This window comes from Neophocaena asiaeorientalis, unplaced genomic scaffold (assembly GCF_003031525.2).
Source record: "Neophocaena asiaeorientalis asiaeorientalis breed wild unplaced genomic scaffold, Neophocaena_asiaeorientalis_V1.1 scaffold226, whole genome shotgun sequence".
Classification (NCBI taxonomy): domain Eukaryota; kingdom Metazoa; phylum Chordata; class Mammalia; order Artiodactyla; family Phocoenidae; genus Neophocaena; species Neophocaena asiaeorientalis.
The window spans coordinates 9,567,428-9,639,516 of NW_020173037.1; the positions used below are offsets into that span (position 1 = coordinate 9,567,428).

At 38.7% G+C, this 72,089-nt stretch overlaps 1 non-coding gene and 1 pseudogene across 1 annotated transcript; one reads left to right on the forward strand and one right to left on the reverse strand.

Annotated features, from left to right (window-relative positions):
* Positions 1 to 18,724: 18,724 nt before the first annotated feature.
* On the forward strand, positions 18,725 to 48,168 carry LOC112398159 (UDP-GalNAc:beta-1,3-N-acetylgalactosaminyltransferase 1-like; annotated as a pseudogene).
* On the reverse strand, positions 32,709 to 32,811 carry LOC112398246 (U6 spliceosomal RNA). The gene has a single exon (XR_003002964.1). It is a non-coding gene; the product is annotated as a U6 spliceosomal RNA (small nuclear RNA).
* Positions 48,169 to 72,089: the final 23,921 nt, after the last annotated feature.

The window sequence follows — 72,089 nt, forward strand, 5'->3', positions numbered from 1 at the left end:
CTTGAGGATTAGCTTCATGGGCTCTGGATTTATGGACACCCAGTTCTAATCTTGGCCTGAGCACTTATGACCTCTGTACTCTTGGATATTACCTTAACCTCCTTATATGCTCCAGGCCTTTTGTCTGTGACATGGTAATAATAAAAGCACTCTTTATAAGGGTTATTGTGTGGATTTAATGAGATAATCCAAATGAAGTTTAGCCCTGTATATGACACAGAGCATTGTTCAATAAATATTATTGTTACACAAAGAGTATTCAATAGACTCTAGTTAATTGAAGGGGTTCATGGTTGAACCATTTCAAGGACATTTGGAGGAAACAGGGCTTAAATACACAGGGTTGGATTACATGCATTTCTGAAGTCTTTTTCATTGTTATCATTCTTTCATTCTTTCAAAAATACCTTGTATCTGATTTGAAAACAAATAGATTGGATTTTGAATGATCTTTACTCTAGAGCAATCTGTATTTAATTAAAAAAAAATAAGCTGACCCTAAGGTCCAACTGAAGATTCTAACTTTTGAAAGAGCTTTCAAATGAAACAGAATTGAACATCATATACTCCTTCCCACCAAAGCAGACCTGGTCTATTCCTTTTCAATTACAGCCAGTAGTTCCTATAAAAGAATTAAGACATACTGTCACTCTCTAACATGGCATTTTCTTTTCTTTTCTTTTCTTTTTTTTGCGGTACGCGGGCCTCTCACCATTGTGGCCTCTCCCGTTGCGGAGCACAGGCTCCAGACGCTCAGGCTCCGGACGCGCAGGCTCAGTGGCCATGGCTCACGGGCCCAGCCCCTCCGCGGCACGTGGGATCCTCCTGGACCGGGGCACGAACCCGTGTCCCCTGCATCAGCAGGCGGACTCCCAACCACTGCGCCACCAGGGAAGCCCTAACATGGCATTTTCTAACTTCATAGTCCCGCTTACTTTGGTATAAAACCCAAGTTGCATAGCATTTGCTTCACTCTTTTACTTGAGTCTCTCATTTAAGGAATTGAGTCTTAGATCAGTTGCATTAAAGCGTTCAGTGTCATCCACTCATTAGTGATGGAATTCAGACTCTCTCCTGGATCTGGTCAGCTTCCCTCACTCACATCAATGCATCAATGCTGTCTTCCTCTTTGTCTCCTTAGCAAAACTGACCCCAAAACAGGGCTTATCAACTTCAGTTTTTCCTACCAAGACTCCGAATCCTCCAACTCTTTTTGACTCCAATCTTCTATTTTGTCAACTTTTGAAATACTCTCCAGGAGGTGGAATGCAAAGAGATCATGCTTTGGAATCAAGCAGAGTCAGATACAGAATCTTGTCTGTACCGCCTCCTTGCTGTGTGCCCTCAGCAGGGAAGGCAGAATAATATTCACCCTGGGAGTGAGGTCTTGGGGGTCAGACTGCCTGGATTAGAATCCTGCTTGGTGGGCCTCATTTGTTAGGCAAGTAATTTTACTTTTTTCTATGTCAATTTTCTTACTTTTAAATGGGGATAATAGCGCTCACCCCATAGAGCTGTAGGAAACGTTAAATGATATAATTATGTGAAATACTTAGGAAGAGTAAGCATATAGCAAATACCTTTCCGATTTTTAGTTTTTTTATAAACAATGAAGGACCAAACCTATTTCATATGTTTAACGTAAAGACAAATAAACAATGGCAAGTTAAAAAACCCCCACAAAACCCCAGCCCTGTACCTGTTCATTAGTGAACATTCATTCATTCATTGAATGTGTTTACAGACCTTCTTGCATAGACCTCCTACGTTTTAAGGGCTGGGTGTTCAGAGAAGACTCAGACGAGTCTGTGCTCCTCTGATCTGTGAAAAAAAAAAGTGCGTTGCTGTTGTTATGAAAGATAAGGACTGAATCTAGGCCTCGTCTATCAATCTTAGTAAAAGAATGTTTTGTTTTTTCTTATCTTCCATCCTTACTTTTAAGGCTATCTAATTTCCCTTTGATCCTGAGTTTAGAATCTCATTTTCTTTTCCACAAACAGTATTTCAATGTATCTAAGTTAGCATTTAGCTAATAAGGGAAATGAATATTTGGGGGCATTTTGAAGTCTAAAAAGGGCTTTCATGTAAGGCTGTGTCTCTGGTCATCCTCTGATGCTGTGAGGGACAGATGCAGGCCTATTATATTCCTGAAATCTCCCACAGAAACATGGCTGCCACAGATTCTTATTGATTAGCAAAATAAAAGATTTAAAAGTAAAAATATTCCTGTCTCTTTTCTTCAGAAAGCCAACAGATTCTAGAATAGGCAAGGACAAGAGCTGGAGGAGGAAAATTGGCAATTTTTTCCTTTGCATAATTTTTCTGACAAAACAAAAAGATTTCAACATCATTTTTGTGACAAACTGTACCCATATCTTTGGAATTTTTTGCAAATTTAGCATCAACCGTGTACATTTTCCAGTCACTTTCTTTGAAATTTCATTCTATTTAGCTTGTTGGCAAAGTGAAGAGCAATTTCTGTTTGCTGGTGCTGCCTTTTCCTTTGCTACAGAAAAAAATGATAATATTAGAAAGAGGCGGACTCTTCCATTCTCCTGCAGGGAAGCCCCCGTGTGCTGTATGTACAGTCTATCATTCCTATGTTAGCATATTTTCATTTTATTTATACATTTGAATCACTTATTATTTGCTTTCAAGCATTTTGCCAAGGACTCTTAATTGGTGCAGATAGCAATTAAAACTTTATTACTTAAATAGTTTGGAGAACAGGAAAGAAAATATGCCAAAATCAGCATAGTCAATTAAGCTCTAAAACACTACGTGTGACTTTTTATTTTATTTATGATCAGGATTTTGTTCTAATGCTTTGCAAGTAGCAGAGCTGCTCTTTCAGAGCTGCTCTTTCTAGTTCTACATAAATGAGACTCATGCCTAATGTATCTCCAATTTTCAAAAACAATCCCTCAAATACAGTGTTCACTTGCCATCAAGGCTGTGTCTACCCATCATGGAATGAAAGTTTGGAAAGGAATTACTGGTGCAGGCAGGGTGTTAGGTTTTTTTTTTTTTTTGGCTGCATTGGGTCTTTGTTGCTGTGTGTGGGCTTTCTCTAGTTGGGGAGAGCGGGGGCTTCTCTTGTTGCGGAGCATGGGGTCCAGGCGTGCGGGCTCAGTAGTTGTGGCACGTGGACTCCATAGTTGTGGCTTGTGAGCTCTAGAGCACAGGCTCAGTAGTTGTGGCGCATGGGCTTAGTTGCTCTGAGGCATGTGGGATCTTCCCGGACCAGGGCTTGAACCCATGTCCCCTGCATTGGCAGGCAGATTCTTAACCACGGTGCCACCCGGAAAGTCCCAGGGTGTTAGTTTTCTAGTATGAGAATCAGTTCTGCCCTGCAGGTCTCTTCATCAAAACTTCCCTTTAGAGAGTGGCTTTTGCTGTTTTTAGGGATGATTTCTAGACAAGAGTCACATTAAGTCTGTTCCTTACGGACAGTCTGTGCTGTAAATGAAATTTTGCAGATAGATGAAAAAAGATTTTTAATATAAATGTAATGGTTTGGAAATGTTTATTCAGTGTAAGCAGAGCATCAGTTAGTATGTTATATCCCTTGGGAAGACTTCCAAAAGACTATAATGAATAAAATGAAGAAAGTTGGAAATTTATTAAAAGACCCAAACTATTCAAAGAATGATGAAAATTACTTTGGAAAGTTCTGATGAGTAACTAGTCAGAAAACACACACTCGCATGCTTAATGCGTATATTTGAAGGACCAAACCTGAGTCAAGCATTGTGCTAGGCACTTTCACCTACATTAGCTCATTTAATCCCCATGTAATTCCACGGAAAAAGATATTATTATTCTCCTATTTCTACACTTGAGAAAGCAGATAACATTGACTACATAATCATAAAACTGATGTTAGCTTGGATATAAAATAAACTCAGAAAAAAAACGCAGTTAGAGGAGAGATCAGCTACTTTAATGAGGGCTGAAGGTCGCAGGGAAGGAAGCCTTGACTACAGCTTCAGAACCTCTTCACCTTCTTCTGTGCGGTCACTCTGTTCCCCTCCCTCATCCCCAGCGACCCGGATCTCTGTTTTCAGAAGCCTCCAGACCCCAACTTCCAAGAATTGTCGAGTCGGGTTTCTGTTTTCTAGGACTGCAGATTTAAACTTGGAAGGATTTGAATCCATTTTTTTTATCTCAGCAAAATAAAAGACCTTTTGTAGCCTGGGAAATGAAAGTTTTTTCTCTGCAGACTTAAGGGCGAGATTTAAAACCAATCCTGAAATTCTCAGCGGGCAGTGGTTCCTCTCTGCTGGCTCCCAGGAGAGGTGACACTTTTGAGGGGGAGAGGTTGAGGCACAGCATGGTGGGTCCTGAACGTTGGTCTACGTGACCCCTTCCATCCTCGTGGCTGCTCATGAGTTGGAGATGGTTACATTCGTGTCCAGATGAGAAAAATGAAGTAGAAAGTAACTTACCAAAGATTAGGCAACAAGTAAGAGAAGAAAGTTGGGGGCAAGCTCTGGTCTGTCTTTTACCAGCATCTGTGAACTTTCCGTTAAGCTCTGTTGACTCGCTTAAAGACCTTGAGGATGATCTGGGCATCTTACAACAAACCAAGCAACCTGTTCCTTATTGCCTTGGAGAGCAAATGTAGAGAAGACGGAGTGTGAAGACACGCATTGGCCTATATGAAGCACTTTTCAAACAACAGTAGGAAAAGAAAGATATTTTATTTGAACTTTGGTTAAGTTCTGCTGTCATATAACATGAGTTCTGATGATAGATATTAAGGACCCTGTGGAAATTAGTAGGAAGTATGCTTCTTTCCATACCGAGATGACGTGCTTGACTGTTGTCAGCTGGACAAACACTTTGAGTTTGAAGACTGAAGCTTGCCTATTTTGGCAAATAAGCAAGAGAACTATTGATTTCTGTTTATGGATGTAGGATAGTGTTATTGCCTACTTAACATCCATTCTCCTTTTTCCTTTCTAACAGAAGCCCACATTTATTCAGAATGGCAATGTACTTTGCCATCCTGGATCTGATATAGATTGTAATTAGCCAAAGCCAATCATGACAATCATTTTCCTTGCTCTCCTGGTCTCCAGGGCATAAGGGGTGGTCGTGAGACTCAGTTCTGCCAATGGAATCTAAGAAGAAGTCTGTTAAAATTGTTTCTGCAAAGGATTTTCCCTTTTTTGTATAGAAGAATAGACATGGTTCACAACACTTTTCACCTCGTTTTCTGCTTTGAATGCAGATGTGATGCCTGGAGCTGTACAGCCATCTTGTGACTATAAGAGAGAAAACATGTCTGGCTTGACATCCTAGAGCTGTCCAACTCACATTAGAAACAGCTTGTCGTAATACCTTATGCTAACACATATATATGGAATTTAAGAAAAAAAAATGTCACAAAGAACCTAGGGGTAAGACAGGAATAAAGACACAGACCTACTAGAGAATGGACTTGAGGATATGGGGAGGGGGAAGGGTAAGCTGGGACGCAGTGAGAGAGTGGCATGGACATATATACACTACCATATGTAGAATAGATAGCTAGTGGGAAGCAACAGCATAGCACAGGGAGATCAGCTCGGTGGTTTGTGACCACCTAGAGGGGTGGGATAGGGAAGGTGGGAGGGAGAAGCAAGAGGGAGGAGATATGGGAACATATGTATATGTATAACTAATTCACTTTGTTATAAAGCAGAAACTAACACACCATTGTAAAGCAATTATACTCCAATAAAGATGTTAAAAAAAAAAAAAAAGAAACAGCTCGTCTTGCTTTTTTGTGGGAAAAAAACCAATACCTATTTTGTTAAGATAGTATAGTTTAGTACTTCATTACCTGCAGCTAAATACATTCCTAACAGGTAAAGATTATAACTACAATCTTAATTGTTACCATTTAAATTAGCTAGTGATTAAAAATATCACATTAAGGATATTTGTGGTAATCTAAATTATCTGCTCAACGTTCCCCAACCATAATCTAAATTGGTTTAATATGGGTCACATAGTAATACAAATGTGGTACATAAATGCAAGTAAACAGATGCCAAATTAGGTGAGTGAAAGTTACTTACAAGCCTTGGGGAATTTATTTCAAATTTATTCTATTTTTGAAATAAAATATGCTCTGAGTTGACACTGTTCCTTCTCCCATCCCATATATATGAAAAGTTATTTCACACTCATTATCTGCCTATAGGAAAGGCACATCATCACAGCGAAACCAATCCTTTATCCAGTGTCTCCGTGATCCTAGCCTAAATTTAAATGTAGCCTAAATGACACCTGGCAGAAACATGCAGACGTCATGGAGTCCTTGCTTATGAGAGACATTAATCAAACAAATGTCATTTGTCTAATTCAGTAGTTTTATATCAGAAGATTTACTTTAAACCTTGTGCAAAAGGAAGATTCAGTGAAAATAGATACAATTAGCATAAAAAGGCAAAACTCTAGAGATCGGAGTTCCTAATTATCATTTCAAACATCTTGCTCTAAGCTGGACAGGTCATTTTAAGTCTCCTTCTTTTCTTACACTGACATGTTTAGGAGAACTGTCTCCTCAGTTTTCTCTCCTTCCGTCTTTAAATATCATTACTAATAGGTTAGTAGTTCCAGTTTTTCCTGTGAATTGTTTGATACTTCTGAGAGCACAGAATCACTTTGATAATTCTGAGAATACGAACCATTTTGCAGCTTTCAAGGGAAAATATGTTCAACTTGTGTTTGTGTTTGTTTTTCACTCAGAGAAAAAAAGTTAGTGGATGTGAAAGGCCGCTTTCCACAACTATTACTGCGTAGGGAATGATTTGTTATGTCCCCTCTTCAGTAATTTTTATTTCTGTTTGTTTCTCTTTCCCTTTACACACCTAGATAAAGAAAATAAATGATGTTTTAAGAGTAAAGGAAAATGAATTTTACAGAATCCAAAAGCCCATCCAGGTGGCTAGATCATTTGCACTTAGAGCATCAAGGAAATCATCCACTTCTCTAAAGAAGAGATTTCACCTGGGACGAATTTTGCTACTCAGATTGTGAATAACTTTTCCTAAAGCCACATTTTCATTTTGCTAGTCCCTTGCTCATGCTGTCTTTTGTTGTTCTTTATTCAAAAAGGAGAGAGAAGCAGATATTTCCCCTAATTTTTTTCTTAGAATATTTATTTTTTCAAGAATCAGGCTGGGGTTTGATATATTAAGGAACAGAAAAAAATCTCCCAAGTTACCCGTTTGTCTATACCAGCAGGTGGGTGGGTTCAAGCAAATATCAGTGTGCACGGAAATGGAGTCAAGAGAGCTCCCTTACTTGGCTAAGGAAATTATCCCTAGGTTCAGGTATTAAAACGACACCGAAAAGCACTCTTTTTTTGTTTGATAGCTTCAAAAGAGTAAAACATAGTTTTCCTTATAAAATACATTTGACACTCCCACAAAGTCTTCGAGTCCCCATGGTGAAGTCCTCACAGGTGGTTCACAGAGAACGGGGTTAGGCTTTGGGAAGCAGGGGTCGTTTGAAACCCAGATAGGATGAGCAAATAGAGGCTGGGGTTTGATCAAGGGGGACATTCTGATTCTTCTCATTTAGCTCCTTATTAAACCACAAAGGACTTTCCTTCCTTCCTTCCTCCCTTTTAATTGGAGTATAGTTGCTTTACAATGTTGTGTTAGTTTCTACTGTACAATGAAGTGAATCAGCTCTATGTATACATATAACCCCTCTTTCTTGGGCTTCCTTCCCCCCATCCCACCCATCTAGGTCATCACAGAGCACTGAGCTGAGCTTCCTGTGCTTTATAGCAGCTTCCCACCAGCTATCTATTTTACGCATGGTCGTGTAGATATGTCCGTCCTCATCTCCCAATTCGTCCCCCCTCTCCTTCCCCACCCCCCATGTCCACATGTGTGTTCTCTGCATCTGTGTCTCTGTTCCTGCCCTGCAAATAGATTCATCTGTACTATTTTTCTAGATTCCACATATATGTGTTAATATACGATATTTGTTTTTCTCTTTCTGACTTACTTCACTCTGTATGACAGACTCTATGTCCATCCACATCTCTACAAATGACCCAGTTTCATTCCTTTTTATGGCTGAGTAATATTCCATTGTATATATGTGCCACATCTTCCTTATCCATTCATCTGTCATTGGACATTTAGGTTGTTTCCATGTCCTGGCTATTGTAAATAGTGCTGCAGTGAGCATTGGGGTACACGTGTCCTTTTGAATTACTGCTTTCTCAGGGTATATGCCCAGTAGTGGGATTGCTGGGTCATATGGTAGTTCTATTTTTAGTTTTTTAAGGAAACTCCATACTGTTCTGAAACCACAAAAGACTATAATTCTCACTTGGTTATATCCTGTAGCCCGTGGCATAAAAAATAGAGTTTGTAGCACTCCGCAGAGAGATAACTGTGTGTGTATGCATATATGTGCACATATGTGTGTACATGCATGTATGTTTATGCATTGTAGGGAGGGCTGCTAGCATTATCCACCTGCCCCAGACTGAAATATCCATCTGGAAGTCCTGGAGATTAAATGCATTGTTTAATAACACAGAAGGCATTTCTATATTAGATCTTCCTTGATTTACTCCTGACACTTAAATTTGAAAATTACTAAATAGGTAAATAGATGAAAGGTCTTTTTAATATATTTAAGAATGTCCTAATTACGCAAAGAGCCATTTGAAACAACAACAAAAAAAGAGTCTTGAATATGGTACTAAACCGAAAGTGTTTGACAACTCATTTTAACTATCTTTCAGATAAAGAATAAATCCAGTCACTTGTGCTTACAGAAGAACATATGGCACATTCTGTTGGAGGACAGAGTAACCCTTTGCACACCAGCCACATTTCAGTTAGAGTTCTGACAGCCTCTTTCTCTAAGGCTTCATGTAGTCTTCCCTTCCCAAGTGATGGGGCCGGATGAAGAGATGTTTGTGCATCACGTGGTTTGTGATCTTCCTGAGGGAAAGACTTGATAAAACGTGGGCTCTTGTTAGGATACAGCAGCTGTGCAGGCTCCAGCGAAAGCCCGGCCTGCCTGAGCGCAGACAGCCATGAATCAGGCGTTGTCACACTGCAGCAGGGCAGCTCGGCCAGCAGGGCTGGGCAGTCAGGAGAAAGGCAGTGGCAGGAGGGGCCCACAGTCTCCTGGGCCTTTTATATCAGGCATGGAGGTTGGGGCTGCGAGAAACTTGGAGCTGGAGCTGTAATCATCCAGGTATCTCTACTTTTTAAGACTCACCCAAAATTAAAATAATAGGGTCAAAAGGCAAAAGCTTGACCCTGGTTTTGACTTTGGAAGCAGCATCCCATTCCCTGGTTGGGTTCCAGACATGCAGATGGCTCACCATGGCTGACATTCATCCTTAGGAGCAAAGGAATTCGTCAGGAAAGAAAGACCAGCACAGGGCAGTGTATAACTGGGGGCTGTATTGAGAAACACAGGCTGAGCCCTCCAGGCAGTTCATTAAAACCTTCCTTCCCTTTCAATGAGCTGCTCGCAGGGCTCAGCCTGTGTTTCTCTGTACAGCCCCCAGTTATAGTCTACCCTGTGCTGGTCCAAATGGGTCCTCAGCATCAGGGCTTATTTGGCTTTTCTTCCCCTCCAGGCGGTAGGGGAGTTGGCTCTTCTCAGTTATGTGTCTTCCTTTAGGGACACAGAGCTACCTGCCAGATTCAGGAAGTGATTGGCCTTTAGGAGGCTTCTTCAAGATTATTCATTCCATTTATTCAGCTAGCAAGTAATCACAGAGTTCTTACCATGTTCCGTGCCCTGTGAGAGATGATACCTGAATTATTACACACAGACTTGCCCTCATGGAGCTCGCCGTCCAGGCAGAGTGAGCCCAGAGCCACGGAAAGCAAGACCGTTTCAAGCAACGTGGGGATGCAGGAACAAAAGATGTACTTGAAGAGCGTGCCAAGGAGAGCATCTCATCAACCCCGGCAGCTCTGTGTAAACATTACGCTGCTTCCTTACAGAATCTCAGGCTTGGTGTCAGCAGTTTTGAGAGCCAGCCGGAGCTGGGCAGTAGCCCACGCATCTGCTGCATTGCAGGAATAGCTGGAGATTTTTAAAGCCGTTTCTGTAAGAAGATCACAGTCCTTGACTCCTGATTTCCATGTAGGTTTGCAGTAGTTGGGAGGAAAACCCTCCTCGGGTATCAGTGAGCAGATGGGAAGTGAGACACCCCACTCCTCTCCCAGCATCTGAGGAACAACGCATTGCGAGTTTCCTTTACAAAAAAATAAAAGGAAGAAATCAAGATGACGCTGTAGATAATGCAATGTTCCACCATTTGAATGAGATCTGAAATATTCTCCAGGCCTAACTGCAGAATAACGTGAGTCCCTGGAAGCACGGATTCACGCGACCCACGATAGGAACAAAGAATCATGAAATTCCAATGTTGTCTTTTAAGCTAATGAAATTTTATTAACATTTGTCAGAGTCTTTAGTTTTATTTATGTTTGGAATTGAATTCTGGAGAAAGTTCTCATACTGGAGGTTGCTGTTATGGTTTTTATCAGCTAATTGTGTGTGTGTGTGTGTGTGTGTGTGTGTGTGTGTGTGTGTGTGTGTGTTTTAATATATGTGGTAGCAATAATGAAAAAGAGGAATGGAATGTTAAGACAAACCAGCTCCCAGGAGAGCAAGGAAGCACTGCAAATATACGCAGTGGCATCAAAGCAACATTTCTTTTGAACTAAGTAATGCAAATTAGGTTTACCTCTATCCATCTCCCTTTTCGTTGAAATATATTTTCAAAAGAAGTGAAATATGGGTTGTCCTCATTTCCTTACTAAAAACTAGGCCTCACTAAACAAAACCAAGTTTTTGAGACTGTAAACACTTTGTACAAATGACGATACGTTTTAAGCATATTAAACTAGCATAGAGAAGATGGCTCACCTGAGTAGCTTGAGCTCCTGAATGCTTGCATCGCCCCCTTTCTTTGCCAGGGAAGCAAATTCCTATCGACTCTTACACAGTCAGTTTTTATCGTCACGTCAGCTGTGGGCCTCACACATGCCCTCACTTTCTCTTTGTTGTGTTGTTTTCTGCACGTCTGGCTTATTTTCCTTCCTCTTCTCTTGTCTTCCTGGACGTATTCTCCACGAGTTTATTTTCCATTTGGAATCTATTTTATCCCCTCTACAGGAGTATTGATCTTCTGTCATACAGACCACCTGCTTCCTGATGTCCCCTCTTCACTGTCACACACGCTATTATTGCATATGGGTCACTTTTGATTATTCCAATGTTGGCTGCAGATTTCCCAGCTGATGCCATAGAGCCTTCTCGTATATTATCCAGGGGGCCCCCAGATAATTCACTCGGAGGCTTGGTTCGAAAAACAAAAAGCAGCCACATTTTTTATTAATGGAAACAGAACTTTTTGGGTAAGGGTAAGGGGATGGAGACTAGATTAACGAATAAACATGGCTTTTGCACATGACCGAAGAGGGAGAAAAAGCCTATATATTTTCAGGCTTTGATGTACAGCGATTCTTGCGGACAGGCCCACAGCGAAGACTTTAATGAATGGCTCTCCATTCCCCCACTCCCGTCCAGACTTGCACCACTTCAAGTAACTGGGCTGCTATTACTCTTCTATCAGGTCAAAAGGCCGGGCAACCACAATTGTCGTTAAAAATGTAGGGTTATTTCAGGAAGGTGTAAAGTATGCTGAATCCTATACAATATATTTTTAGGCAGATCTAATCCCGTGGATGTTGCCTTTGATTAAGGGAACTTGGTAAAAATCATCTTGCTCCTCAGAAGAATCATTTTAGGTAAACTAAATCAAGAGCCAAAGAACTTAATGGTTTTAATTAGTCACTTTGAAGTCTCGGAAGCAGCTACACAAATGTACCTTCCCAAGTATAAAGGGGGTGTGACATTTTCTCCTTTGTGTCCACTTTCTTTCTTGCTAGTAGCCATACTTCAATGCCAGGAGGCTCCTGACAAAATAAGGGAGGGTGAGTTAGAGATGTTACCTGGTGATTCCTCCTCGGGCTTCTTGGACCACGTGGCCTCTTTTAATGGCAAAGTGAATGTACCTACGATCACAAAATGCCCCTCCCACTGCCGCTCACGAACTCTTCATACATTACAAGCAGCAGCAAGCCAGTCATTATGGAGGCAGCCTGAGCCTCCTTCCACGCTATAATCCTCCGTCCTCTGTGAGAGGTGTGGAGGACAGAGAATTGTGCATGCTTTCCTTTTATCTGCCTCTTGCACTCTCAACAGAACCCTCAGATGGTGTTGAGCTGCCAAGCCATAAACCCTTGAAGTTTCTCAGGCCAGGGAAGTGCCTCATGTGAGAGATGAAAAGAGCTGGTGGGAGGAAGGGTAGGAAAGCAACAAACATGTTTTCTACAGGTATCCTGGAAGGAGCATCACATGCTGACCTGAAGTTGAACACACCTGTTTCTTAGCTGATGGCCATGTGTTCTGGGGTGAATGAGGCAGCTTAGGTAGCATTACCAGCTTCATTTCAGCCTTTCTGGAAGTGGGAATATGAGAATTATATAATTTGGTCTTTTTTACATCTTTATTGGAGTATAATTGCTTTACAATGGTGTGTTAGTTTCTGCTTTATAACAAAGTGAATCAGTTATACATATACAAGTGAGCTGCTTTAATTTGTTTTTTAATGGGTAGGATATTTGGGGACAATGGAAGTAAAATAAAACCGCCCTGAAAAAAATGAATAGCAACAGAATTTTGGAGGGGGAAGAGATCTGAAACTGTGCCTTTAAGAGTCTCACACATGTCTGCATTTAAAATAAAAGCCTTTAAAACCACAGGTTTTATTCCAGTTTATGGAAAGTGTTGATCCAGACCGGTATCTTCTTGATAATTCTCAGACATGAAAAATCGTTTTAAAGCTCAAGTTAAATGGTTTGTATATAATACACTGTCCCTTGAATAACTCTGCTTGAATTAGTTTCAACCAAGAGCATTGCCTATTATAAACAGAACTGACGTTTTCAATACTAAAATTCTCTGGAAATATAGGTCTTTTGATAAAGCAAGAAATGACATGTCATTTCCCCTTTTAAAGGCTTACATAAATCCCCCTTTGTTATTCTGTGGATTTCCCCTTTGTCTAACATACGTGTGGGAGCTTAGACAATAACTGCAGGCTTGGAGCATAATGATTGCAGTCAAGTGTCTAATAGTTTTCCTTTGTTCTGGTTGCAAAGTAAGTCTTTGCCATGGTCCTTGTCCTTGTATTTAAATCATTGAGTTAGTAGTTATGGGACCAAAATACATGTCATTGCAAAAGGGCAAAAGACAACACCCCGTAAAACTTGAAGCTAAAGAGGTAGCTAAAGTCTTAATGTGGAGTCTTTGAAATGTTTTAACAGAGAAGTAATGTGAACCGATTCGATTTTTAGAAAGATAAGGTTAGTTTCAGGGTGGATATTTCAATGGCAGGGGCAGGGCCAAGTATGGAGTCAGGGGGATGGATGAGAAAGGCCTTTGAAGGAGAGCCTGACTAGTATAGAGGCCGTGGAAATGATGGAGGTGAGGAGATGGCTTGGTTGCAAGAATAAGGGGTAGATTAGGAGGACTTGATAGCTGATTCGGTGTGGAAGGTGAAGGACAGGTCCAGGTTCTTGCATATGAAACTGATGGTCATTTACTGAACTGGAAAACCCAACAGGAGGTAATGCTCTGAGTTTGAGACATAAGGAGTTCAAAATACTGATGGGACAATCAAAATTCTTAAGAGGACCAGGTTGGAGATGAAGATGATAATCAATACTTGGGAGTCAATACATGGAAATTGAAAGTAATTACAGGCATGAAAAAGGATGAGGTTGTACACAGAGGGGCCACATTAAAGTCAGAAGAGAAGGATAAAATGAGAGGACCACCAACACTGAGAAGCAGCAAGATTCCAAGACATGAGAACGCTTGACAAAGGAGGAAGTCTTTGACAGTAAATACTGCGGAGAAGATAAGAGCTGAAAATAATTGATTGGATTTTGTTGTAAGGGAAAATAGGTCAGTGGAATAGAGGGGACGGAAGTCATCTTGCCATGGGTGGGGATGAGGACGTAGAGACAAATTTCTCTATCATTTTGACAGTCGATTTGAAAGCAATGGGTTCTTCATGCAGATTTTTCAACCTTGCCACATATGAAAATTTCATTTAGATATAGAGGTTATAACAAGTTTACTTTTTAACTTTTGCTTGACTTATGACTATGGTAGGTAGACTGGGTTGAAGAAATAGAACCTGTTATAAGGATACTATCAAAAGAGAATGGCCAAGTCAGGTGAAACCACTGCTATCATAGGACTGTGAGTATTTGCCTTTGTCTCTGTATGTGTTTTGGTTTGCAGCCATTTATAGCTTGGATTCTATGAAGAGGTGGCAAAGCAGAGCGTGTCAGAGCAGCAGGCCAAAATTAAATTATAGAAACCTCGCACTTTGCATTAAAACCTTCGCTCAGAGAAGGAGGCTGGTAATCACGTCCAGATTTTCCTTAAAGACAATGGCCCTCCATGCAACTGGCCACACTCAGTTAATTCATGCTGTCAGCTGCCTTTATTGGCTGTGGGGAATGCAGTATTGATTCTTGAACTCAGCATTAGCACAAAGAGCCACCAGTGCATGGTCAAAATGCTGCAATAAAGGGCTGGCAGCTTGAGAAAAGCAGCCGTTCCATTGCACAAACAAGGTCAATTAGAGGACAGTGCAATGCAATATAAATAGCATTAGCATCCCTCTTCAACTCCGACGATATCACGCTGGCAGAATGACAGTAAAGAAAATAAGGTTTAATGCCGAATAAATATAAAGGCATTTAGTGTAATTTAATTTCAAGCTCTCTATCATTCTAAAAGTGTTAAGAGTAGCAAAATATTTAGTTTCATCATGGGTAGGAATTTATGTCTAGAAAAAGGATTTTTTGATAAAACTTTGTGTGAACAAGCCAATTGGTCATGTACAGGAAAGCTAATATTATTAATTTTATTGAGAAGTAAACAAATTCTTCTTCACAGATTCAATGCAGTGTGCATACCTGTCATTTATTATCCTTTTCAGTATTAGAATTTCAAAATCTCTGGAGTGTCTTGAAGAAGGAACAAAATATCTTGGTATTTTTAATTTAAAAGATAGAGAAGATTGAGTTTTTTCCTTTTTTTTAGTTGCTTGAAGTTACTAGGATCTTTTGTTTAAACACTTGCATTCATTACTTTTATTTATGGGAGAATTTTTCCTACCTTCTTTGTCAGTTCAAAATTAATTACAAATGTAAAACTCACCATGCTGTTAACACATACTCTATGCGGGAAACAAATTATACTCTCAAAATAGATAATGGACAGCTTGGAGAGGTAATTGATAAACCTACACTGCCTGCAATAACTGAATAGATTTCAGAAAAATATATAATTGTTAGGAATAGAAAGAATGTGTTTGAATTCTTCTTAGTAATGTGTGTGCCCAAGGTTGACTAGGAGCAACTCATTAAAGTGTATAAAAGAGTTTAAAGAAAGTTTGAATCATGGTGCCTTTGAAATGTCCATTAACCTCTGAAAGTATATATAGTCTCTCAGGCTGATGGTGTCCAATAATTGGTCAAAACCATTTTGTAAAAGAGGAATATTCCGGGTAACCTAATGTTACCGTTAGATAATGAACCACAAACCAGTTATGTTCATTATGAATTGGACATGAGTCCCAAGTTACTTTATGAAGCTCTTTGAGTAAATGAGTTAATATATCCCGTTTTTACCTGCTCCATACCTCTTCCTCCATCAGCTAAAAGATAACTACATTTATTAACTCTTAACAGAGACATCGTAAAACTAAGTAAACCAATTTCTACACATAGAGTGGCAGGATCACCCAACCTTCAAGACAATAAACTAATAGAAGTTTAGGTCTGGGAAGAATATCAAGAGGTGATCAAATCTCACTTCTTCCTGTTATCTGGGGAAAGGTGGGCCCAGGTAAACTAAGCCACGTGCCCGAGATCATATAATGGCAATGCAAAACTGGATATTTCCTAAATTTTCTAATTCTTAATTGTCCACTATATTTTCCATTACAACATTTGAAAAGAAACATGTCAATTGTACTAACTAAATTAATAATGTTCAAGGGGAAAAATTTGAAAAACTGAGTCAAAGTCCTCCACTTTCCTATCTCTCAAAAACGGATTACATGTTTTTTCCAGATTCCTTCTGTGTGTGTGTGTGTGTATTTTTAACTCTAAATATCTATTTCTATCTCTCTATCTGCATCTGTATACAGCAACTTGCTTTTACTTCTTTTAACAATATACCGTAGATAACTTTCTTTCCAGTAGTTTTAAGTCTAGAACACAACCTTTCTAATAGATGTATAACATTCCACTTTATAGTTACAGCTCAATTATTTAATCTTCTTTTCTACATTTCTTTTTCCAGTTACAATTAATGTGTACTGAATATCCTTATATACTTATTTTTTTATGCTGGTTGTAGTATTTTTTTTTCTTAAATGTTCTTCAGGACATTTATGGCAAAGATTTCTTTTTAATAAATTTATTTATTTATTTATGGCTGTGTTGGGTCTTCGTTACTGTGCACGGGCTTCCTCTAGTTGCGGTGAGCAGGGGCTACACTTCGTCGCGGTGCACGGGTTTCTCATTGTGGTGGCTTGTCTTTGTTGTGGAGCATGGGCTCCGGTCGCGTGGGCTTCAGTAGTTGTGTTGTGTGGGCTTAGTAGTTGTGGCTCGTGGGCTCTAGAGCGCAGGCTCAGTAGTTGTGGTGCACGGGCTTAGGCATGTGGGATCTTCCTGGACCAGGGCTCGAACCTGTGTCCCCTGAATTAGCAGGTGGATTCTTTTTTTCTGTGTGTGTGGTATGCGGGCCTCTCACTGTTGTGGCCTCTCCCGTTGTGGAGCGCAGGCTCCGGACGCGCAGGCTCAGTGGCCATGGCTCACGGGCCCAGCCGCTCCGCGGCATGTGGGATCCTCCCGGACCAGGGCACGAACCCGTGTCCCCTGCATCGGCAGGCGGACTCTCAACCACTGCGCCACCAGGGAAGCCCGGCAGGTGGATTCTTAACCACTGAGCCACCAGGGAAGTCCTGCTGCAGTGTTTCTATAGGGTACATTTCTTAGAAATGAAATTGCTGGTTAATCAAAATTTTAAATAAACTTTTAATTTTGGAGTTATTTTAGATTTACAGAAAAGTTGCAAGATAATATATACCCCTCACTCAGTTTACTCTAAAATTAACATCTTATATTAGCATGGTAATACAATAAACCATATTAGTTGTCAAAAGTAAGAAACCAATATTTGTACATTGCTATTCACTAAATTCCAGATTTCAGTGGGATGTTTCCCATTGAATTTTGTTGTCCCAGAATTTAATTTAGGATACCAATTGCATTTAGTCATTGTGTTTCTTCTTTCTTCTGGTCTGTGACTATTTCTCACTTGTTTCCCATCACCTTGATAGTTCTAAAGAGTACTGGCCAGGTCTTTTGTAGGGTGGATGGATTGATGTTTGCACTTAAAATTTAATAGTTATTGCTAAATGATGCCCAAGATGTTTTAATAATCTATACTCCAAATACTAGTAAAATTAGTGACTATTTTTTCTAACAGCATCGACATTAGAAGATATTTATCTTATCAACCTTTGCCTACATGGATGGTGATAAATAGAATTACTTTATAGATTTAATTCACATTTACATTGAGAATATTTTCAATGATTTATTATTCATTTGTTTTCCATTTCTTGTGAGTTACACATGTTCTTTGCCAGTTTTTCTCCTGGGTCTTTTCTCCTGTGGTCTTTTCTTATAAATTTGTTCCATTTTTGACATATTTTTTCAAATATTAGAGTCTTGGCCATATTATTGCTCAAATAAGTCAACAAATATTCGTATCATCGTGTTTTTAAATTTTTTCTTTATGGTATTTTTTTCTATAGAAAAGTTGTAAATCATTTCTTTATAGCGTCTAAACATTTCATCATGTTTAAAGGTAACACTTTTTCACCCCTAGATTACAAAATGTTTATGAATTTATTTTTATATTTTTTGATTTCGTATTTTACATATCAATCTCTGATGCACCTGAGATTTATTTTAATATGAGGGGTGGTATAGGGATCCAGTTTAGTTGTCTTCTATTTTTCCTAAATAGTTAGCCAGTTGTCCCAAATCACATTTGCTCTTATGCCTTGTATTGGTTTGGTGAAATGGAACTGACAACATCTAAGAGAGAAGTAGTCATTGTTTTTGCTTTCAAAACACAGTAGAGCGTCATCTGAAGAAGAGGATGAGAAGTTATATTTCACTGTGTACCTATCTGCTGCCTTTAAAGTCCTTTGTTACATTAACTTTGCTTGATCTCTCAACAGCATCTGAAACTTGCTCCCTCTTCCTCCTTGAAACTCTACTTCTTTATGCTACGCTTCTCCCTTTGATCTACTTCATGGTGGTATTCACTGCAGTTTGGGTTTTGTTCCACTTATCTTCTCACCTTGAGTGTTTTTCATACATATATATATAGTTTACTGCTTGCTGTGTCAGAAACTATTCTAAGCGTATTGCATATATTCCCTTATGGAATCCTTATAACAATCTTACAATATAGGTACTACCATTATCATCACCTTTCCATAGATGAGGAAATTACATGGAAGAATGGAGGTGCTCTTCCAAGTTAACCTAGATTCTAAACGATGGCGATGGAATTTGAACCCAGCCACTCTGGCTCAAAAGCTCACGCTCTCCATCTATACGCTGTAGTGCCCCTTGAATTATGTGGCAGCTTATTGGTTCAGAGAATTCTTGTATCCCTCTCATGTATGTTGGTATCAGTATTTGCTCAAGTGAAGAACCCTGGACTCATTCTCGACCTTACCTTCCATATATAATGAATGACAGGTATCATGATTTCTAGTTCCTATATGTTTTCAACCTATTTTCTCTCCTTCAAACCTACAGCCCCTATCCTAAATTTGGCCATTATTATCCTTTGGGCCTCCTAAATTCAGCCCCAAACCTGTTCAGATGGATTATCAGAGTCAACTATTTAAAAGGCAACTTTAGGGCTTCCCTGGTGGCGCAGTGGTTGAGAGTCCGCCTGCCAATGCAGGGGACACGGGTTCGTGCCCTGGTCAGGGAGGATCCCACATGCCGCGGAGTGGCTGGGCCCGTGAGCCATGGCCGCTGAGCCTGCGTGTCCGGAGCCTGTGCTGCACAACGGGAGAGGCCACAGCAGTGAGAGGCCCGCGTACCGCAAAAAATAATAATAATAATAATAAATAAAAAAATAAAGGGCAACTTTAACCATGACATTCCTCTGAAAAAGCTTCTCTGAAGCTCCCTGTCCATTCTAGTTTGAGCTTTAAGCTCTTTTACGTAATAGTAGCTTCCTCTGACCCCAGTCAATTTCCACTCTCTGCCCCACTCCCTCCTGGGACGCTCTACTCTGCTCCAAACTTTTGCTTGGCCTGTGTCACTCACTGTCGAAGACTCTTCTCATACATCACCTCTTATAAGCAGTCGCCTCTCCAGCCTCTCACTCCCAGGATAGCTGGATCTGGTGCCCCTTCTCTGTCATAACCCTTCATTTCACACGGTACTGAAGTCACCTGCTTGTTTGTCTCTGAGCTCCTTGAAGGTAAACTCTACCCTGTCTTGTTTGTTTTTATCCTCCCAGCCCCGAGTGGTACCTGACTCTGCAGAGGGTGCTTGTTAAATGCTTGCAAACCTGAATACCAGAGGCAGTTTTATAATATCCTAAATACTGTTCCTGCCTTATAGTCACATCAGAGGGAATTTTCTGAGCTCTTGAACTGCTTTAAACAGACATTCAGTCACTGAAGGAATAAATGTACACAAGTCAACTATGGAAATCATTGCTTTCAAACAGCAAGTAAAAGAACATTTTCCTGGATGGATAGATGCTATTTCATTGTAAAATAAAATAAAATAAAATAATCATGTAATTAAGAGCTGCTCTGGTAGACATTCTTTGACTTGCTGTTAAATCTGTGCTCTGAATCTCCATTTCTGTTCAAACGTAACCCCAGCTGATCTGTATCCCACCTGCACAACCTTAAGAGCCATGTAGAGAGTACTGTCCCTAATAATCCAGTGATGGGACTTTCTGACATTGGTTTGTGATGCTATCAGGAATTTGGGGCCATTAAGGAAGAATGTGCAAAAAGGAGAAGTCCAGGGTGATGGGGAATAGAAATTTATAGAAAATGAAATCCATTTATTTAGCATTTCCTATATGCCAGGCACTGTATTATCTCATTTAAAATTTGGAAGAACATCTTACAGTTTCTCAACACCGCCCTCATTTATGAGGATTCTAACTCCAAATGTCATGTATTCCAGAAAGAGCTGTACATTTGGGCAGCTGGTTTGTCCGAGAATTCAGTTACCAGATTAATGGTGACTAATTAATATTCTGCATTGTATTTTGTACTGAGGTGAATTTGTTTATACTAGAAACTTAAACACACATTTCATGGCATTTTGGAGGGATGTTATTCATTGTAAGTTTGTTCATTTATGTATCTCCTGGGCCTTTAAAGGATTCAAGTTGTGCATTTTCATTATTTGTGGTGGAGATTATTTCTCCCTGCAAACTTCCCCTCCGGGATTTGCATGGAGACTATTAAAGTGCCTTACTGCCTCAAACAGTGTTCCTCTCTCCTTGGGTTAGGCCCCAAGAGATGCAGCAATGATAAATTATAACTCCAAAATCATCTTCTTAATTTATAGACAGGACTTTTGTCTTGAAATTTTGCCTCTAGATAAGCAGGGGCAGCAGAAAAAGGAACTCAGACAACTCCTCTCCCTTTACCAGAGTCAATCCTGAACAGTTAGCCCCAGCTTCTGTTCTGGGATATACTATGTTCCTTGGAGCTCACTGCCATAGAAAGGCCTCTACCTCCTTTTCACCCAAATGTCTCAGGAGACCCAGAGACCTCAGGTCATTGAAATCCTTTCCATAAGCCCTTGCAGTTCAAACCTCTCAAGAACCCAAACATCTCCGGGGCCCCTCCAGGCTACTTTGAAATTTCTTCACATCTACAAATATTTTATTTTGCAGGAAGTTAAAGTGGAGAAAGAGAATTTTCTATGAGGCATAGGGATATCTGTGACCATCTCTGCCAGTATTTCTGCCTCCTCGGGACTTTATCCTCTCTGTTGTGTTTGGCATTTGTTTTCCCCTCCCCCGTCTTCCTACCGAGCTCCAATGTGTTGATTCTTTCTGTTTCTTAGAATTCTCCCCTGAAGAAGCTGGATGAATAAAGTAGGGGACCAGCCCTTCCTACTTCCTAGAGGAACGTCTGATTCCTGCTGTTGAGTGAAGTGTCACAGTTTTTATGTCTGACCTTCCCAGCCCTTCAAGGTTGGCTCACACTGGCATTCCAGAAATTTCAGCTGAGTTGTAGGAAATGGGTTGAATTGCCCCCTGTTGCTGTGCAGCTTCCTCGGGAGCTTCTGGTGTAATCTGAAACCCGTCTCTGAACCAAAGGGCAAGAGAGACCCAAGAAAGAGGCAGACCACTCTAGCTTGGCTGGTGGCAGGTTAAAAAGCAAGGGAACTTACATAGAGGCTTGTCTTGGGTGGCTGCAAGATAAGTAGATTCCAACAGCCCATTATAGAGCACAGAGCAAAAGTTCAGTGACATTTTAGATGTCTGGGGGCAGGAAGAAAGGAATAATCTGAAGCAGTAGGTCCTTGAGAGCAGGGAAAGCCCAGGCAAACAGAAGGCAACGTTTTTGAGCTGAAAAGCTGGAGGTGGTGGATTCCGGAGGCCCTGGGAAGAATGATTGCTGGCTGCCTTGGATCATGAGTATTAGGCTGTGTTTCTCAATCTTCTCCCCTTAGTGGTCTCACCACTCATCCTATGAGACCACAGTCCAAGACTATCTACACATGGATTGAGTGAAGACTAGTGTTAGCAAAGGGAACTTTGTGGGGAGCCCTATTTTCAGATTTCCTTGCTTATTCTCATAGTGAAAATTTAATTTTGTTAAATGTGTGCTATGCAGTATTAAAGTTACTCTTTAAAATAGATTTCCCCTGAAAGTGTGTGTGTATTTATAAATTCATTTTATATTCGTTTGATCTTAGTTTTCTATTTTCTTTTTGTTCCTCTTGGTTATTTTAAATGTTGTCGCTAGCTCTATATTTCATCGTCTTTCTACCTTAAGGCCCTTAAATAAAAGTATCTTTTATTAACCTATAAATGTTGTTTTAAGTATGCACACTTTTCTTAATTATGTCTATATAGGTAGACACATGTTTATATCTTAAAAAACAAAACCTTTACTTTCTCAGGAGCAATCAAGCCTAACAAATGAATGAGAATTCATGGTGGTATTTTCCTAAAGAAGTTTTGGAATTTGTAATTTGCTTGACAGTAGAAATGAATTGCCATGTTTCTATAAGTATTTATTCTCAGTGTATTTTGCTTAAATATCAGTGCAATGTGTCTGTGAAAATATAATTATCACCAGCTCCATCATACAGTAGCTGTCAGAATTTTCTCAGTGTCCACTAAATAGATTTCTTTATCTTTCCTGTCTTTATTTAAACATGACCTCATTTTATTTCCTTAGCAGGAAATACTGACAATCAAAAAAAAGGAAGGAAGGAAGGAAAGAAGGAAGGAGACAAGAAAGAAGAAGAAAGGACTTAGTTTCTATCAAATGACCAAGAGAAAGTGTACTAAAAGCTATATTTTTATATGAAAAAATAAGATATTCTCTGTTTCTTTGGCTTATTCTCTAAAATTAGACAACACCAATAAATTAAAATAGAGACAACTTAGTTGTAGTTGAATTGTTTTTCATTATAGAAATGCTGGCCAAAAGGGAATCTGGAAGACAGAAAACTAAACACATTGTTCAACATGGATTGAGATGAGATCCTACCACATATTTGGTCATTGTGTTTGGTCATTGCCAAACACTAGGAATACAAAGGAGAGAGGATCTTTGTCCTTGAGGAATTTATATTTTCTAGGGAAAACAGAGGAAAAATACCTCTAAAAAAGTAATTTCTGTAACTGAAACTTCCAAAAAGTTGCATCAGAAACCAATGATTGATATATTTTGGTGGAGGCTTGTACCATGGATAATGAGTAGAATTTTTCAGGTGAGGAAGAAAAGTGTATTTTATGTAGAGACATGGAAACATGCTTGGGGAACAAATGTGACTGTTACAGAACGTCATATAAATGGTATCATAAACTATGTGGTCGTTTGTGTCTGCATTCTTCATTTATCATAATGGTTTTGGCATTCATCCATATTACTACATATATCACTAATACAGTTTTTTAATCTACAGGGACGATTGCATTGTATGGATATACCACAATTGTATATTCATTCACTAGTTGATGGACATTCGGCAAGCCTTTTTGTGAATGTATGTTTTCATTTTTTTGTCTTTTGATTTCTAGCAGTGGAGTTCCTGGGTTGAATGCTAAGTAAAGGTTTAACTATAAAAAATTGCCAAACATATTTCTAAAGTGGTTGTAGCATTTTTCATTCCCACCAGCAATGTCAAAGAGCATGATTGCTAGATTATATAAAATGTGTTTAGTTTTGTAAGACACTGCCAAGCTTTCTTCCAAAGTGGCTATAACATTTTGTTTTTGCAGCAGGAGGAAATGAGAGTTCCAGTCATTCCACATCATCACCAGCAATTGGAGTCGTCAGTGTTCCAGATTTTGACGATTCTAATAGGTGTATAGTAGTCTCCCATTGCTATTTTAATTTGCATTTCCTGATGATATATGATGTGGAGCATCTTTTCATATACTTATTTGCCATCTGTATATTTTCTTTTGTGAGATGTCTGTTAAGGTCTTCGGTCCATTTTTTGAAAATTGAGTTGTTTGGGTTTCTGTTGCTAAATTTTAAGAGTTCTTTGTATATTGTGGCTAACACTTCTTTATCAGTTGTGTATATTGCAAATATTTGCTCCCTGTATGTGGTTTGTCCTCTCATTCTCTTGACACTGTCTTTTGAAGAGCAGAAGTTTTATTTTATCTTATTTTATTTTTTTTAACATCTTTATTAGAGTATAACTGCTTTACAATGGTGTGTTAGTTTCTGCTTAATAACAAAGTGAATCAGTTAACCATATACATATGTTCCCATATCTCTTCCCTCTTGCGTCTCCCTGCCTTCCACCCTAGCTATCCCACCCCTCTAGGTGGTCACAAAGCACCGAGCTGATCTCCCTGTGCTATGCGGCTGCTTCCCACTAGCTATCTATTTTACATTTGGTAGTGTATATATGTCCATGCCACTCTCTCACTTAGTCCCAGCTTACCCTTCCCCCTCCCTGTATCCTCAAGTCCACTCTATAGTAGTTCTGCATCTTTGTTCCCATCTACCCCTAGGTTCTTCTGACCTTTTTTTTTTTTTTTTAGATTCCATATATATGTGTTAGCATATGGTATTTGTTTTTCTCTTTCTGACTTACTTCACTCTGTATGACAGTCTCTAGGTCCAACCACCTCACTACAAATAACTCAGTTTCGTTCCTTTTCATAGCTGAGTAATATTCCATTATAGTTTTATATTTTAATGAAGTCCAGCTTATCTGTAATTTCTCTCATGGATCATGCTTTTGGTATTGTATCTAAAAAGTCATTGCCTTCTTTCATTTCTGATATTAGTAATTTGTGTGTGCTCTCTTTTTGTCTTAGTTTTCCTGGCTAGAGGCTTATAGATAACTGATCTTTTCAATCAACTTTTGGTTTTGTTGATTTTCTCTACTGATTTCCTGTTTTCAGTGTTATTGATTTCTGCTATACGTATTATTTTTTTCTGCTTACTTTGGGTTGAATTTGCTGTGTTTTCTTTTTCCTAGTTTCCTAAGGTTGAAACTTAGGTAGCTGATATTAGATTTTTCTTCTTTTCTTTTTTCCCCCCAGTTTTATTGAGATATACTTTCCATACAGCACTGTGTAAGTTTAAGGCGTATGGAATAATGGTATTAGTTATATATATTGTGAAATGATTGCCACAGTAAGTGTAGTTAACATTCATCATTTCATGTAGATACAAAAGAAAAAGAAAAAAAATTTTCTTATGGTGAGAACTCTTAGGATCTACTGTCTTAACAGCTTTCAAGTATACCATACAACATTGTTAACTATAGTTATCATTTTGTACATTACATTGCTAGACTTTATTTATCTTATAACTAGAAGTTTGTACTGTTTGACCACCTTCATCCAAATCCTCCTCTCCTCACTCCCATCCTCTTCTTTTCTAAGTATGCATTCAATGCTATAAATTTCCCTTTTAGCACTGCTTTTACTGCATCCCACTAATTTTGGTAAGTTATGTTTTCATTTTAACTTAGTTCAAAGTATTTTTAAATTTTTCTTGAGATTTCTTCTTTGACCCATGTTATTTAGAAGTGTGGTTTTTAATCTCCACATATTTTGGGATTTTCTAGTTACCTTTCTGTTATTGATTTCTAGCTTAATTCCATTGTTGTCTGAGAGCAGACATTGTATGATTTTTATTCTTTTCAATTTGTTAATGTGTGTTTTATGACTCAGCACGTGGTATTTCTTGGTGATTGTTTCATGTGAGCTTGAGAAGAATGTGTATTCTGCTGTTGTTGGATGAAGCAGTCAATAGAGGTTAATTATATCCAGTTGATTGATGGTACTGTTGAGTTCAACTAAGTCTTTATTGATTTTTTTTGGCTGCTGAATCTTTCCATCTGTGATAGAAGGGTGTTGAAGTCTCCAACTATGTTGGTGGTTCATTTATTCTCCTTGCAATTCTATCAATTTTTGCCTCACATAATTAGATGCTCTGCTATTAGGTGCATACACATTGTTATGTCTTCTTGGAGAATTGACCCTTTATCTTTATGTAATGCCCTTCTTTATCCCTCATAACTTTCCTTGCTTTGAAATTTGCTCTGTCAGAAATTGATACACTACTCCTGCTTCCTTTGATTAGTGTTAGCATGGTAGATATTTCTCCATCCATTTAATTTTAAGCTATATGTATCCAATACATACAATGTGGGTTTCTTGTAGATGACATATATTTGGGTCCTGTTTTTTGATCCACTTTGACAATCTCTGTCTTTTATTTTATTTATTATTTATTTTTTGGTTGTGCCATGTGGCTTGCGGGATCTTAGTTCCCTGACCAGGGATCAAACGTGGGCCCCCTCAGTGAAAGCCCCGAGTCCTAACCACTGGACCGCCAGAGAATTCCTGACAATCTCTGTCTTTTAATTGGTGCTTTTATACCATCTGTGTTCAAAGTGATTATTGATATACTTGCACTAATGACTACCATATTTGTTCCTTTTTTCTAGTTGTTGCTCTTGTTCTTTGTTCCTCTTTTTGTCTTTCATTATTTTTCTGCCTTTGGCTTTAATCAAGCATTTTATATGACCCCATTTTCTCTCCTTTTTTAGCATATCTGTTATGCTTCATTTTTTTCCCCCTATTTTAGTTCTTGCCCTAGAGTTTGCAATATTTAGTTACAAATAATCCAAGTTCTCTTTTAAATAAACTATGCCACTTCACTGGTAGTGAGTACCTTATAATAAGAAAGTCACCCTAATTCCTTCTTCCTCATCCCTTGTATCATTGTTGTCATTCATTTCACTTACACATAAGCATTTACAAATATATATATAATTGAATACATTGTTGCTATTATTATTTTGAAAAAATGTTATCTATTAAGAACCAAGAATAAGAAAAATAAAAGTTCTTATTTTACTTTCACTTATTCCTTTTTCAATGCCCTTCCTTTCTTTATGTAGATCTGAATTTCTTACCTATATTATTTTCCTTTCTTCTAAAGAACTTCTTTTAACATTTCTTGCAAGGCAGGTCTACTGGCAATAGAGTCCCTCATTTTTTGTTTGTCTGAGGAAGTCTTTCACTTTTGAAGGATAATTTTATAGGGTACAGAATTCCAGGTTGGTGTTTTTTTCCCTCAACCCTTTAAATATTTCACTCTACTCTATTCTTGCTTGCATGTTTTCTGAGGAGAAGTTGAACATAATTCTTTTCTTACATTTTTTCTCCTCTGGCTGCTTTTAAACTTTTTCTTTATCTTTGATTTCCTGTAATTTGAAAATGACATGCCTAGGTGCAGATATATTTTCTTTTCATTTATCCTGCTTGATGTTCCCTGAGCTTCCTGGATCTGTGGTTTTGTGTCTGACCAGTTTGAAAATTTGGGAAAATTCACTCATTATTGTTCCAGATATTTCTTCTGTTTCCTTATGTAGTTGTCCCACAGTCCTTGGATAGTCTGTTCTGTTTTATTTTAAAGTTTTTACTATCTTTTATTTACAATTTTGGAGGTTTTTGTTGAGATATCCTTAGAGATTCTTTCCTCAGCTGTGTCCAGTTTACTAATAAGCCCATCTAATGTATTCCTCATTTTGTTTCTTTTTAGTTCTTTGTTAGGATTTCCATCTCTCTGTTTCCCTTGTTTATCTGTTCTTGTATGCTGTCTACATTAGAGCCCTTAGCATATTAACTATAGTTATTTTAAATTCCTTTTCTGTTAATTCTAACATCCTTGTCATGTCTGGTTCTGCCACTTGCACTTTCTCTTCAAATTTTGTTTTTTGCTTTTTAGTATGCCTTGTAATTTTTTCTTGATAGCCAGACATGACGTACTGGGTAAAAGCACTGCTGTAAAGAGTTCTCTAGTAATGTGGTGATAATGTGGGTTTTCAGGGGAATAATTCTGTAGTCCTATGATTAAGTCTCAGTCTTACCTGAGCCTACGCCTCTAGACTGTGAACCTCACAAGTATTTCTCAGTTTTTTCTCTCCCCTTAAGTCAGACAGGATGGCTAGAATGAGCTGGAGTTCAGTGTTTCCCTTCTCCCATGTGTAAGTGTAGAACTGACTGGAGTTGATTAGTTTCCTCCCCTAGGTCCATTATGGTCTGGTAATACCTCAGCAGATTAACTGCTGGTTAAGTACTTTCTCCTAAGGACAGGACTTGTTAAGCACAGTTCATTGCAGCACCATTTACAATCGCCAAGACATGGAAACAACTTAAGTGTCCATTGACAGATGAATGGATAAAGAAGATGTGGCAGATATATACAAAGAAATACTACTCAGCCATAAAAAAGAATGAAATAATGCCATTTACAGCAATATGGATGGACCTAGAGATTATCATACTAAATGAAGTAAGTCAGAAAGAGAAAGACAAATACTATATGATATCAATTATATGTGGAATCTAAAATACGACACAAATGAACTTATTTACAAAACAGAAACAGGGCTTCCCTGGTGGCGCAGTGGTTGAGAGTCCGCCTGCCGATGCAGGGGACACGGGTTCGTGCCCCAGTCTGGGAAGATCCCACATGCCGCGGAGCGGCTGGGCCTGTGAGTCATGGCCATTGAGTCTGCGCGTCTGGAGCCTGTGCTCCGCAGCGGGAGAGGCCACAGCAGTGAGAGGCCCACATACCGCAAAAAAAAAAAAAAGAAAAAGAAACAGACTCACAGACATAGAGAACAGACTTGTGGTTGCCAAGGCAGAGAGGGGTGGGGAGGGATGGATTGTGAGTTGGGAATTAGTAGATGCAAGTTATTATACATAGAATGGATAAACAACAAGTTCCTACTGTATAGCACAGGGAACTATATTTAATATCCTCTGATAAACCATAATGGAAAAGAATGTGAAAAAGAATGTATACACATATATACACACATATATATATAATGTGTATATGTATATACATGCATAATGTATCTATATATACAACTGAATCACTCTGCTGTATGGCAGAAATTAACAAAACATTGTAAATCAACTACACAATAATTATTTATTTATTTTTTGTGGCCTCTCACTGTCGTGGCCTCTCCCATTGCAGAGCACAGGCTCCGGACGCGCAGGCTCAGTGGCCATGGCTCACGGGCCCAGCCGCTCCGCGGCATGTGGGATCCTCCTGGACCGGGACATGAACCTGTGTCCCCTGCATCGGCAGGCGGACTCTCAACCACTGCACCACCAGGGAAGCCCTACAATAAATTTTTTAAAAATAAATAAAATAAGGTTTGTTTTATCCATTAAAAAAAAACAACCCAGAGTACTGTGGTTCATTTCCAGTTTCTTTCTTTTCTCCTCCCCCTGCTGGAAGCAAGAGGGGATTTTTCTCTAGTATTTACAGTGAGAATCTGGTTGAGCTCCTGGGGGTAAAACTTACAAAACGCGTGGGGATCTCAATGTGATAGGGTCTGCCCAAAGTTTTTAACTCTCAGACTTGTCCACACTGAGCTTCCAGCAGCTCTTTAATTATAGTTGAGGTTTTCCCACCCTGGCACTGGTCCCTGTGGCAGTTTATGCTCCTGACTCTATGTGACTCCCTATACTCAGCCATCTGTCTCTCCAGTGCTGGGGATTTGTCCTGTGCCCTCAATCTCTCTTATGAATCCATGAGGAATTGTTGATTTTTCAGTCTGTTCAGCTTTTTGCTTGTTGCTATGATGGAGTGACTTCCAGGCTCCTTGCATATGGAACTGGAAACCAGAAGTCGAATTATTTTTTAAATTCTATCTTCTCTTTCACTTTCATTAGCTAGATTTCTTTGTTGTAATGGTTATTTGCAATAATCTTCAGGATTTGAGTTTATTTTGGCTTTCTCTTTATTAAGTACTACTATAAATTCTTCTTTTCTTTTCTTTTCCTTTTTTAACTCATAACTTTTCTGTTCCATAGATTTAATAATTTGTAGACTTTGCGCTCTTTGGCGTTCACGTGTCCATTCTTCCTTCATGTGATTCCTGTGTCATCTGGTTGTAACCCCATTAGTCTGTGATAGTGTCCTTGAGTTCTGGAACAAGATGTCTCAGGCAAGTCTAATGTTATGCTTCAGACTTGTAATCAGCCACTTATCCAAAGAACCCTGGTATTTACGGAGCACAGTCTACATATAGGAGCACTCATTGCTCCTGGGGGTGTCATTGCCTTCAGGCATTTTAAGTGGACAGAACTAGGGAATACATACTTTTTAAAGAAAAAGTTCATGATTTAATAGTATTTCCAATTCAGATTTAACATTACAAGTTTTTTCTGTGTCATTTTATTTTGATCCCTTATTTTCGTACACAGAAATTCTTAATTCCTAACACAGCAAAATAATTACGTATTTGCTGTATTCTACCATATAAAAATGGGCCACATTATTAATAATATAATTCAAGCTCTTTGCATTCTTACTGTTTGATGCTTGTCACCTTGAATTTTATATGTCAGATAATAATATTGTTATCCTTGCTTTATTTATAGACTACATATTTATTTTTAAACTCTTGATGCCATGGTTTAGGTGTGTCTTGTTCAAATAGCTTATTGTTATAATTTGTGACTGTCTATGCATGTATACGTGCATATGTGTTTGTATTCACAGAGGCATCACTGCATCTTCCCCCTCATTCTAACACTCTTAGTCTTTTAAATAAAGCCTCAGGTATGTTATAAATCTATACTTTATCAATTAAATATGAAATAACTGTATTAAAACATGTATTAAATGTATTTATTATATCAAATTATATATTATAGTAAATATTATATAATATATATAATTTTGGTTATTAGGTATTTAGGGTGGATGGAGAGGTGAACAAATGTTCTTATAAAATAATAAATATGTTTATTCAATAAAATTTAGAAAATGCAGAAGAAGAGAAAAAAGAATCACCAACTCTCTTACTCCCAACAAATAGACAACCACTGTTAACCATTCATTCATAAATGCATATTAGGGGTTTACTATGTGCCTTTTGATATGTTTCTTTCCAGTCAAGATTATACAATTAAATAATAATTAATAATAATGGATTCCATTTTTTAGTGCTTATATTTTACCAGGAAATATTTACAGATTATCTCAGTTAATCCTCATAACAAACCTAGGGAATAGGTGATACGTTAATACCACTTTAGAGGTGGAGAAAGTGAGTTTCAGAAATGTTAAGTGACTTGTCCAAGATGTCAGTATTAACATGGCCTTGGAAAATGGGGAGAGGGGAGGGTCGGCCCTCTGCCCGCGTTGGAGCAGGGTGCGTGCGGCGCGCTGGAGAGTTCACGGCAAATCGTTTAATTAAAGCATATGGAATACGGGAAACAAAAGACTTCAACTAGTGCTTTAGTTTCATCTGAAATTCTACAGGCATGTATCTTGTAAGCAGTATATGGCAGGGTTTTAGGCCAATCTGAGAGTCTTGTTTTTCAGTAGAAATTTCAAGCATTAGTTTTGACTACCACTTGCTATGGAATGTTCAGTTGATGAAACTGAAGGTCTTTCACTCAGAAGAAGTAAATCAAGAACCCGAGGCTCGCGTGCTCCTGAGCTTCTGTGAATGGCCCCAGAGCTCCGAACCACCCTTCCGGGTGGATGTCACTGAGATCCCTGGAGCCTCCTGCTGCCGTCGCTCCTGAGTTTCCTGGTGATGTGGTATCTCAGTCTTCCCCACTACAATGTGCTAGAACGCGTGAACTGTATGTACTTCTATGACTATGAGCCCATTTACAGACAAGTCTTCCGCTTCACACTTGGAGAGCATTGGAGCTGCTCTCATCAAAATGCATGTCTTGTCATCCCGGTGACCTCACACCCCTCAGATGTGAAAGCCAGACGGGCCATTAGAGTTACTCGGGGTGAAAAGAAGTCTTGGTGGAGACATGAGGTTCTTACATTTTTCTTATTAGGCCAGTAGGCTGAAACGGAAGACAAATATTAGCTTTATCCTTAGAGGATGAACACCTCCTTTATGGCAACATAATACAAGATTTTTTAGACACATACAATAATGTGACCTTGAAAACAATTGTGGCATTTAGGTGGGTAACTGAGTTTTGCCCCAACGCATGGTGCATCACGAAGACAGACACTGGTGTTTTCATCAATACTGGCAACTTAGTGAAGTATCTTTAAATTTAAACCACTCAGAGGAGTTTTTCACAAGTTATCCTCTAATTGATGATTATTCCTATAGAGGATTTTACCAAAACCCCCATATTTCATACCAGGGGTATCCCTTCAAGGTGTTTCCTCCCGACTGCGGTGGGTTGGGTTATATAATATCCAGAAATTTGGTGCCAAGAATCTGTGAAATGATGAGTCACGTAAAACCCATCAAGTTTGAAGATGTTTACGTTGGGATCTGTTTGAATTTATTAAAAGTGGACATTCATATTCCAGAAGACACCAACCTTTTCTTTTTATATAGGATCCATCTGAATGTCTGTCAACTCAGATGCATGATTGCAGCCCATGGCTTTTCTTCCAAGGAAATTATCACATTTTGGCAGGCTATGCTAAGGAACACCACCTGCCATTTTTTCCCCTTATATCAGTGTTTATTTATTTTGTTGTTTATTTTTTTAGCATCTTTATTGGAGTATAATTGCTTTACAATGGTGTGTTAGTTTCTGCTGTATAACAAAGTGAATCAGCTATACGTATACATATCCCCATATCTCCTCTCTCTTGCGTCTCCCTCCCACCCTCCCTATCCCACCCCTCTAGATGGACACAAAGCACCGAGCTGATCTCCCTGTGCTATGAGGCTGCTTCCCACTAGCTATCTGTTTTACATATGGTAGTGTATATATGTCCATGCCACTCTCTCACTTCATCCCAGCTTAAAAATATGGAACGCTTCACGAATTTGCGTGTCATCCCTGCACAGGGGCCATGCTAATCTTCTTTGTATCATTCCAATTTAGTATATGTGCCGAAGGAAGCACCCACATGCCGTTATTAATTTGACATTCTACCCAAAGCCTAGAGAAGGGAGGGATACTTTGTGGAGACCGTTAAAATTAGACTGTGAAATCTCCAATGGAAAACTCATGGGAAGGTCATTGTGTGGCTTACACGGAACCAAAACTCATGAAGAGCCCATAGGCTGGATACTGGAGGGTTGCACTTGACCTGTGGTTTATTTTGACAACAATCAAGTCAGGCCTTTTAAAGATGATATTTAGAGGAATTAAACATCTGACAAAGGAATAGGAGGTTTTTGTTAATAAAACAAACAATTTGAACATGTCATTCTATAGATTAGAATTTCTTAAATGGGTTTCATTGAATTATAAGCTCATTTGTCCATAACAACAAAGCAGTGTGGAGTATTATTGATTGAACAATCTAGTCAGTTCAGGGTTTTGTGTATACCTTACATGGATTACAGTTTTTAAAATACATAGTTCTGTGTAAAAAAACTGAAGTTATACTGAACAAAATTTCATCTGTTTTTGGTCATCTGGAAGATACTTCAGGATGTTGCAGTATTTCAGAGTTATCAATTATTGTTTAATGTTACTTAGAGTTTTGCACTTTTATGGGTGTTTGAAGTTATGGTTGTTTCAATACTGTATAAACAGAATAGTGAAAATCACTCTTTGTATTTAAACTTCTTTTCCAGTTACTTCACTAATGAGTTGATTATGAATAGCTCCATTAACGTGTAGTCATTGGTCATTACTGCATATCAGTAATCTCTTGAACTTTGATAAATATTTTGGCATGGTAACACAGAGAAGAATTAAAGCAAGAAGATCTGAATTACTGTCTTGTTTTTAAAAATATAATCCCCGGTGTTTTTAGATGTCACTTCATCTGTCTCATTTTTCCACCTGGAAATTAGGAGTAGTATAGAATGCCGGGCAGCATGTTTCCTTTTGGAAAGGACTCTGAAGCCGAAAAGAAAAGAGAGGATGTGGTGGCCAGAATATTATGAAAGGAGTGTCGTATTTCAGTGCTTGAGTGGGAAAGAGAGGACTAAAGATTTGAGCTGCATTGTTAGCTGCTCCGCGGTTTTTCTCATTAACAATCAGTTTGAGAATAAAAAGAAAACAAAAAAACACAGCTGCTCTTGTTATTAGTTTCACATCAAGAGGAAAGCCCTACTATGTGGTCTAAAATCAAGTCTGATTTCCATGTCATGGTGAAGCACATTTTTTCATAGGAGAGATGAAGTAGGTCACCTTCGACCTGCTAGTTGGTCAAAGAGGGGCACTCCTTGCCCCCATATTCTCGGGATTGTGCGATTTCCCATTATGCCTGATATGGGACAAGTGATTCCTTTTATCTGGATTACATGAGGGTGAAAGATCAAATCTGTTGGCAGAGAATATGAACTTGAAAGTGTATAGTCAGCTCTTGTAATGCTCATATATTTATAATTCTCCTATAAGAAAAGCTTAATTTCAGTTAGAACCATTATAATGTTTGATTCTTTATAACAAGGCTATTTCCATTTCCCTCATCTCAGACCTGATCCAGTTACAATAAAATCAATTAAATGAAAAAAAGAAAATGGGGAGAAATTATACTGGCTGAACTTCCAGTGGAATGAATTATTTTGAGCTAATTTTCTGCCATGGTTGTGAGAAATCAATAGATTTTGCAGAATTTTGAAAAGCAGCCTTTACTGATTAAGAACATGTTTGGCTGCCTGCAACAGAAGGAAAGTCAATTATAGCGGCTTCATACAACATACGTTAAGGTTTTCATCTAACAACTAAGCCTAGACCCAGGGTGGTACAGCACATTCTATCACTGTTCCAGGCTCTTTCCTCCTTTGTACTTTGCTTGACACACGGTTTTACCCTCATGTGTGTCACCACATGGTCACAGAATGGCTACTTCAGCTCAACCTTCATGTCTGTGTGTCAGGAAGTCACTGATGTGGGAAGGAAATCCACAGAAGCTTTCTGCTTATATCTCGATGGTCAGAAATATGTCCCAAGGTCACCCTTATCTGTGATCAAGGTTGGAATATGGAGGGTTTATTTTTCTGGGCACATTTCCACCTTAAACAAAATCTGGATTCTCTCTAGCAAAATCCACTACCTCATGTATATTTAACAAGTAGTTACATGAAAATAAATTTCATAATAAACTCAATGTAATCTCTTGAGGCAGAGCAAGATATCTGCTTTTGGGGAAAAAGGAGTATGGGAAAATATAGTGCAGTGCTATAGCACGTGAAACAAAACCCCTTGCTGTTGAAATTTGGAGAGAAACAAAGTTCATCCATTAACAAGGAATTTCCCAGTTGTGTGGTTTGCCTAGAGGATCAGATACTTCGTGAGCTCAGCATTGATCATCCTGCACTTTACAGCTCTCTGCAGTGTCATTATTATGGTTCATTATACTGTTGGCAACTATCTTGGCCAACCTTGAAGATGAGTTCAAAAAGGCCTTGTCCTGCAAACACTCCGCCAGCTCTGCCTACGCTGACTAAGTCAGCTAGGTTTATCTCCCATCAGCAAGTCATTAGGTGAGAAAAGCACTAAAGGAACTCAGGAGCTAAGGATCTTTGGTGCACCTGCTGTCAGTGCATCGGAAGCCTCTGATCTGGGTACTTCTATCCTATCGCCAGTGAGCGTTGCTGGATTCCACCAGCTGTTAATCTCTGCTAAAGTGCTGGTGGATAAGTTAAAGCAGTGTGTCTCAGATTCCTTTCCACCAGCATACCCTTAAGATACGGAACTAAACCTGGGAAGGTGTTGTGTGTGTGTATGAGGTGAGGTAGGGCGACAGCAATGCGTGTGTGTGTGTGTAAAACATGCCACCTGGCATGATTCACTTTTATTCTGGGAAACATCCCACAATTTACCTAGTGGGGAGGGGATTCTTCCACTCTCAATTTATAGACTTCTGTTGAAGTTCCAGGGTGCGTGTGACATTTGGCTAATTCTATAGCTGGCCACCATGATTCATTCAGTGACCCAACCGGAGTCAGTGAGATTCAAGGTTTCTTTTCTCCTGAGATTTCTAGGAAAGAGACTCTTGCTTTTTCCCCCCTGAGATTAAAGACAGGGAAGATATAAAATATGAAGCTTTGGCACTCATCTTTTGGTTATAAGAATACAGTCAGTACGGAGGAGGGAAGATTCTGAGAGAGGATGAAGAAAAACAAAGTCTAGGAGACATCTTTTGAGTCTCTGGACAAGCTGTATCTAAAGCCAGTCCCGTTCCTGGACTTTTCATTTATCTAAGCAAATATTTTGTGTGTGTGTGTTTAAGCCACCTGGGTACTTTGTGCCATTTGAAACAAACAAATGAAAATCACTAGCACGAACTCCATATCCTTGAAATTATTTGAAGTTTTGGGTTTCAGCCTAACAATTTACACACACTTAGCATTCTCCTCAACAATATAAATATATATATATATATATTTAAATAGAAAATGTGTTTAAATTTTCATTTAAATCACTTCACTTTCTGCATCAAAATTTTCAAGTGAAATTTATTTTCCAGGAGGAGATGTCATATTTATTATATAGTTTCTCATTCCCTTGACACAATTCTGCATGTGCCAGGTGGTAGATCTACTGCAATTTTAGAAACATAAGCTTGAAGAGCTGTGCATACAAGTATAATAGGGAACTTCTGAATACAAAAAGTTTTCAGGACTCAAAAACATGGAATTATAATGGTAGGATAATAGGCTTTGGCACAAGAAGACCCATTTGGGACTTTACAAATAGGCAGTACTCACTCCATCCACAAATAAAGCTTTTTTTGTAGAGGAATACATAAATATAAAAACTCCATAAGCTAGTAACCAGTGGGGTTCACAATCTGAATTTTAACAACTTGATTGAAATAGATCTGTGTAAGCAGAGGTATCCCACGTTATAAAGTGTGACACCTGACGTGGAAGGAAACCAAGAATAATGCTAATGCTTCTGGGGAGTGTGTTTCCTTTAAAAAAAAAAAATCCTCAGGATATTATTTCCCTGTAGTACAATGTGTTTTAGGGTATGGACTGCCAAGACCAGTTTTTTCACAAAGTTAGATTAAACCCCTGTAGTACAATGTGTTTTAGGTTATGGACTACTGAGACCAGTTTTTTCACAAAGTTAGTTTACACCCCTATTTTTCAAAGGGTTCAGATTTGAGGTGGGTGTGAAAAACAGTATAGATGCTCGATTCATGCTCTGTGAAAGTCCTTCTTTCCTATCCAGAGCCCAGTGTGCGTAAACTGAGGAAAACTGCAGATGACCAAGACGTCAAGCCTTTCATCAAATTTCTTTCAAGTGAACTTCTGAAGCAGAAGTTCATTTACCATAGAGTAGAATACATTTGATTCAAAGGGGTTATTTCGACATCTGTATGATTCCAGAAATCCTGAAGAAATGAGGGAAATTCAGCCAAGTATCCTGATGTCTTTGTTCACTTATTAGCTAATACTTCAGTAATGGAAGGCATGAGGATTTTTGTCTTTACGTCTTCATTCATTGAACCTTAAGGCAGCACTGAACTCTAGATACTGTGGGATCTCTTCTGTGGTCACTTGTCTAAAGAACCTCAATGAAGGGCTTCAGCATTTCCGCCTCTTTCTCTATATTTTATTTTCATGAGCTTTCTTCACATAGGAGGCTCTAGAATACTATGCAGTGGTCATAAAGTAGAGGAAATAATTTAATATCCCACCTCCAAATCTTCTGCAATAGCAAAATCTTAGCAAGAAAGGACAGTATCACTCTTCACCTGCAGCTCTTGTTCATCTGACCTGACGGGTACTGGCGCCAACATTTGCTGTTTCGTTTTGAACCGCAGTATTTTATTTGAACATACAATGATTTTTTTCCCTTGACTGAGCCCTACTTTGGTGATTTTCTTTTCCAGTCAAACTAAGGAACTTAATATCACTTTGCTACTACAAGGATAAATGGGCAAGAGAAGTGTCTTTCCGACATCAGGAAATATTTGCAGGGATCGTTTGTGTCCCAGGACCCTTTTGGATTTAACTTATCCCCTACAAAAGAGAAAGTGTTGTTAGCTGTCATTGCTAAGAATAAGACGTCTATGTAGCTAAGAAAATAGCTACAAAAACTTAATATTTTCAGCTATATACGTACTGAAGACATGTTTTATTAATGTTTGGATCACAAGAGGATTTGTTTTTCACTGCATGCAATGAGAGCAAACAAACAAAATTATTCAAGAACTCTGTTTTCCCATCCCTTATTTTCTCAAGTTGTCCTGATATGATGATGTAACTTTGATCCTTGGTAGATGGTAACTATTTGGGTACTCCTCAATCTTTGTATCCACTTAAATGCTCCACAAAAACTACTGAATGTGTTTTCGAGAATCTTTTCTTAAAATAATGCCAACATACTAGTTCTTTAAGGATATACAAGTGACAAGGAGTGCTTATGTATTCATGAAAATGCTGGAATAACAAATAGCAGTTATGTGCTCTAGTAATAAAAGGACATCAGTTTTAAGAAAATGGCAGTGCTTAATTGAAGTCTACAAAATACGATTTGATCCTATCTCCCCCCTTAAATTTTCCAATGAGAAGTAATGAGTGGGTCCAGAAACCCAAGCAGAGAAAAGAAAATTTATATTTATTAGATGTCTACCATGTTTTAGGTACTTTACACATATCAGTTCATTTATATTTTTTATTATAGAAGCAAATGAGGAAACGTGCATTAATCCAAATAATTCTAGTGATTCAAGAACCACAAAACAAAACAGGGAAAGGAGGTAACTTAATTTATGGCAAAGCCTTGATACCTATTTTGAAAAAAAGTGATACGTCTGAACAGTGACAAACGTGATGCTGTGACTCTACAAGCCCTGGTTCCATGGCAACACTGTCCCAGCCAATCGTGAAGAAGGCAGCCTGGTAATGGAAGAAGAGAATAAGATCTAAACTTTCAGACACTCGTTAACCTGTTCCTGTTCCTGGAAATATGTTATACTCCAATTGCTATCTTTACTTCTTATCCCTACATCCTCTTCTTCTGTTTTTGATAAAACACACATTTTAATTTATCATTTGATTATAGGTCAAACAGTTCAAAAGTGCTTCTGAAGAAGTTCTCCCACCCACCAACTCTATTCTTACTCCCCAGAGGTGATAATTTTTTGTGTCTGTTGTTAGCTTCATCGGTGGTATGCCCATAATTTTAAATAGTATTGTTATACTCTTACTTGTTGATTTTTAAATAGCATACTGTCCTGTGATGCCAGATAAAGATTTACCTCACATAAATTATCGGAATGGTGAGTGCATCTGGCAGGTAATTTGCATTTCTCATACTGATATTAAGGTTACACTAACCTCATTAATGGACTGGAAGGCATCCCCCCTTTTTTATCTTCTGGGAGAGCAAGCATAACATAAGAGATATTCACCTTTAAACTTTGGTGGAATTAACCTGTGAAAACATCTATTTCAACTTCTTTAATAGCTATAGGACTTTTCAACCTTTCTCATTCTTCCTAAATCAGTTATACATTATATCTCACTAGGATTTTGTTCATTTCACAAAAAGCTTCAAATTTACTGGCAAAAAAACTCAGAATTTTCTCTTATGTATTAGTATCTTTGTAATTCCTGTTGTATCTATACCCTTTTATCCCTAATTTTGTTTATTAGTATTTTTTCTTTTTTTTCCCTTCGACAGCATAGTAAAGATTTTTTACTTTATTAGCCTTTTAAAAAATTGCTTTGGTTGACCTTCTGTATTGAATCTTTTTATTTTTATATTCACTGATTAATACTTCTATTACTTGTTTTTTAAACATTGGTTGTCGGTGTTAACAATTAGCCTATTGATTCTTTTTTTTATAATTTACTTATTTTGTTTATTTTTATTTTTGGCTGCATTGGGTCTTCATTGCTGCATGCAGGCTTTCTCTAGTTGTGGTGAGCGGGGGCTATTCTTTGTTGCGGTGCGTGGGCTTCTTATTGCGGTGGCTTCTCTTGCTGTGGAGCATGGTCTCTAGGTGCGCGGGCTTCAGTAGTTGTGGCACACAGGCTCAGTAGTTGTGGCTCGCGGGCTTAGTTGCTCTGCAGCGTGTGCAATCTTCCTGGACCAGGGCTTGAACCCGTGTCCCCTGCCTTGGCAGGCAGATTCTTAACCACTGCGCCACCAGGGAAACCCAATATTTTTAACTTTATCTTTTTTTCTTTTTAATTTATCTTTCATTATACTTAAAAATTTTTTAATTGGAAACATTAGTTTTTAGCTTTTTTCTAATGTAAACATTTTTTAACTAAATTTTCCTGTAGATACTGTTTTTACTATATGGCACAACTTTTGATAAACTTATTATATCCAAAGTTATCTTTCAGTTATAAAATTATAGTTTAATTATTATAATTTCATTTATATTTCCATTTTTATTTCTTCTTTGACCATGGGTTATTTAATAGTGTTTTATAAAAATTTCCAAATGTATGGTGCTTTAAAATTTCTTTTTGTTATTGATTTTTTAGAATTGTGATCAGAATATGTGATTGGAGTATTAACCTTTGAAAATTTTGAATATTGCCTTATAATCTTAGTGGTAATCAAGTTTTGTAAATGTGTCAGGTTTTCTTGAGAAAATATGAATTCTCTACTTGTTGAGTATAGTTAGATCAAGCTGGTTAATGGTGTTGACACTCCCCATTACTCCAGAAAAACCATGGTGATTTGACACCCTATAGGTGAAGGAAAAACAGAGGTTGAAGGAGGGGGAAGGCGGTTCACAGGGAAAGACCAGAGTCAAGTGTTTATTTTAAAGGATAAAACAGAGTTTCTGGTATTTTATTTTAGAAGTAAAATAGGCTTTGGAGTGAGTCCTCTGCTTTCAGATAAGGCCAAAAATATTTATAGTACAAATGTAAGTTATAATATAAGACATAGACTATGATCCAGCTTCCTATTATACCCCATATTCCACAGCATTTAGGAATTCCTATAGATTATTTTATCTAATCCTCTTAACAAATAAATGAGGTGGAAATTATTACCGCTTTTACAAATGCTACTTACTTAGTAAGAACTTAGCAATTTGTACAACATAAGCTGGTTGGTCAGTGACAAAGGACTAGAATGACCTCTGGTCCAACCCCAGAGCCTTTCTCTAAACCATTAACCTCTTCTGTCAAGTACTTGTTAGACTTTGTGGATGACACAAGAAAGGTGAGATTTGTTCCTGCTCTCAAGGAAGGATGCTGTCATCTGATTAGGGACACATGTCTCATGTCCTAAAAATAATTAGAAAATGGAACTAGTTAGTGAACTAATAAAGTTCTAACACAAAATTCATGTGCCAAAGTAAGTATCTAGTACAATGCCTGTGGTATTACAAGACTCGCAGTAAGGAGAGGCCAACATTACCTGCAGTTTTTAGGAAAAGTTTCAAGGAAGAGGTGGGATTTAAATGGATTCAGGTAGGACTCAGATACATAGAGGAAATATGTTCAACTGGACTGTCCCACTGAAGGAAGCATTGCTTGATATATTCTGCATAATTTGAGCTGACAGATTGAAAGCATGGCAGGATTTGCCTAAGTAGAGTAAACGGGAGAGGGCTGTCTTGACCAAAGGTGCAATGAATAGGGATAGCTATGATGTCTGGGGGCGGTGGAGTAGGGAGCAAGAGTGGAGGGGGCACGAGGAACTGCAGGAGGCAGGGGTGAATGGGTTACGGTGTGTCAAGGTCTGGACTTGGCCTGAGGGAAAATGCAGAACCACTGTGATTTTCTTTTCTTCATAGGGTGTGATACAGGAAATAATCTCCCTCACGTCGAAATTCTGGTGGACTGGAAACAGTATCACAGGAAAGAACGTCTCCTATTATCTCATGCTCTCTAATACATTTCATCATTTCCTAACCCCCAAAGACTGGAAGATTTTGTTTTGGTTCGACTTAAATCTCTTTTTTCTATATTTTAACTTTATTAGAGTATAGTTGATTTACAGTGTTGTGTTAGTTTCAATCACAGCAAAGTGATTCAGTTACACATACACATATATTCATTCTTTTTTAGATTCTTTTCTCATATAGGTTATCACGGGATATTGAGTAGAGTTCCCTGTGCTATACATAGGTCCTTGTTGGTTATCTAGCTTATATATAGTAATGTGTGTTAAATCTTTTTTGTTGGAATTTTAGTCCATTTCCTCTCTTGTCTTCCCTCCCTGAAGGTGGAAAATCAATTGCGATGTTTTTCAACATAGTTTGCTTTTTAATACATTCTTAATTTCTGAATGGCATTTTTGGAAACCGTAGTTTTATTTATCACGTTAACAGAAATCTGACCACCCTCGTTGCCTGACCTTGTTTTCCCTTTTTGAGGAGGTTGAGTAACACACATAACACTATCAATTTAATGAAAAAATATCTGTCAAAATGATTTGGCTTCCTGAGGATTGATTCAGTTGACTGAATTTTCTACATTTCAGAAAAACCAGTTATTTTTATGACATGCAAATGCAGCCTAAATTTTGGTCTCAGAATTGCTGAGTTCAGGAAAGACTGCTGAAAGCTGGGAAGCCTAGTCAAGCATTTGCCTTCAGCTGTTGAACTTACGAGGATCTGTTCTAGATAAAACTAAGTGACATTGTGCTGAGAGTAATCCTAACACACATTAAGATGAAAAAGTAAGAGTCTATCTGCTGACTCCTAGTGTTAACCAGAGTTAATTAGGGGCTTGTGAGAGGCCAGCATGAAACAAGCTATTCCAAAGTGAACTGAGATATACTGCACTTCTACAACACCTGACTTCTTAACAGCAAGGTGAACCTCAAGAACACAGTTCGTATAAAGATTGGTTTGCATTCCGTAAAAATATTTACATGTTAGGAATTAAGTGCATGAGTGTGTCCGTTATTTCTCACCCAACGAAGGTCTTGGAGAATTTCTGTTTCTGGAAAAGAAAATTAATAACAATGTCCATTGGAGACCTGATACAGCACTTTTGTATATGCTGCTTTCCAATTTGAGAATTTACATTTTTGTTGCAGTTTTCTTCCAAATGACGATGAGGCAAGCTGTCCAGGTTCTGCCACTGATGTCATCTGAGGGGCTGGGCTGAAAGAAAACAAACTTGGAAAGCCTTCCCACAGAGCTGTGATAGCAGGGGTGGTCACTAATCTTTTTTTTTCTTTAAATGTCGATATTGAACTTTCCTTGACACTGAGCCATGTATTGCTGGGTATTTTAAGTTGTTTATCCAGAATCCGACACACTTTAACCTACATAGTTCTGGTGATAATTGCTGAATTTCCAAATTAATAGGAAAACTGGCACAATACTAGATATCAGAGTTTGCTATTTGTGAAGTGCCAATTTTCTGCAATTAGGGAAAATTGCTAATTATCACTGGATCTATTCATTAATATTTGAAGGAAGAAAGATAAAAATTAATAGAAATGCTTTTTTTAGTGGCTAAAATTTTTAAAGGCTAAAAACTGCTGGGCAGTTGTGAGGAAAATTGAGGCAGCTTTACCTAAGTTTTGTGATGGAATGTTTAAAATGAGAGACTTATACCTCACTTAACTAGTACTTCCAGTATTCAAGTGCAAATTGGAAAAGTCCCTACTTAATTGCATAATACCAGTACCTTTTCATGTAAGGTCAAAGTGGCCCTGGTTTGTTAAATAAAGAGGGCAGAGTCTTCTACATTTATTTAGTGTTATGAAAAGAGGCATTTATTTGCAAGCTTTGCCTAGAGCAATGCTAATTCTCACTGTTATATTACATAATTTTAGGAATATGATAAGCTATGAACGATAGCATTGAAAATGAGCTATCATTTTCAAAGTTTATAGAACGTTTACCACAGATAGCCTTTTAAGTCTTATTTCTAGGTATGTTCTTTGACCCCAAATAAAAATAAGTACAAATGTAAGTGATGTTGGAAAGATCTTAAATCAGTTTTTTTTTCTTTTCAAGAAGAGTTTAAAATATGTGCTCATTAACATCAGGAAATATCAGAAAATGATAAACTTTTTTTTTAAGCCAATGAGTGTTAAAAAAAGTCATTATGAGATAGTGAATTATTCTTTTATTCAACAAATATCTTCTGAGCCTCTACTCTGAGAATGGAACTTGGGCAGAGGGAGACTAGTGGGTTTTTGGACTAGATGGACAAAAAGGAAGAAAAAAAAGTTGGTAAAGAAAGTTGGTGATCAGGGTCAGGCTGAAGCTGAGATGCGCTTGTCTGTAGGGGATAGACCAAGAAGACACAGTGATTACAGCAATGCCTATGAATTTAGGGTCAGGGAGAAGGTGAACACAGAGTCAGGGAACCAGTAAGGGTGATAAGCTGAAAAATTGGAAAAAATGTTCTGGATGGATGGACACATGGACATAATTCAGTCCAATTCAGAGCAGTATTGATTGAGTTCCTACTAGGTGTTGAATGTAGTCCATTTTGAAAACTTAGGTAAGAAAAATTGGTGAATACACATGGTATTTTACCTGTGATGTCAAATATTCTCTCTCCTTCACATTAGATGGTGGTACTGAAGATGAAAAGTTATTGCTAGTGGACGTCAGACAATATTTTTCACCTTAGGTCACCCAAGCTTGAATAGCATCTTGTATTGGGAAGGGATCTCAGATGTAACCTAATCTCACCTGCTACCCCATGCTGAAGTCCCTGAGGACAGTTACTCTAGGAAAGGTAGCCCTTTCATAAGGATCCTGTTGGATTACTGAAGGAAAAGGAGCTTGCCGTTGGTCTGTTATTCCAGCCTGGAAGCAGCGATCTGGAGGAATATAGCCTCAGAACCTTCCTTAACTGATAGGTTTTCCCACACTGTTATCCTAGCTTTGTGCTACTGGGATCAAGTTCCAGTCTGACAATGTCTTTCCCGATACCTGGCACTCAGAAAGCAGTGCAATTTCCAGTGTGCCCCGATCAGGAAGGGTCCAGGGAAAGCCGCTTAGGTTATTTCACTTCCATTCGTACTCATCAATGTTTATGAGCCTGTTTGGCTCAGAAAAACCCCGCTGGCCACTTTATCAGTCCACCAGAGTTCCTAGCTGTAAGCAACAGAAACTTACAGTGGCTGATGTATGGTGGAAAGAAATTTACTAAAAAGATAATCGGGGAGCTTACAAAATCTCGACCAGGGCCAGAGAACTAGGCTCAGAGTTTAAGCAGCCAGGAATGGAGCCCAAGGTGACATTTCAATTGGCTTCCAGTGGAGAGGCCACTGCCACTGGGGACTGTACCCCCGAGCTTTACTTCCTGCCCCACAGAACTTGGAGCCTGGAGCTGCCCCTGGAATGACAGCCGCCACTGCCTGGATAGCAGAGCCGCTATCCAACCCGTCCTATTCAGGCTCTTGGTAATGCCTAGGACTCATGTCAGTACAATGGCTGCGAAAATGGCACAACTGCACCAAATAAGGGGAGACTTCTCGAAACATAGGCAGAGAGTTCAGAAGCTGGGCAGCCCCAAGACTGGCAAAATTACCATTGGTGCCCTCTTACCTCCTTACTTTATACCCTCTCGTCTTAGACTTATGTAAAGACCAAAATTCTCTGTACCATTTTTACTTTTTTAAGATGGCCTCTGGTAGGTAGGGGATTAAATGCTTCCATTTCTGAATAATACTTTTTCTTGCTATTTTAAATACAGACTGCACGCAGGAGTAAGACTATCAAGGACGTTATTTTTAAAAGTAAATAAGTGATAATGACACAGTATCTAAGATTTACTGTGTTTAGCCTCTGTGGGTAACCAGGGATCATCTTTTTTCAAGTGCTCAGAAATCATGGGCATTAACAGAAGAGAAAGTGGAATTGTAATGCTTTGTACAGCATTGCATTGGGGAACTTTATTTATTTAGGAGATAAGAGTTTAGAACCTCTTTCCCTTCATACCTGACCACGCATTATAAGATCCACGGGACAAAATATAATCCTATGAAATATGCTTAGTCATGCAGCTTCTTTACAAGACCATCACGGATTTGTGACGACAGACTTAGATAATGCAAAATTCATCAAGTGCTCACGGCACTGTAAGACATCATTGCGGGTGCTTTATGTCAATTAACTTATGTAATTCACAACCGCCCTAAGAAGAAAGGTTGTTCTTATCCTATTCTCCTCTATATGAGGACATTGAAGCAGAGAGAGCAAGTTACCCACCCAGGCTTCTACATCTTGTTAGTGGCCAGCGCCAGATTGGAAAGCAGGCAGTCTGACCCCAAAGCCCGGAGCCTGACCCACTCAGTCCAGCTGCCTGTTAGAAAAGCACACACAGTGATGCTATCAGGTTTCTCTTTGGCGGGTCAGAAGCAGCATTCCTGCAGTAAAGGTACTTTTGCTCTGGTGGTTGGCACTTCTCAGCTGAAATGAGAAGCCGTTTTACTGCCACCGGTACAGAAAAATATGTCGACCTTATTTTTCCTCTCAGTGCAATCTCAAATGCAGGGAGCAGTGTGGCTACCCAGTGTGAAAAATATTCCAGGCATCTCAGCTGATAAATTCTAATGGAGCTCCGATGCCTTTTGCGACTCTGTTCGGATTCGTTTAGTGCATCAAGCATAAACTGCTTAAATCTTTCACATACAACCATTCTATTGCCTATTAATTAGAACCGTCTTTTAATTGCATTGGCGCTTCAGAATTAAGTCAATATAGTTACAGGGATAGAATCCCCTGAAGGAAAAATTTCTCTTTATAGGAAGCAAGTGATGTTAAAAACGACAGAAGCAGCAAACAATAAAAATCCCCATAACATGTCCAAAACATCCCCACAAAAATCTCCCTAAATCATTTGAGGATAAAACTCCATTTTCCTAGCTGAGATTAAAATACACTTGATACTAAGCCTCCCTCCACACCCCTGCTGTGTTGGCTGTCGTTGAAATGTTCTTTCTGTGTCTTCAGCTCTCTCTCTTTCAAAACTGATTTCTTCTCCCCAGTACGTGAGGTAACCAGTATCCTCCTAGTGTTTGCAGACTCCTCCGTCAAAACAGGAAAAGATCACAAGTCAGGCTTTGCCTTTTGATGGATTGGTTCTATTTTTTATTTCACTGATTAAACATTACCTCATCCAAGCATTTGCATTTTAGGTCATTTTAGCTCTCAGTGTCTAAAGGAACGTCAGTTATTGACAGAGGTTGGGGAAATTGGAGGCAAGGCAGGAGGGGTTGAAATCATTCAAATGTCCTGAAGGTAGACTTGCTTTAACATTTTGGGGGAGATGTTGAAGTTGGGCATGGAAACGTTTATAACTTTTCTCCCTGACCTTCCAGTGGGACAAAGAGATAGCAGAGATTGACAGAGACTTGGCCCTGGGTTGCTGGTGGGTCTGGGGCCCTGGCTTCTCCTGCCCTCTCTGGCCGCCCCCAGGCTCACTTGCATCACAGGCTCATCGCCTCACAACCTCCACCTCAGCTATGCCCCGATTCTCCCTCCCTCTCCCCAAGAACGCCCTGAAGTATATATGCTGATCACCATCACAAGTTATCGCAGTTAATGTTATAAAGTTCCTGACACCTATTCATCAGTGGACCTATGGCTATATTCAGCGCTGCCTGGATCATGTAGCCTTGAAAGATGATCCTACAAACACCCTCATACCGCAATCTACGGCCTATATTTCAAGTAGTATCACCTCCTTGCTCTCTGGGGTTCTGAGTCAGGCTTTTTATAGTTCACATAACCTAGATTTGTGAGTCACTATGTACAATAAATAGCATTCCCCCTGCTACCACGAGTCTTGGAATCAATGCCAGGTGTCACTGCCGTTGACACCCCTGCTTGCTGACGACAGATGTGCCATAGAATTCGTGGTCGTCCGAAGTCTCAGGTTCCTCGTCTCTAAGGTGAGAGGGTTGGTAGCTTTCTAACACTTTTCTTGGTATCAGTGGCATGTCTCTTGTTTAGCTTTTATTCTGAATGAAACCTTTTAAAGAACTTGCGTCTCACCTTGCACCCCAAGGTGCATATTCTGTTTTGCTGTGTTTCAGGATGAAGCTCACACTGAACTGGAAAAGAGGAAAGAGCCAAGGATAGCAAGCTGGGGAGATTAGGCGCTATGCGCTCCATCTCATGGTTCTGAATAAAGAGAAAATGGGCAGAGCAAAGGGGCAAATAAAGAAGGATCTACTTGCTCACAACTGTGCTCCTATCCTCTGAAGCACGTTGTTGAAGCCTTGGAGACATCATTAATTTCTCTCGCTACCTTCCTCAAGCCTGAGTGGCCAGCCTTGGAAAGATGCAGCCGGTGTTCTGCTGTTACAGAAGACTCTAGAGCCCGTACTGGCCTGGAAGAAGTTGGAAGTGAAGTTAATACCCAAGGAATAAGTGAACGCTGGCTGCTATAGCAGAACATTCCAGCAGAGCAAGGGTGACCACTGGGGTAGTATGTGGTCCAGGGTTAGACAGGATGACATTGAAGGGACCTCGTTTCTCTGATTCTTTGATAGTCAACAAAACACCACACATACGCTAGAGCTACGTTTCCTCGGTTTGCTTGGTTTAATCTGGTCTCCCTTGCTTCTTCTTTTCTCATACCTTGTCTCCGTGTTTTAAGGACCTATTTGGTGTTTGCACCCTCTTTTCCGTCTCTTCAACTCCCATTCAGCCTCATTTGTTTTTCTATTTCCCTTTCTTCCTTTTTTCTTTCTAGCTATTAAGGCACCTGTCATGTACCAACCCCCAGGGGCCCGAGTGGCAGCTTCCTTAATTCATGGAATGCCTAATTTTACCCACTACTTTGGAGATGGGGCTAGGTTTCCTTTAAAAAGGAAAAAAAAAAAATTCCCTGGTAGTGTCTGTTTATATCTCTAAGGCTCAAATAATTGAAAACAGTATTGTTTGAGGGAAGATCATTTCTAATGAGCAATACACAAGGAAGAAAATCTGATTTTCCCAAGTGAAATTCCTGACAGACCACGAACTCTGCAAGAAAGAAGCAGAGCACTTCTCTCTGTGGTGACCAAGGTACCGTGTCTCTAAGCTGACATCACAGAAAGGCCTTTGTGCATAAATAGACCATGTGTTAATTAAATAATATTTATGATTCAGCCTTTTTCTTTCCTTTTAAGTATCAAGCTGTAACCTAGAGGAACAAAAATAAAAGAAGTTGATGTCTACAATATAACTGTTAAGGGGGAATTTGCTCCACTGTTATTTGGATGTAATTGGTACTGAGCGCTTGTAATTGGGTCTGTACTTGTTCACTTCAAGGGTTCCATGCTATTTCTACTTGAACCCATTTTTTTGATACCGTTCAGCTCAGCAGTGCCAGCTAACTCTTGTTATGTAGTTGAAAAACTGTGGCCATTAAAAATAGGATACGGTGTGATTTTGTTTTGCAGCACTGCATGGAAAATCAGTTGCTGTTCATAACAGCTCTGTGGTTGGTTGATTTAAAGCAGGGGGGTGACTTGGAATTGACAAGCAGACAGTTTGTGAAAAGGGATATTGTATCTTTAAGGCTTTCTGACTGATTGTGTTTAACTGCGCCACGCAGCAGGCAGTAATTAGGCTGTAGCTTCACGGAGAGGCTTCTGGTTCTCGGTTCTCCAGATTTTTTTTTTTTAAAGCACAAACATTTTTTGGATTTGGAGCCATGATAATGTTTTAAAACCGTGGGTGTGTAAGTGAGCAAATGAAAAGCTGACCCTAAAGGCTTCCCGTGCAGACTGTCTCTGGGGATCGCCCTGTACCGATGGACCCTCGGGAGACCAGACAGCCGTCCTGGGAAGCAGTGAGGACGATGATAGGAGCACAGGGTGCTGGAGAAGGTCAAGGTGCTCTTGAAATGAAAGGAAGGCTGCTCTTATGACATGACACGGTTTCTTCTGGCCCATTTCACAATGTTAACGAGACTAGTTGAAGCCTGCTTCTAAGATTGATAAACAAAGTGCCTAATAATTTTTATTTAGGGGAAAGAGAAATTTTCCTTTTCCTGTTAAGTAGAAAAGAGATTTGTTATAGAAACAAATCAAAGAAGCCATTAGTTTAAGGAATACTTTCCATCCACTGCTCTGCCTCTCTTGCTACTCCCCGGCCCCCTGCCCCGGCACCTCTTAAAATACCCCATTGCTGTTTTGAAAAGCGGCGAACATTGTCAGTTATTATTTTGGTAAAGCCCAAGTTTCAAGTTTTTCAGGCGTTTGTTATCACAGAGGAGCAGTTGACAGACTACACTGACCTTATAAAGACTGATCGTTGAATTACTGGTTGACCATGGTAGCTATCTTCATTTTCAATCAGGCCACACTGGCTGAGTCCCAACTATGTGCAAGATGCTATACTAGGTGCCGCGAGAGATAAAAATTGTTCTGGAGCTGTGATTGTGATCTTGCCTGACACTATGTACAAACTTTCCTTCCTTTTCCTGATTACCTGGGTGAGTTATTCCGTATAGATTTGGGTAGCATTTAATTTTTAAATTGCTATGCATGTTGTTCTTTTCTTTGTGTTAAGTCAATTCCTTTTTTTTTTTTTTTAACCCTTTCTTACTGATACCTGTATCAGTATCCATTCCAACACTTCTGTAGATTACAGACATGTACGGGTTACAAACATTTTTGGTTTTAAGTAATAACTCCTCACATCTGTGGATCACTTCAGAGTTTTGGATGTGTTTTACCTCTCAGTACATCATTTGGGTCTCCCTACCCCATCCTTTGGGTGGTAGGGTAGGTGATTTTTTTTTTTTTAAACCTTTCTTACTGATACCTGTATCAGTATCCATTCCAACACTTCTGTAGATTACAGACATGTACGGGTTACAAACATTTTTGGTTTTAAGTAATAACTCCTCACATCTGTGGATCACTTCAGAGTTTTGGATGTGTTTTACTTCTCAGTACATCATTTGGGTCTCCCTACCCCATCCTTTGGGTGGTAGGGTAGGTGAGAGCACCACTTTGAGATGCTCGGGGGCTGGACTTTGAAAGGGGCTGGGTTTAGGTATCAGGCTGGCTGCGTTTCTTCTCTTCTTACTAATAACACAGTCATATATTCAATCCCAGAACGAAGCATCTTCTAATTTAAGAGTAATAGAAACATTTTGGTATAACTTTTCTCATTAAACATGGATTCAAAGTCAAAGATAGGCCACCAGAAGGAGATTCTGATTTTTAAAAGTTTCTTCTACCAGTTTTAAGCCAATGTTTGTACTTTCTCTAAAGAGTTTCAAACATTCAGAAGTGTTCTTTTCTCTCGGTTTTGATTTTTTTTTGAGGGCGGGGCTGCCTTGAAGATAAATTGCTTTAATCTGCAGGCTAAGTTGCATTGATGTATTTATCTTTCTCACAATGCTTTGTCCTAAGGTCAGTTCTTCTCTGAAAGATTTGATCTAAATAAATTATAAATGTGTATCAAAATCTATTTGCTATTAGCGTAAACACATTCAAAATAGATCCCACTATTGCTTTGAAAGAAACAAAGATGGATTCCATTCTATAGTTCAAATTTCAAATGTGTATGTGCACTTTTATATACGTCTGTGTCTAGACGTCGAGGTCAATATTTCCATAAATTCCTAAGGTTGGTTCATTTTGTAGTGCTGATAAATGCTCCTTGGAATTAGGATGTACAGAAGATCAAAGATTAAACTGCAATTTTTTTTCCAAAGTGACAATGAGCCTAATTCACTGTCAGTTAATGCCAGGTGTTTCTCCCCCTCGTATTAAGTTCTTCAAAACAGTGGCTGCATAGGACACCATTCACAGAGGCTTAGCGCTGGGGAGAAAATGATTACATTAAATCGAATGATATGAATAATTCATGACATCACATTTTGTAATCCTGGTGTTAAGCATAAAACCAGTGGTTTATTTTTCAGCAAAATGTTTTTGTATCATTTTAGATAGTGCATAATGCAAAACAATAACTGCATACATAATGCAAGAAGGATGGTGGTGAATAGGGTCCTTAATAGTGCTTGCAGCATCATCTGGGGTGTGATCACAATAAACACATTTTGAGCCAATGCCCATGGGTACCCAGTGCTTGCTGGAATCTTCTGAGTCCAATAGAATGGCTGCCTTTTCATTTGTTTTTGAATATTACACCTGACCTTTACCACGGATCTGAAAGTCAGTCCTTGTATATTGCTAAAACTACAAATCCTTTTGTCCCCTTTCTTTTCAGTGTGCTAGGAGGGCAACTCTATTGGAGGTAAATAGCTGATTTTTTAAATGATGTTTGATTTTCCAATATGGATTTGGAAATATTAGGAACATCCAGAGAGTCTGAACTTAACATTCTTCAATAAAGAACTTAAATATTCTGGAATAAAATGCCAGTTATTTAGCAATTCAGCCAGGTACCTATTAGGAATGTCATTTAAATCTGAGACTAAAGAAATGATTCCTTGTCTTACGTGAATCTTCTCCCTATTTCTCAGGAAAAAGAAATCTTTTCTTTATAATTAGCAAAGGAGATTGAAGGTGGCCCTGAAAACCTTCATGAAGCCGTTTCCAGGTCATGTAATTGTAGAAATACCCTAACATGAGTCTGACTATTCTGCTGCGTTTCAGGCTGAAATAATTGTGTACCTGGACCATCTGCGGCTGCCTTTTCCAGCACCTTCCTGTGGACAGCTCCAGGGCACTCTCTGGAAGCCAGAATGGACTCCTGCTGATTCGTCCACATATTTGTCTTGAATGAAAGAATGGTGTGTGCCAGTGGATTTCAAAGCTTTTCACAAACCATCTCCACATCTGAAGTCTCAAGAGTTTATGTCGAGCATTTGTATTACTTACAACTAATTAAATATACTACCCGTGTTTTACAACATGAACACATCTGCTGATAATGTTGTAAATAATCTGTATTATTATTTATTTGAAACAATACACTAGTAATTAATGGTTGGTCAGTAACCTTGAAATCCTGACCTATTTATAATAGATATTAATTGTCACATGTCTAGCAAATCTTTTGTTTTTAAACATTTCTTCACAAAAGGATACTTTAGAAGCATGTTAAAGTGTTTTGTTTCAAAATCTTCATTTACTGTGATCCCAAAAATATTGTTTAAATTCCTAGTTTTAAGATTTTAAGTAGACTACCCAAATGGGTAAACTATGATAATGTTATTAGGGACAAAATGAAGAGATGTAGCATATATGATATGACATTAGAATGTCTTGTTGAGAAGGTTTGATGGAGAAACAAAATCTTGCTGACCCAATTAAAGGGTGTAGAAATGAGAACTCTGCGCCGGATTGGAATATAGAAATGCTGAGATGCCTGATGCTTGCGTGGTAGCTTGGGATCTGTTCTTCGATGAAGGAGATATAAATTACCTAGATCTAACTGAAAGCGGAAATCAAACTCTGTAATGGAAATGATATTCTTCCGAGGAGTGCAAATTCTATGTTAAAGATCCCAGAGAGAATCCTGTTATTTAAGACTATGCCGCAGTCGAATATTGACAGTAATTGGTTTCCTCCCCTGCACCGCCCCTCCCCCCCCGACCTATCTTATTTCTACCGTCTTCTCTAAGGTTATGAATTTTTGGATGACTGATTGGCGGTGATGATGCAATCACTTGATCCCTGAACACCTGCTCGTTCTGGTCCAGACTATCCCAGTGCTGTAGCACAGCTGCTCTACGAGGGGACAAAAATCCCCGGGTCCGCCTTCTCCCCCATTTCTTCTGATCTGGTTTACGGAAACAGTAACTTCTTTTTGGTATAGCCTATCAAAATCAAGAGAAGAATTGTGCAGAATGTAATTTCAATTCTGAATACGGAGAATGATGAAAACATTGCTAAAATAAAATCCTATTGATTCCAGTAGCAAATATTTCCATTTTTTCCCTTTAATAAACATAGCTATGCTACACTACATAAAACAGAACACAAGTCCCAGTGCCAGTCTGGCCACTTATCAGTTGTGTGAATTTGGGAAAAATCGGTGAGTAGCTCAGAACCTCATCTGCCTCCTCTGTAAAATGGGAATAGAGAAGCTAGCCTGGGTTTCCTCTGGAAAAAAATGAAATACTGCACAGGAGAATATACTATAATAAGTCTCTATGGAAATAATTATTTTTTAGCTATTTAAAGGATTGACATATATACACTAATATGTATAAAGTGGATAACTAATAAGAGCCTTCTGCAGAAAAAAATAAATAAAATAAAATTCAAAAAAAAAGAAGAAAAAGCTACTGAAAACAGAACTTGTACATTTCAGTTTAAGTGGTTATAAACGTATTAGCTTTCATTGTTCAGAAATATCTAAGGTCTATAAGATAAACTAGATTGAATATTCAATAACTAAATAAATGTTTTTAATAAGCCATTAAAATTAGAATATTTTCATCAAGAACAGGGCTTCTGTTGTAATTCATAATTATTATTATGAACGTTACTCAGTGGAAAATATTTTGTCTTCTGTAATAAAAAATTTTAGCTTTGCAAAAAAGAATTTCTTTTTTGTCAGTTAATAGAATATCAAAGAGTTACTTCAAAAATAAATTTGTTCAAAAAGCAAAACACACAAACCCATTAGGAGTTTCATCTATATATTTAAACTTCTAAGCTAGCCAAGCCAGTGATGTAGCTTTCATGGGTGTCTTGCTTTCTCACACTTTAATGCACAACCTTGAAAGGAATAAAAGTTGCTGAGCTGCCTATTTCTCTGCCTCTCCCCAGAACAGATGTCAGTGGAGCAACAGAGAATTAGCTGTAGCAAAAAGAAGGATGGTCGTGTGGAAACTTGTTCAATAATTAATGCGCTGAGTAACTGTATGAATATTTGCTAAATATTTAGTCAACTCTGTGTATCAGGCAGCACTGGCTGCATACCAAAGAATTTGCAAAGGTAAAAACTGTCAGCCATAGGCATCAAAGATCTGAAGATTTCAAGCTCACACGTCAGAGCTGTGCAAATTATTCCACATGATATAACCCCCAAAATATAAATCCATAACTATCCACACAGTACTCTGGGGAGGGTGATAGGAGGTCATTACCTTGTTCTCCACAGTTCTTTTAAAGTGTATTTGGCATCACATTTTAATTTAATAGCCACTTGCCTGCTTACGTGTGTGAGGGTAGAATATTCTGATGCATACGTGAAATGGAATTGCAAAAGAGCTACCAGGTGTCCTCTTGAAATTTCATTCTGTGGTTCTAGGAAAGCACTGGTGGGTGGTCAATTCACTGCTCTATACTGAATGGAAACAGAATTTCCTTCAGCATCTAGAGAACAGGCATTTGAATTCAACTTAATAAACATTTGTTAATTCCTGAGGATGTCTAACCACTCTGCACAAAGAGAAGCTAACCTGTGAGAGTCTTTTGAGTGAAGGATACATAAAAATTAAATCTGTGCAGCAGAAAGAAGTAAAAATAAGAATATGACCTCTGATTTCTGGAAAGGTCATATTTTATAGTGAAGTTTCAATTTTCCTATCTATTTAATCACTCGTACATTATGTTCTGATATGAATTCCTAGTGAAATCCTTACAAATCTTTAAAAACCTCTCCAGAGAGTTCAAGATCTCCTTTTGTAGTAGTACGCACGTCACCCCTCAGTTCGTTCCAGGTCCTCTGCTTTCCTGGGTGTGGGTGTGAACACTTACAAACAGAAGGTGCAAGTGGCCGCTCTTCTTAGCACCCCCTGCTGGCCAGAGTAGCACTAATGATGGCTCCACGGAGGCCTCATCGTCTCTATTCCGGCCCATGTGAACCGTTGCCATGGCAGCCACAGCAATAAAAAAGAAAGAAAAAAAAAGGGAGCCCAGGGCTGCAGCATATGAAAGAAAGAGATGACCCCAAATGAGGCGCTGGAATGGAATGCCTCTAGGATTTCCCTTCAAACACAAAAGATTGATCTTACAGGAAACTGTTCTACCTGGATTTATTCACAGGAACCATGTTCTATTCCTTAATTATGGTTCCTTGTCCATATACCACTATACTTCGATTTTCTGTTTCCTTATTATACTCTGCTTACACATGACCAATAAAGTGAAAAGGGACTGAACAATGGCAAACACAGAGACAGTAAGAAATGTCCTTGACAAGGTAAGAACCAGTTTACGGATCAGGAGACTTACTATTGATGAGACGGCAATGCTCCCCAAACTGATCTTGCGGATAAGATGCCATCCCTGTCAGAATTCCAGCTAGCTTCATTGTAGCAACTGGCAGATTCTAAAATTCATCTAGAATTGTACGAGATTCAAAGTAGCCAAAATGATCCTGAAAAAGAACAAAATTAGAGGACTCACACTTCCTAATTTCAAGTTAACAACAAAGCAACAGTAATCAAGACAGTGTGGTACTAGTATAAGGACAGACATATAGATCAATGGAATAGAACTGAGAGTCCAGAAATAAACCTATGTGTCCATAGTCAACTGGTTTTCAACCAGGATGCCAAAACCATTGAATAGACAAAAAATAGTCTTTTGAATAAATGGATTAGCCACATGAAAAAGAATGAAGTTGGACCCTTACCTCACACCATACGCAAAAATCAGTTGATTATAGATCAAAAACTCAAAGGTAAGAGCTAAAACTATAAAACTCTAGAATAAAACATAGCAGTAAATATTCAGGACCTTGGGCTGGGCAGTGAATTCTTAGATATGACACTAAAATCATGAACAACAACAAGATCAATTGGACAACATCTCAATTAAAAATATTTGTGCTTCAAAAACCACTATTAAGAAGGTAAAAAAAACAAAAAAATGGAGCAAATATCCACTAATCATCTATCTAATATTAGGCTTGTATCTAGAGTATATTAAAAACTCTTACAACTCAATAATAAAAAAAGACAAATAACCCAGTTAACACTGGGCAAAGGACCTGCATAGACATTTCTCCAGAGACGAAATAAAAACGGCCAATAAGCACATGAAAAGATGCTCAACGGCATTCGTAATCAGGAAAATGCAAATCAAAACTGCAATGAGATATTACTTCACACCATCTAGAAGAGCTAGAATAAAAAAAGTCAGAGAACAGTGTTGGCAAGGATGTACAGAAATCAGAACGCTTATCACTACTTGTGAAAATGCAAAATGATGCGGCCACTTTAGAAAACATTCCGGCAATTTCTTAAATGGTTAATATAGATCCGGAAATTCTGCTCCCGGGTATATTCCCAAGAGAAATGAAAATATACGTCCACATAAAAACTCGAACAGTAATGTTTGTGGCAACGTTATTCAGAGTAGCCTAAAGGTGGAAACAACGTAAACATCCATCAACTAAAGAATGTACAAACATAAATAATAGGATGGAATATTATTCAGCTATAAAAAGGAATAGGGTACTGATGCATTTACAGCACGAATGAACCTTGAAAACCTAGTGCTAAGTGAACGAAGCCAGTCACAAAAGGCTACGTATTATACGATTCCGTTTAAATGAAACATCCAGAAGAAGCAGCTCTATGGAGATACAAAGTAGATTAGTGGCTGCTTAAGACAGGGGTGGGGGATGAAGGATAGACAGGTGATATTACAGGCTTCCTTTTGAGCCGATAAAAATGTTCTAAACTTGGCTGTGGTGATGTTTGCACGAATCTGTGAATATGCTAAAAACCATTGAAATGTACATTTTAAACGTGTGAATTATATGGTAGTTAAATTATATCCCAATAAAGCTGTTAAAACTGAAATGACTTTTACAATATTAGAATCAGTTTACATGGAGAGAGGACCAACTCTCATCCAAACTGTGTCCATGTTTCCACGATCTTTCCACAGACCCCTTCTTTGGATCTCCCGTGTTTATGAGCAGCTGCCTCCCCTACCACCCCTCACAGGTGCTGAAATCCTTAGTCCCTTTTGATGTTTCCATATGTATAGAGCTATCATTGGCATTCGACCTCTTCTTGTCTAAAAACTCCGGGATTCCTTGGTTTGGAGCTCTGAGCTTTCCAAGAAAACATTCAGCGTATTTGATTAAGTAACATGAATGAACAGATGAGAAAAGGCTAGACTTCCTGATGGTCCACATATCCTTGCAAATGCAGTACCTTTTAAATATGGCTTCTAAATAATGTGTGACTAGAGCCTAGACGTTGTCTCTCAAGTCCTCACTAAAGAGACAAGAAAAGACACACTTTCCAAGTCTCCCTTGCAGCTAGATATGATCATGTAACAAGGTTTATAGAGATATGAGCTGGAGTGAGCTGGGGATTCAGGGTATGTTTTGCTTTCTTGATGGAAGGGACAGACAGCTGACACAGAAAGCCCCTTTTTCTTTTATCCTGCCTTTAGTGTAGACGGGAATGACGGCACTGCACATCCATCTTGTCACCATCTTGTCACTCTGCTCATGAGAATTACAGAGATACTGGCTTTGCCATCTGTGAGCCACTGAACCAATGTTAATAGCCACCTGTCTTCAGACTTCTTGGTAGTAAAGAACTGATTGGCTTAAGCTTTTCTTAATCAGGACTTCTGTAACTGGCAGGTGATAGTAACCCTTACTGAAGTATCATCATTTTTATATTTGATGTCTATTTCTAAAGAGCGGTGGGAACTTCAGACTTTATAGTAAAAGAAGAATTAGAGTAGATAGCATAGTGAGGAAAATGTTTTGGAGCAGACGGAGTCATATACAGAATATATTGTAATAAACGTAATGTTTGCATAGCCAACCCTTGGATTATATTAGCCTCCCCCTTAATAATTTTACAATAGCTACATAAATATACTCTATATGAGTATAAGGAAGTAGAAAGAGGACTAAACCTATAATTAAAAGGCTGAATTCAAATTCTGACTCTTTATTAGCCTGTGTTTTCTTTTCCTTACCATATCCTAGTCCCTAGAATAGTGCTTGAAAAGTAGTGAATACTTGATAAATAATTTTCTAAGAATAATGTGTATTATGTGTATAACTGATATAAATATAACTCATTAAAATTTAAAAGATGTTACCCCTATTAATTATAGAATCATAAAGTCTCAGCTAGAAGGGACAATTGCAGATGAGAAAACCAGGAATTTGAAAATATAAGGTCACGAAGACATAGTATTTGCTCTTATTGTCCAGTGCAAGCACTAATAAAAAAGTAGGCTGACTCTGAGGAAGTCAGAGAAAGACAGAGGGATGAAAGATGACTGAATGACGGCAGCTTGATGTAGAAGCGTGGTTCCCAGTGGTGACCGCACGTGAGAGTCACCCGGAAGATCATTCAGCACCCAGAGGCCGGTTCCACACCCACAGACATTCTGACTTCACTGGTCTGTGATGAGACTTAGGCATTGATATGTTTGGAAACTTCTCCACCTTCTTCTGATATGCAACCAAGATTGAGCGTCACTAGGCTAGGCGGAAAATTTACAGACTTTGGAAAACGATACAGCTATGTTTCAGCTGGAGCTTGTCTACTTACTGATCTAGTCGCCTTGGGCAGGTACTTATTGTCTCTCAGCTTTAATTTCCTCACCTGTAAAATAGGGATGATAATACCTGCTTCATAAAGATATAAAGATTTATTGAGATGACATGGATAGTGTTCCCGAAACAGTAGTCATTCAATATTTAACGTCTGTTAAATCTTTGTACATCATTTCAGCGTGCATCTTTTCATGCTTTGTTGCAGGTCATGAGAAAACCTACAGCCGTTGGGATGGATGAGACGGAAATTACTGAGTAATAACTAATACTATTTCCTTCTGGCTTTGGTGACACAACAGCGTTATTATTGGTGGTATCTCAGTTTACCTAATCCTCACTTAATTTTTTTTTTTTTTTGCTAGATATGCAGAGTTCTCCCAACAAGCTGATATGGAAAAGAATGGAGGGGTCATCTGAGGCCAGTTTATGTCATCTTGAGTCATCCTGGTTAGAGGAAGCTCATTTTTAGGGTTTTAAGAAACTAGCACAAATTTTATGTTCGCTTTTTGCAAGTTTCCAGGTCCTAGAATTCCATTAAAATTTTCCTGCTCTTATCTAATATAGTGCCTGGCATGTAATCAATGCTCAAGATATATTTTTAATTGAATTGAGTTTTAAGATAGTTCCTTTTTTTTTTTTTTTTTTTTTGCTGACAGCTTTGTTTGCCTCACTGTTACACCTGGTAGTCTTCCAAGATTTGCAGATGGAAGTTTTACTTAGCAGTAAAAATCCTGGTGACTATTGTTCACAGTACAAATACTAGGGCCTTGCCCCTTCAACTCTTCAATATTAATTTTACTTTTTGGCTTCGTTCAGTTGGTTCCTTAAAGCCTGGTTTACCCAGCCATTTTGTTCCTCGTTTGAGACCATCTGGCATGTATTCCTTCTTCTTTCCTACTTATATCTTTGTGCACATATCTCTTCAAGCCTCAAAATATCTCTGGATCATCACTTATTTTCTCTTCTTTCCTTTTCAATAGAATAAACCTCCCCCCACCCCTACCAGTGCCAGGTCTAAAGTCCTCCTGGAACTCTCCCAAATTTTCTCCCCTCTGCCTTCGCCCCTGAGAGTATCAACCGGTCCTTATAAGAATGAGACATTTAACCTGAACCTTTTCATTGGTGTCTCCTCCTGTGCCTTCATATGTGTCTAGTTTTCTCTTATTTTACACACACACACACACACACACACACACACACACACACACACACACAAATTCAACATCACTAAAGCTTCTTTCAGTCTTGATACCTCCCTTAGGCTACTGTTCTATTTTTCTCTCTTCTTGACATCCTCTCGTCTTTGCCTTACCTTCACTTTTTAAAAAAATTGAAGTATAGTTACTGTACAATATTATAAAGTTACAGGTGTACAATAGAGTGACTCACAATGTTTAAAGGTTATACTCCACTTACAGTTACTGTAAAATATTGCCTATATTCCCCACGTTGTACAGTATGTCCTTGTAGATTATTTTATACATAGTAGTTTGTATCTCTTAATCCCCTACCCCTATCTTGCCCCTCCCCGCTTCCCTCTCCCCACTGGGAACCACTAGTTTGTTTTCTATATTTGGGAATCTGCATCTTTTTTTTGGTATATTCACTACTTTGTTGTATTTTTTTAAGATTCTACACCTAAGTGATAACAACAGTATTTGTCTTTCTCTGTCTGACTTATTTAACTTAGCATAATGCCCTCCAAGTCCTTCCATGTTGCTGCAAATTTTCCCTTCATTTTTGCGACTCCTTCTCTTTCCTTTCTTTCTTTATTTTACTTCTTCCTTTGTCCATAGTTGGATGAAAATTAAAAGATTCAGTTCTTATTTATTTAATTTTCCCCCTCCATATCTTCTTGTAGAGTTTATTCTTTCTTACAACATCAGCTATCAGATCACATGTACTGTTCATTTTTTACTTATTCATATTCATTTACCTACTGGCTAATTTAAAACACAAAACAAAACATGTGCATGACTATGAGAATGAAAATTAGTGACCTCGCTTCAAAGATAATTTTCTGATCTTTAGTCCTGCTGCCTGCTGGACTTCAGCACAGTTTCCAGCAATATGTCAACAGTCAAGTGAATTCTCTTGCCCCCAAAACTGATTTCTGCCAGTATGTCATCATCCTGTTGTAACTTGCCTTGGTGGCTTGGGCTCACCCCTTATCTCTTCCTCTCTGCCCATAATGTGTTGATCCTACTTCTCTTTCATCACGCTCGTTTCTTTTTCCTCTCCCCAGGAACGCTCTAGTATAAAACTCGTGTCTATAGAAGTATTGTATAAGAGTCTCTAACAGGCTTTTTAGGCAAAATCTTTCCTCATTTTAGTCTTCTGGCACATGATTTCCAACTTTTCTCCTGCTACACAAGCTACATCTTCTATTCAAAAGTATCGTTAATGACTTTCTCTTACAATAAAATAATCCGCAAACTCCTGTACCGATCAGTCAGCACCCTCTGGTTTCTCTGCTTCTTCTCCATCTAAACAAACGGTCCACTTTATTTAGGTGATTATAATTTCTGTATTTGTCAAATACATTTCTGCATCTCCCTTCCATGAGCTAAACCTACCCTTCCTTGTAGCTCATGTTCGAGTCCCCGGTAGTCCTAACCCTCACTAGCCCCCCCCATCCTTACCTGAGTCACAGAGCACGTACTGGCTGACACAGTGGTTTGCAGCACACCCCTTGTATATGTAATTGTTTAGTATCGTGTCCTGCCTCTGGGAGAGAATGTAAGCTACTTGCTGGTAGGGAACACGTGTGTGCCATATATGAACATCCAAGGAACGGTTTCTATCAGCCAGACAGTGAGACTCAAACAAACATGTGTTAACACTGGTGATTTTTCATTTTCAAACTTCCAAGTAGCATTAAAAGCTAAACATAAACCGCGAGCATTGTTGATTAGCCTCTTAAAACGGCGGTCTTCCAGAGCGGATAATAATGAGTGTTTTGTTGATGTACTGGTAAAGTAGAAGAGTGAGAGAGAGAGCTAGAGAGCGGGAGGAAGAGAGGGAGAGAGGAACATGAGAGACACAGAGAAAGAGAAAGTGAGAGCTATATTCTTTATTTGCTTAAAGAGGAGAAACTAAAATATTTGACTTTTTGTGTTCCTCAAGCATAAGCAGCATAATATTTTCTGAAATAACACATCGGGCCTGAGAAAAATAGACACATCAAAACACTTTGATGGGGCTTCCCTGGTGGCGCAGTGGTTGAGAGTCTGCCTGCCGATGCAGCGGACACGGGTTCGCGCCCCGGTCCGGGAAGATCCCACATGCCGCGGAGCGGCTGGGCCCGTGAGCCATGGCCGCTGAGCCTGCGCGTCCGGAGCCTGTGTTCCGCAACGGGAGAGGCCACAACAGGGAGAGGCCCGCGTACCACAAAAAAAACAAAAAACAAAAAAAACACTTTGATGGTATTGTAATACTCTCGTGTAGTGATTACATTTGTGGCAGTGGCTCCTTTATTGCTTTCTTTTCGGTACCCAGTCCCCCTGCCCAGATCCTTAGTGCTCATAGCGATGTGGCAATCCACAGCTGAAAGGCACATGTGTCTATGTTAAATTGACATGGAAGACAAACGGCCAAGAAGGGTATTGGAAGGAACAGTGTAGGTGAGCACTTTTTGCTTGTGGTGGCTGCTTAGCTGAGTCTCTCCTTGGCTTCTTTCTCTTCCTACATTTTCTCCCCAGAACATCTTCCTTCAGCTGGATCAGAATTTGTTTTATCTGGTCTCACTCTGTTACACTTACTGGCTAGTTCCTAACTGGGGAGCAAGCCATCTATTTCCTTCTCTGATTTCTTGTAATTAAACTGGAAAAAGAACTACTGCCCAAGGGCCTCTGATTAAGCCCCACAGAAATAACATTATCTTCCTGCTTCATCCTGAACACTTCAAGGAGGGGAACCTGTCTGGGTGCCTCTGCCCAGGGCCTGACTGATGCTGGTCCCCCTGAGACTGACCCTGGGGGCTAGAAACAGTGCCAGAGGCATCTATCAGCCGCCCTCACCATGGACCGGCCTTCTCCAAAGGAATCCCCTCCACTGAAGTAAATCACAACTCCCTAATGTCTTTTCACTTTTCTTTTAAGCATCAGAAAACTAGAATTTATACATTGTCTAGTTGACTAGACATTTTCTTCAGTGACAAAGTAGTGAAAATAAATATGAATCCTAAAACATTTCAGTTTGATTGATAGTGATGGTACAGCTCCTGGATTTTTGTCACTAGGAGCTGCTTTTATTGGCTTTGTCCTCTGGGATTTTAACATCCAACTGTGAATGATAAGCCACCTTTCCCCCTATCCCCCCAAAAGAAAATCTGAGCACTTTATGCTCACTGGGAGGGGCAGAATATAATTAATTCATGGTTTTACCACGCAGGGACTTTACCCACCTCTACCTCTAGGAAATAAATGACATCCCAGGTGGTAATATGTTTGCTGCTTGAATGACTTACTGTCTCTGCTTTTGTTGCCTAATCACCCTCCTGACCTCGGTATCTGACCCCCATCTTACCCCAGGATTCACTGACTTAACAGTGATCTTAAGGTATTTTCAAAAAACACACAACGGTTTGTGCTTTTGCTTTCAGAAGCTTTTATTGTCACTTTTAAGGCTTATTAATCGAGTGTGTGAAATCTTGGCTCTAGTATCATTGTTCTTCTCATATAGTTCTTTGACTCATCTAGAAACATTCATATATTTTCTGCACACATATATTTTCTTACATTTTATCAATGAGTGTATGTATTTGAAAGCTCTTTAGATTTTTGGAGGGGGCTATTGAATTAGGTGGAGTAACTAATAATCATGGGAATGACAGTATAAACAAGATGAAAAATAAGATGTTGATTATCGAAGATTAGTTTAATTTCTATGGGTAAGTAAAAAAAATACGCAGACATACTTTAATTATTCTGGATAACCAATAACTGGTTATGGCGAGGAGACGAATTTTAATGTGAATTAAATATAATCAATTTCAGGCCACATACATGTAAGTAGTAATATATGCACATACTGATGAATGGAGCTTTTAAACTCTCTGATTTAATTTACTCTTAACTGACTTAAAATTTTCTATTTAGTGGTAAATCTACTTTTCTCAGAGGCTAATGGCGTTATAAGAGTTGGGAACAAAAGGCTGTGATCGCTTCTCTGGTTTTTAAGAGTTTGAATGTCAACACGCAAATGTCCATACCTTTTGTTCTTTATACAGTCTGATTTATTCCTAATTGGCGGGGAGCTGCTATGGACATTGGTGGCTTGGGCGTGGAATAAGAAGACGATTGTTCCCTCACATGTGCTGTTGTTTTTCATGTGGGCATCCGTTTAAAATTCTTATGGCTCCCCATCTCCTCCCCCTACCTCAAAAAGCAAAATGCATTTAGCTTTGAGCTGTAGAGGCTGCTGAAGCAAGCATCTCCTAGATCACACGAACATTAACATACCCGGTCATTGTCTCTGTGCTTCCCATGGCAGCCTTATATAATAAAACAAGCCGTGTCAAAGAGGCAAGGCTGTAATATTAGGTAAAATCTAATTTCAGTTTGGTTACCATATAGTGTTCATTTCCCTAAGGGAGGAAAAAAAATTAAATTTGTAAGCTTAAGATTCCAGCTGAAGAAGTAGTAGTAGAAGGTATGAAAGGCTCTCCTTTGCCTTTTATTATTCACTTTATGAATTAGCCTTAGTTTACTTGCTTCGATCTGTGTCGACATATTTCTGAATACTATTAGCATAGCAATCAGGGCTGTTCTCAGGTTATTGAATGGTGTGTTGACTTCCGAAATAAATAGATATGCAGTGTGAAGGGCGAGCTGTCACTTTAGGAGAGCTTTCCTGATCTAAATTAAAAGGCACTTCTAATTGAAAACTATAATAGCAGGAGGGTTAGAGAGACAATGAAACTGCTCAGTCCCTTTCAATTTTCACAGGATTCTGTTAGTGAATATAGGAGAAAAAGTAAAATGAAAATATTAAATTACAAATTGCAATTTAAGTAGCAATATTAAATTATACCTAAATAGCCATATTACTCTGAAGCCATTTTAGATGCTTGATTTAAAGGCTCTCAGTACGTCTGAGTTTTTGCTGTAATATCCTGAGTTATCTGTTTTACCACTTAGCATGTTAATTCTAAGTTTACACCAGCAAAAGCATCCTTGCTATGAAATAAGAAATAGGTCCTGAAAGACTCCAGATTTCGGCGTATGCTAATTCCAGGTTGCATTAGTGCCCGTGTGTCTTTTATCAGACCTGAAGGGGTCTGATAGGATAGGGAACCTCAAAGTCAGGACAGTTTTATAAAATCTGAAGATAATCATTCGTGAGTTATCCGTGCGAAATGTTTTCAGAAATTTATATAAAATCAATTATGAATTTAAGTAACAGATGAAATTATTAGCTGTATCAGTTATGTGAATAGCTACCAGCTGTCTGAGTCTATATATTTTGGTCCTTTAAGGGTTAACAATTGAGGCCTGTCTATAGCTCATTTCTATAGTAACAGCAAGACGGAGACTTTTTATGGGCACCTAATAATTAGAAAGTGCTAGAAGGTATAACAATATAATGAATCAAAACTGTTAGACTTGTGGGTTTCCATAGAAACATGTATAATTATGATAATCGGTCCCTGGCGTACCCTCAGAATTGTATACATTCAGTTAAATGCAATAAACATTAGGCACTATTTAGTGAGCTGTGATACGGATTAACAGTGTGAGATATGGGGAAGCTATGAATAAAATCGCTGTACAGTTTATCTCCAACTAATTTCCCAGATTGCTTTAATAGATGTAGTGTGTGGATGTGAAAAATTGGAAGTGTATTTTTGTTAGTGGTAAAGCTAACAAAGACAATATTTCATAAAGCAGCTGATTGTTAATTTCAGCGCAGATCAACATGGGCAGCGGCACAACAGTCAGCGTGGGATCCCAGGGCCCTCAGTGTGCGTGGTCGATTGGGCCTCCCTTTGCTGATTTATTTCAAAAGTAAATAATAAGTCTTTTTACGACTGTCCCTTTTTCTTTCACCTTTTCTTTCCCCTCTTCTGTCTCCCTATTTCAGGGAGACTTTTCATAGCCCTGTAATGGGGAGAGGAAATCACAGAAGGGAATATTCTCCAGCTCTGATCCAGGACAAGGCAACAATTCCTTCTGGCTCCTTTGCACACCTAGCTGTTATTTTTCCTTCAGCTTCTAGATTTCAGACGTATTGGGCCTTAGCACCAGCCAAGGCCCATGAAACAGCCGGTGTTCCATTGTAAAGTGGAGCAAGTAATCGTGTGTGCCTCTGTGTGTGTGTCTGGGGCGGGGGGTACGGGAGGTGGTGCTGCAGGATTTTCAATATTATTTTATTGGCTTTTTTTCCCTGTTACCTTACTGAGAAAGTCACAGGCCAGTTTGGAAGATCCCAGACTGTTCCTGAGGGGAATAAAGGGGTCTGGATAAATATGGTGATGTGGGCTGGGAGTTATAGGAGAATGTTCTTTTTTTTTTTTTAAGGATTTACAATGTGTAAAATAGATAGGTAGTGGGAACCTGCTGTAGAGCACAGGGAGCTCAGCTCAGCGCTCTGTGATGACCTAGATGGGTGGGGTGGGGGTGGGTGGGAGGGAGGTCTAAGAGGGAGGGGATATATGTAGACATATAGATGATTCGCTTTGTTGTACAGTGGAAACTGACACAGCGTTGTAAAGCAACTATACTCCAATTAAAAATAAATAAATCAATCAATAAAGGAGAATATTCTAACTGACAGAGCGAATGGAGAAAGATGCTTTCAAACATCTGTGTGTGCGTGTGTGTGTGTGTGTGTGTGTGTGTGTGTGTGTCTGGATTCTCTATCAATAGTGCCATCCTCTGCCAATGTTCAATAACTTGTCAAGCACATTTCACGAGAGATCCCTGAGTTTCCCCTGATGTGGGAGGAGCCTGAGAATCGAGATAGGTAGGCAAGAGATGGGAGAGGCCTTGGTCCAGAGCCAAGATTAGGGATGGAATTACAAAAATGTGCTTCATTATCTCTAACTTTGAACTAACTTAAAAAAAAAATAAAATAAATGAAAGCCCTTGGGGGTGGAAATGTTTTTCCTAGCCGGCTTCAGAACTTCTCTTAGACATGACACTTCGGTGGGGAGGTCTTTTCTTCTGACTCACACTGCCCCAGCCTTCCTCGCAGGGCAGCATTTTAGAGTCCTATCCGGCGGTAGATCGAGGCTTTCTTCTCTCCTTTGTGGTTGTCTTACTTCCTAATACTATAATGGTGCTCTACAGAAGATTCTAGTTCCTGCCTGGCAGGAGTTGAAGTGCTGAGGGTGTGCGGGCGGGAGGTTGGCTACAATCTCTCCACGACCAGAACTTTCCACCCCCTCCCTGTTTCTAATGTTCCTTGTCGTCCAAAAGGCCCTTGGAAGGCCTTTCCATTTCTCTCTCTCATCCGTGGCAAAATATATATATATATTAAAAGGATGGTAAATAAAAACATGGCATACAACCTGGCTTCTTTTAAGCTTATCTCACATAATTTGCCTTTTTTTTAAATCAAACTTCAGCATTCTTCTTCTTTCACAACTCAGTTCAGTGACATTTGGCCTATACCACTTATCCCAACATTTATGGTACCATGCCACTGTGTCAATGCATTTTTATAGCTTGTTTTATATACACATATGTGAATATATTAATGAATTATTCAACAAACAGACAGCCAGGATCCACTTAACAAGCACGTACACATATGCACACATAACACACCTCAACATTTATGACGTTATATTTATTTGTACATGTGTGAATGACAACTCAATCCCAGAATATTGCTTTTTACAAGACTCCTCCAGTACTTATTATGGTAAATTATGAATATATGTTACTAGGCGATACGTGACTATGGTATTTTATCTCCACACAAAGCAGTCATTTGTCTGCACAAAAATAAGAAACAATACCGTTCTGCCAGCTGAAGATATACTCATGCATGTATGTTGGTTGAATAAGGAGCTCGTATTAACACGTGTGACAGATATTGATTAAATGTTGATTGTATTCAGGGCACTATTTATCTTATGGGGAGCTGTAAAAGTATATATTATGATACTATCTATTCGTGTACATATTTATTTACAAATAGCTGGTGTGTTGTTGCCAACGATTTCAGCATGAAATGCTGGAAACAGCTTTAAATAAAACACATTTATAAGGCATTTATTCTTTATTTCAACAAATATTTATTGAAGTCCCACTGGTGGAGATTCAGCATCGCACAAAGTTCCTGCTCTCTTATAGCTGGTATTCTAACGGCAAAAGGTAGAAAACAGACAAGCAAATAGGTATCAAGTGATGATAAAAGCTATGAAGTAAAATAAAACAGGGAAAACAATGAGGAAAACATAGATAAACTAAGGGAACACTGAGAACTTGTGATAAAACTGAAAATTAAGAAATGCCAAAATCCTAAAGTGTCTTTTATACAGACGCCCAAGTGTTAGTATTTAGAGCCAAGTATTTTTAAGAGGAAGAAACAAAACTAACATTTGTTGGGTATCCAGCAGGTGCTTGGGACTATGTTAAGCTGTTTTTACCCCTCACAGTGGGTAATTTACTGCTTATATCCTGCCCTGAAAAGTGGGCAGGTATTATTACCTCTATTTTACAAGGAAGGAGGGTGAAATTCAGTTGCTCGCCCAAGGTCGCACACTGATAGGTTGGGATTTAAACCCAGTTAATCTCCTTCCAAAGCCCATGCTCTGTTAGCAGCACCCTGCCTCTATATATTAAGAACAAAGAATAATTCACATTTTCAGCACCACACAGAAATTTCTCTAGCTTTCTTTATTCTTTTCATAGCTCAAGATTTCTGTTTCTCTGAGAGAGGAAGAGCATAACTTGACAGGACACATCCTAACACGAACACACAGTTTTCCTGAAGGGCTGTTTTCTTCCACTGTACCACACACAGCTGTTAGTCTAAGCTTTCTTATTCAAAATCCTTAGGGATTTGTAAGGTAGAAGCTCTCCCACATGGCTGAGTCTCTACTGCTTATTTTTAGTTGAGCACTGTTGTTGCGAGGGTATTTTTACATTTTCTCTTACACAGCCCTGTATGCTTTGAAAATGAAATTGTTTCTGTCCTGTAAACCTTTGAAGAGTCTTCGAGTGTTGCCTATTTGAGAATCCTAGTTCAATTATTCTGACTGAGTTCACCGATAACTTTGATCAAAGAAAAAGGGTTGTTTTTTTTTTCTAAACTTATTTACTAGTTGTTTGGTTTCGTGGAATGCTCAGGGTTAGCAATATTGTCTAGTGGGATTGCTATGGAGAAGAGCCTGGGGTTTGTCTGTTCATCAGGTTTTTGGAAAGGACAGATGATAGCCTGCAGCAACATTAGAGATAGATCAGCATTTTTCTTTCAGACATGAAGATATATGTGCACTTAAAATGGAAAAAGCAATTCTACTGTACACATATAACAGATATCTATATTTGCTCGGAGCTGTCTTCATCACTGGGACTTTACCTAATCAACACTTATGACCATTTGATAATACTGTTAGATATTAGATATAACTAATATTTTTGGTTTACTTGATTCAAAAAGACTGAATGGCTTAATCAAAAATGCAATAAAATGTAAAAATTGTATACTATACACTTACATAAACACACATACATCTTCTTTCTTTGGGGTTTTATTTAATCATCACTAATGACCAGTTTGATGATACAGTTCAAACTAACTCATGTATGGATAGACTCGATTCAACAAATTGTTCAGTTTGAAGCCCTGACCATCTAGATGCTTTTGAAAAGCATAAACTTCTCTATAAGGGTGGGTATCTTCAGATCTATACGAGGGATGAGCGGGTTTATTCAAGAAAAGAGTCTTAACATAGGTTTCCTGATCTAATTTTAATTCTTTTCTAAATGCAGAAGCAAGGAAAAAAGTAAGGATTTGTGCTTTGTTTTCCTCGTGATTTCCTCTGTCGTTTTATGAAAGTCACATTTTCTTTATCTCTTTATCGTTTTCCATTTACAGAACTTGGAAACAGAAAGCTATTTCATATAGTTGCTGTAAAGGGTGATTAATTCCAACAGTTAGTATGAGTTTGCATATGGACATTGTGAAATGATGTTTGGTTATAAAATGCCAAGGATCCCTCGTATTATCTTTGGTAACTTGGTAAATAGAAATGCTGGGGCTAATACAGACCTTTCTGTTTGGGCCAAATTTGGCTACTCAGGATCAAAACTGTGCCATCTTATTGGGCTGCTTTTGGTAAGTTCTCCTGTTAATAATTCAGTCAGTGCCAGCTCTGCAGCTTTCGTATTGTTGACACTAAGATGCAAGCACCATAGTGCATCTCTGGGTCTCTAATTGCAGAGTAGCTAGGTATTCCTATCACACTCTACTCCTAAGTACACATACAGCCCTCAATTTACAAAACAAAACCAAAAACCTATTATTGAAAAAGTGTTAGAAAATGGCCATTTATATAACTCAAGTATCCTAAAATACGTTGCCTAAGCAATGGTACAGTCAGTCAGTGGAATGTTATTCAGCCATTAAAAAGCACGTTACAGAGACTTGATAAGATGTACATGATGATGTATTGTTGACTAAAATGAGTAGCTAAAATATTAACCTATATGTATAAAGAAAAAGGCAATCTGGATCCACGTACCCAAGGATATGGATAGTAGAATTATGAGTGATTTGTCTTTTTTGAAATTTCCTCCACATTTTCTGAATTTCCTACAATAAGCATCTATTACTTCTGTGTATTAAAATATAGTTTTACTACTACATATAAAATAGATAAACAGCAAGGTCCTACTGTACAGCCTAGGGAACTATATTCAATATCCTGTAATAAACCGTGATGGAAAAGAATATGAAAAAGAATATAACTGAATCACTTTGCTGTACACCAGAAACTAATACAACATTGTAAATCAATTATACTTTAAATATTTTTTTAAGAAAGATATAGTTTTAAAAGCAATCAAAATGTTTTTCTACATTATCGTATTAATCATATACATGCAGACATACAAGTGCAAGACAAAAATGTGAAATATCAACAAAGGTTATTTCTGGATAGTGAGATTATATTTGGTTTCTTATTCTTTTCTGTAAGCTCTAGGTTTTCTTCAAATGCCTGACTTTTATTATCAGGATTAAACGATTGTTCAAAAATGCAAAAGGAAAATGGCATGTATTTTCTAACAGTCAGTGTAAGCCATTTATCCCAATCTATGTCCAGAATATGGTGACCTGCCTAACGAGCTCCCGGTAGAAGACCCTGTGATATTCATGTGTTAAATCAAGTGTTACCATTATGTCATAAAGCAATCTCGTACAGTCCCCAACCCCACTGGCAGTTGCATTTGTACAGTATAAATATCATAAATATTATTCCCCATTTTTTTAAGTCATGGTATCGTAAGTTCGTTTTCTCCAGCACCATCAGGACCCTCCCGTCTTCCCGCAGGAGGCTTTGGCTTTCATAGCGTGTGCTTCTGCATCTCTTTCTCTTTTGTTGGTGCCATTGGCAGGAGTTTGTTTCTAATCATAGCTGCTGCTGTTAGATGCAGTTGCTAATTTGAAGCGTTAGCTTCCCCAAACTGCAAACTCCAGTTTTTCCTTTGTGTCACTGAAAGGTTATTTGAAAACTACTGCACCCACCCCGACCCCCAAAGAAAGCAAGAAGTTAAAATTAGCAGATGGAGCCAATTGAAAATAAGAAAGAAAAATGGGCCCGATTTTAGGGCGTCTGAGCCACACAGAGAATAAAGATTCATTAACGAATCCCTGTATTCTGAATGTGGGAAGATCACTAGTCACCTTTTGGTTTCTCTTGAATTGGGATGTACTAACTCTTTGTTTT